The 66,387-nt window shown below is 46.7% G+C and overlaps 1 protein-coding gene across 1 annotated transcript; it reads right to left on the bottom strand.

Annotated features, from left to right (window-relative positions):
* Positions 1–6,151: 6,151 nt before the first annotated feature.
* On the bottom strand, positions 6,152–36,895 carry Ostm1 (osteoclastogenesis associated transmembrane protein 1). Its single transcript, XM_032888786.1, has 6 exons — positions 36,414–36,895; positions 27,399–27,513; positions 16,258–16,355; positions 10,638–10,805; positions 8,872–9,037; positions 6,152–6,510 (listed from the first exon to the last, which is right to left on the bottom strand). Exons 1-6 carry the CDS (start codon positions 36,825–36,827, stop codon positions 6,455–6,457), a joined length of 1,017 nt encoding a protein of 338 aa, XP_032744677.1. The 5' UTR covers positions 36,828–36,895; the 3' UTR covers positions 6,152–6,454.
* Between the last annotated feature and the right edge of the window lie 29,492 nt (positions 36,896–66,387).

Raw genomic sequence — 66,387 nt, 5'->3', positions numbered from 1 at the left:
ACTTAAAATTTTTAAAGAATTTACTTGTATTATTTTTAGTTACGTGTGCGCGTGTGTGTGTGTGTGTGTGTGTGTGTGTGTCTGCATGTCTGCATGTCTGCATGTCTTTATGTCTACCTTATGTATGGTTCATGCCAGCTGAGGTCAGATGAGGGCATCAGACCCCTTAAAACTAGAGTTACAGATGGTTGTGAGCCACCATGTGGGTGCAGCCATCAGCAAGATCAACGATTGCTCTTAACCACTGAGCCATGTCTCCAGCCTTAAATTCTTTTTTTTATTTTTATTTTTTAAGAAATACAAAGGAGGGGGTTGGGGATTTAGCTCAGTGGTAGAGCGCTTGCCTAGGAAGCGCAAGGCCCTGGGTTCAGTCCCCAGCTCCGGAAAAAAAAAAAAAAAAAAAGAGAGAGAAAATACAAAGGAGGAGGCTAGTCAGATGTTAAGAGCACTGACTGCTCTTCCAGAGGTCCAATTCCCAGCAACCACATGGTGGCTCACAACCATCTGTAATGGGATCTGATGTCCTCTTCTGGTGTGTCTAAAGACAGCTACCGTGGACTCATATACATTAAATAAGTAAATCGTAAAAAAAAAAATAATAAAAAAAGAAAGAAAGAAAAACAAAGGAGACTGGGCAGTAGTGGGGCACACCTTTAGTCCCTAAACTTGGGAGGTAAAAGCAGGCAGATCTCTGTGAGTTTGAGGCGAGCCTGGTCTACAAAGTGAGTTTCAGAACAGTCAGGGCTACAGAGAGAAAGCCTGCCTCAAAAAAGAAGAAAGAAAGAAAGAAAGAAAGAAAGAAAGAAAGAAAGAAAGAAAGAAAGAAAGAAAGAGGGAGAGAAAGAAAGAAAGGGGTAAAGGGGAAGGCAGAAAGAAGGGGACCTGGGAAGATGGTTCAGTGCCTAAGATGCCTAAGAGACCTCGCTCTGAATTAAGAGGACCTGTGTTCAAATGCTCAGCACCCATGTAAGGGCCGGTCATGACTAACCATGCTCCAGTATACAGTCCCATATGCATGTGCATCTTGGCAGCATTATATGGACTGTCTGTTTGTATGAGGGTGGACAGCAAATGAAGTTGAGAGGAAAAAGTTGGAGAGGATGCAGGAGAGGTGACGGGATAGATTTGATCAAAACAGATTATATGGGCTGGGATTTAGCTCAGTGGTAGAGCGCTTACCTAGGCAAGGCCCTAAGGTTCGGTCCCCAGCTCCAAAAAAAAAAAAAAAAAAAAAAAAAAAAAACCAAACAGATTATATGTAGTGGTTTGAATATGCTTGGCCTAGGACCTGGCATTATTAGGAGTTTGGAGGAAGTGTGTCACTGTGGGGGTAGGCTTCGAGACCCTCCTCCTAGGGACCCATGAGACAGTCTTCTCCTATTGTGATGTTCAAGTTGGACCTCTACCGGGACCCCTTGAATGAGACTCACGGAGGCAGTGATCAATGCAAAAACAAGAGGAGTTTTATTATTCCAGCACATTGGGGCTGTACCACTTCAAGAGGGAGACGGCCCTGAGTAGACTCTAACAGGGAATTATATACATTTGATAAGGGCAGAATTCAAACTACAGTAAATGGGCAGGGTACTATTGGTGGAGCAAAGCGACCTTCAAATCGACTCGTGGTCAGTGGACAAGGAATAGTTTTTTTTTTCTTTTTTTTTTTTTTTTCGAGCTGGAACCAACCAGGCCTTGTGCCTAGGCAAGCACTCTACCACTGAGGCCCGTTATTGTTTCCTTTGGACTTTTACTCTGGAACAAACTAAATCCAGAAAAAAAAATCCAAATTTTGAGGTTAGAAGACAGGCTTTGATCCAGATCTTGAAGCATAGTGGCTTTGAAAAGCTTAGGCCCAGGCCTTTAATCCCAGGAGACAGAGGCATGAAGGGGTATTAGAGAGCAGAGGCTGGCACTTAAGAGCACTGAAGGCCATCTCAGTTGCAATTGAGGACTGAAGGGATCATGCAAAGGAGTTGAAGCTTGCACCATGAAAGAGCCTATGAGGAGATTGGTGAAGCCTAGTTGCAGTGGTCGATGTCCCATGGGATGATCACCAAGAGAACAGCAGCAGCAGGGAGTGGATCAGCCTGAGCTAGAGTGCTACAAGGCAGAGCTGAGAAGTGACCCAAACCCTTGGAGGAGCCCAGAAGATGATGTGTGGATCCCAGACATTGGAACAAGAAGCTGTAAAGTTGAAGTTGCTTTGGAGACCCCAAAATGTTCAAGATGACAGAGCTATGGGATGCCTGCCAAGGAAGGCTAACAGGGATTGGAATCAGCCAAAAAGATAGAATTGTATTTATTGTATTCAACAAAGATGAAGGGAGTTGGAAATCTGGAATTAGCTTTGACATCAGACATGGAGAGGCTGAGTTTGGAGTTTTCCCAGCTGTTTTTCTGTCTTGCTTTGGTCCAGTATTTCCTCACTATGACATCTTTTTTTTTTTTTTTTTTTTTTTTTTTTTTTGGTTCTTTTTTTCGAGCTGGGGACCAACCCAGGGCCCTCACTATGACATCTTTTAGAATGGTAATGTATATCCCAAAGTTGGAGGTAAAAAAAAAAAAAAAGAGATTGCATGAATCAGAAGAAACTTTGCACTTTGGACTTTTTAACATATGGTTGAGGCTGTTATAGACTGGGGACTTTTGAAGTTGGACTAAATGTATTTTGCATTATTCTTTGGCTAGGTATGGCCCCCACAGACTCATGCGTTTGAACAATCTGATGGGGGGGGAGAATGTGGTGGTTTGAATATGCTTGGCCCAAGGAATGGCACTATTAGGAGGTGTGGCCTTGTTTGGGTAGGTGTGGCCTTGTTGGAATGGGTGTGGCCTTGTTGAAGGAAGTGTGTCACTGAGGGTATGGGCCGTGAGACCTTCTTCCTATCTACCCATGAGTCTTCTTATTTGTTTTCGGAACAAGATATAGAACTCAGATCCTCCAGTGCCATGCCTGCCTGGACACTGCCATGCTTCCCACCATGATGATACTGGACTGAACCTCTGAACCTCTAAGCCAGCCCCAACTAACTGTTGTCCTTTATAAGAGTTACCTTGGTCATGGTGTCTCTTCACAGAAATGGAAACCCCAACATTGTGTGTGTGTGTGTGTGTGTGTGTGTGTGTGGTGTGTGTGTGTGTGTGTGTGTGTGTGTGTGGTGTGTGTGTGTGTGGTGTGTGTGTGGGTGTGTGTGGTGTGTGTGTGTGTGTGTGTGTGTGTGTGTGTGTGTGTGTGTGTGTGTGTGTGTGTGTGTGTGGTGTGTGTGGTGTGTGTGTGTGGGGTGTGTGTGCATGTGGTGTGTGTGTGTGTGTGTGTGTGTGTGTGTGTGTGTGTGTGTGTGTGTGTGTGTGTGTGGGTGTGTGGGCGGGGGTGTGTGTGAGATCAGGTGTGAGACTTTTCTCTTCAGCTTTTGAAATTTTTGTTGTTGTGTGTGTGTGTGTGTGTGGTGTTATGTGTATGTGGTGTGTGTGTGTGTGTGTGTGTGTGTGTGTGTGTGTGTGTGTGTGTGTTTATTTAATGGAGCAGCAGATGGCTTAGCAAGTAAAGGTACTGGCCATGAAGCCTGGTGCTCTGAGTTCAGTCCCTAAGATCCATGTGGTGGAAGAAGACCTACAAGTTGTCCACTGGCCTCTACATGTATGCTGTGGCAAGCATCCCTCCCATACCCCCCAAAATAGATAGATGTTCTTTAAAAAGTATGTATTAGAGTAAAAAAGTAAAGTACAGGGGTTGGGGATTTAGCTCAGTGGTTAGAGCGCTTGCCTAGGAAGCGCAAGGCCCTGGGTTCGGTCCCCAGCTCCGAAAAAAAGAACCAAAAACAAAAAAAAAGTAAAGTACAGCCCCTCCGTGAACATGAGGCTACTGCAACAGTAACGTTTGTTATTATTGTTAAAGGCAGAGTAGAGCTCGGTGACACAGACCTTAGCGCACACAAGGCCCCAGGCTCGGCCTCCATCAGTACTGTACTTTTAGAGTGTGTGTGTTAGGATTTGAAAATGTTATTTTTTTACCTGTGAAATCCAACACCAAAAAACCCAAGGTATACTTTATTCACAGTAAAATTATTCATTAGATAAGTAATATGATGTTAAGTTTTTGATCTCAAGTTGTTCAAATGAATTAAAAACTCAGTTCAGGGGTTGGGATTTAGCTCAGAGAGCGCTTGCCTAGGAAGCGAAGGCCCTGGTTCGGTCCCCAGTGCAAAAAAGAACCAAAAAAAAAAAAAAAAAAAAAAAACTCAGTTCAGTTACAGTAAGGTGTAGTGGTGCAGGCCTTTGGTCCCAGCACTCAGGAGGCAGAGGCAGGTGGATCTCTGAGTTCAAGGCTACATAGTGAGACTGTATCTCAATAATGATGATAATGATGATGATAATGATAATAATAATGATAATAATAATAATAGGGGTTGGGGATTTACCTCAGTGGTAGAGCGCTCGCTTAGCAAACGCAAGGCCCTGGGTTCGGTCCCCAGCTCCGAAAAAAAGAAAAGAAAAAATAATAATAATAATAAAAATTACGAGAATAAAGATTAAATTACAGCACTACGATTTTTCTTGTTACTTCCTTTATTGTAAAGCCTAAGGGAAAACCAGGTTTTCTTGTACACATGAGTCTCAGGACTCAGAAACTATGTACATTTTTCTTCGGACTCTAAGATGAAATTCTTCGGCACATTTTCAAGTCTGTTTCTGATGCGACTTCTAGAGAGCAGGCCCCGATGAGGATCAGAGATGGCTAGCCTGTTAAAGTGCTCTCCGGCGTCTTCTCCAAAAGCAATGGTTTGTACACACAGTACTGGATGGTGCCTGAGGAGTCGCTGCTCGCAGTTTAAATATGTCACTTTTCTAACCTTGCACATGTAAGCAGGCTCCGCGTATTCGTGGAGATGGCTTTCAAAGGCTCTCAACCATGTGCTTCAAATCAAGACAGTGCCCTTGGTCACAGCCACAGGAACAGTGACGACACCATGAACCATGGCGCATCTGGTAGATCGCAGCAGAACGCTGGGACGGTATCATCCGATTGTCACGCACCCCGTGTCACACAGTCCTGGAAGAGCTCTCGCAGCCTGTATATGTGGTAAACATACAAAAGCCCCCGAACACTCCTGTCTCCCTCTGTGAAGGGAGTCACACTTTCTTAACCGCTGAACCCGAGGAGACTTCCCATTCACAACCTTTAAAGCGAGGCCTGTTTCCACCGGAGAACCGGCAAACGAATTAACCAACAAAACCATCAACTTCTCTATCTTGAGAGATAAAACTGAAAGACACTGAGATAAACATCGTTTTAAAGGCTGCTAGAAATATTCCAAAGGAGAAGTTTCCTGACAGTGAATGCACTGCCGTAACTGGGGGTGGGGGTGGGACTTCCGGGGGTGGGGCTTCCTGTGTGAGCCTGTTATCCCATTCATCTCCACTATAGACTACCTGGCTGTCTTCCGTGAGCATCCATTGTCTATTTTCTAGAACTTAAACTCTTGTATTCATCTTTCGTTTCTCCCTAAATCTCCAAATATTCCAACATGAGATTTTCATTAAAAACCACAGATTTAAACACGGCGTGACACACTCGTGCTACATATGACTTGAACTACTGATAAGTTACAGGTTGCCAAATAACTTAATGAAATTCACGATGCGAATCCCTGGCATAAGATGAATGAATCCATCTTGTCCTCAGAGATAATTAAGCAGTCCAGTGATTTTTTTTAAAATTACTTATGAAATAAAGGCAAAAGTAAGACGTAAAACGGTACTTCTAAAAGTCATGTTAGAAACCCAGTTACCGCAAATCTGTAACAAAGATAAATGGATGGTGTGGCATCACTTCCTGAAAACTGTTAAGGCGGTTTATAGTCAGTTAGTGGTTTCAAAAGTGACTTCAGGGGACTAGAGAACATTCTTTTACTGTGTGATATATTAAATATATACTATATATACATATATGTGTGTGTGTGTGTGTGCATGTGTATGTACATACAATAATACTGAAATGGGAATTCATTTAAGCTAATCATTGAGCCTGCTACCATTTGGCAAGTGTATTTCCTTTTCAAAGCTGGCTCCCAGTGACTGACTGGTGTGTAACTGGCACAACTCAGTTGTTTCTGTTTTATGGATTTCTGTTAGCAAGGATATATCAAAAGTGTCAAGTAGTCATTCATATTCTTGTAAAAACAAAGAAAAAAAAAAGCCCTCACTTGTTACTGTAACAGATATACCTTAAAATATGTCACATTGCTGTGACATATGAAAATTAAAAATACAGAAATTTTCAAAGGCGGGATGCTCAGGAAGGGAATTTGAGAACCCTTATTCAGAATAAATTACAGGTTCACAGCCCAGCGATTCTTAAGAATTTGATTTGTCAGATCACGGCTCATCTTCTCCACTCTGCTGTGGTCCAACCACTGACTGGCGTGGCGTGAGGTCCAGTCCCGTTTTGCAGGCTTCAGGTGGAATTTTCTTGAATGTTGGCAAAACTGGTGCTCGACTTGAGACGTTTGGCTGGGGAGACACAAGTGCCAGGTTTCACTCCTGCTCTCGAGGGCTTATCCAGTGTTTACATGCAAACCGCACTATTGTCTACTTACTGGCTGAATCTCACTTGATCCAATTTTCTTAGATGTAAAACCTAAGTTGTTCTTTTTTTTTTTTATGAACAGCATAAAATTAAATTAAGTAAAGACCACTACCCATGACCTCCTTTAAAAAGTACCTAATAAAACAGGCATCCACGCTTTCTTGGGCACTGCAATCTTTATGTGCAGATAAAGAATAACGATAAAAGTCCAAGCTAGAAATCAAACTCTAAATGCCTCTTAAAAGACAAGAGTGTTTACAAAGCTTCTACTGCAGTCATCTTTAATTGTGAAGGCTGAAGAATTCCTCCTCCTATGAGACAACCCCATATCTAATATAATCAAGGAAAGGAAAAATAGACATCCTGAAAGAAAGAACATTACCTCTATTTTCAGATTAAAAAAATTCTTTTTCAAGCAGGGCCTCCTGGCCCTTGGGAGACGAAGGACAGAGGATTGAGAGTTTGAAGCCAGCCTGGCCTACGTAGCAAGTTCCAGACCAGCCTGTGCTACACAGCAAGACCCTATCTCAAACATACATCCTCACGCATTTTTGGGGGGATTAGGGTGCTGGTTCAGTGGTAAAGGGTATTTCTACCACTTATAAAATTCTAGCTTCAATACCCAGCACCAAGCGAGAACAACAAAACACACACATTTTGTGTGTGTGTGTGTGTGTGTGTGTGTGTGTGTGTGTGTGTGTAAATGTCACAATGAAATGCATCATTAATCCCAGCAGAGGCAGGGGGATCTCTATGAGTTTGAAGCCAGCCTGGTCTACTGAGCAAGTTCCAGGATAGCCAGAGCTATAGAGAGAAACCTTGAGTCCAAAATCAATCAATCAATCAATCAATCAATCAATCAATCAACCAACCAACCAGCAAAAAGGCTCTAGTTTAAAAAGAAATGATACTTTAAAAATTGAGTTGGGGGTTGGGGATTTAGCTCAGTGGTAGAGCGCTTGCCTAGCAAGCGCAAGGCCCTGGGTTTGGTGCCCAGCTCCGAAAAAAAGAAAAGGAAAAAAAAAAAATTGAGTTGAAGATCACACACAGCACTGTTAGCAAACTATGTAATATTCAGCTACAGTTATGAGGCTCCTGGCACTGAGGTTTAAATAGAATTGTGGCCGCCTGCTGAGGCAGTGTTTTGAACGGTTGAGGGCAAATGTTTCTCATGCTCTAAAACTGAAAGCCCACAGTGCCACCCATTGGGAGTGGCATACGCTGAGATCTGAGAATTGCTGGCCTCACGGGTTTGCAGGCCCAGAGGAGGAGCTGTAGCAGGGCCCAGCCGCCTCTATTCCCTTTGCCTTATCTTGTCTTTTTTTTTTTTTTTTTTTTTTTTTTTCCGGGCTGGGGACCAACCAGGGCCTTGCGCTTCCCAGGCAGCGCTCTACCACTGAGCTAAATCCCAACCCCTCCCTTGCCTTGTCTTATGCTCTGCACAACTCCCGAAGGCATAACCAAAGCAGGGAGCAGTCGTGTGTCATCAGTGTACGCAGGGGGGGAAGGGCGAAGGCCGGCTGGGGAGGGAGAGCAATCGTCTATGAGCATTGGCGCCCGAACTCTTACCTCACACCAGTGTTTGGAGGTTCTCGTGGGTGGTTTTCTCTCCCTCTCTGTCTGTCTTTCTTTCTCTATGATTTTATTGCTTATTTGCTTTGGCTATCTGCTGTGTTAATTTCTTTGTTTTTGAGCCTGGGTTGAACTGTGAGGCCATGGCTGGCTTAGAACTCGTCAGGCTGGCTTTATAGCTCAAGGATCTATCTTCCGCTTCCTGAGAACAATACTGTCTGACATTACTTGATTCGGTATTTTTTTCCACAAAGAATTTCACAGGGGATGGCATTTTGATGCTAACATTAAACGGACTTTAGTATTCTTTTGTTTGACAAATGTCTGGGAGCGCTCACTATGGCCAGACACTTCCTAGGTACTGGTGACATGTCAGTATACAAGAAAAAAAATATTCTGGTTCTGATGAACTTTATGATCCAATCAAGGGAGAGGAATCTATCAGGTAGAAGAAAGAAGTGAAGGTTAAGTCTCCTTAGCTTTTCAGCACCAGCACCAGCTTATGACGGAGCGCCATTAAAGACAGACAGACCACATCCTTCTAAAACAGATCCCTGTCTGTCCCCCTGCGTTACGGTACTGAAGGCTGACTCCACGGCCTTGTGCACACACGTAAGAGCTTTGACACAGCTCTCACGGCTCCTTGACCCCAAAGTCTTTTACATATAGGTGCTCAGCTAAACGGACGATTGGCTACAGAAAAAGGAACTTACGTAGAATGAGCTTGCGTTTCTTTTGCTCAGAGTGAAGGAAGCTACTCAGGTAGAAGACGACGGGCAGAAAGAGAATGAACACGGAAACGGCAACCACAGACACTGTGTCGCTGCAGGTGACAGAACAGTTGAAGGTTCGGCTCCACAGCTTCCGGGTAATGTTCATCTAGAAAGACATGTATTACAATCTGATTAGACCTAGGTTCCCATCAGTTTCTCAGTATATTTTTGCAATCCAAACATCATTTAAAACAGCTTTTAAAACCCACTGATAGTTGACAACTGTTTCTTCTGCCAGGGCTAAAAAGCTGGTTTACCATTAGTAACTGTATACTTTGTTTCCTTTTGTTTTTGGGAGTCTCCGAGCGACCCTGGCTAGTTTGGAATTCACTCTGTAGATCGGGCTGGCCTCGAACTCAGAGATCCACCTGCATCTGCCTCCTGAGCGCATGTGCCACCAGCACCGGGCTGTCACTCTATAGACTTATAACCACACAAAGACGTTACATTCTAAACACATAATTACCAAGGTATGCCAGAAGGTCAGCCATTTTATCTCCCAGAGAATGTGTAGTTATAAAGACAGAGTAAAGACTCTGTTTCCTCAATTTAAGGCCAAGTATCGCAGAGAACCTGCTATTAAGCAAGTACTATCATTAGACTGAGATGTAAAAACCCAAAGGCCTTCCGGGCAGCCATGTTCAGAGCTTTTTACCGTGCGCAGACCTACTGCTCCTGAACAGTTCCCGTTAAGCTGGTTTGGAAACGCAGATGTGACTATTCTTAACCAGCAAGCTCGGCCATTTTGATCTGGAGTTCTCTACTTTCCAGACAATGATTTGTCTTCCCGGATACCTAGTTCTCAAGCATCATATTGCCTAGGAGGGCACGGCTGCCACCTACTGGCGCTCTGTGGGAAGACAGGCTGTGCAATGGAGAAAAGGCTTCCAGATTCCCCTACGTTTACTCTTTTTAACCATAGAAAGGCAGTGTAACCGACATCCTGGGTGTGGTGGAGCATGCCTGCAATCCCAGTACTAGGAGAGGAAGCAGGAGGATCACTGCGAGTTCAGGGCTGGCCTGCGCTTAGTAATGGGACCTCGTTGTTGCTCAATGGCACGCATGCACACACACGCAGACACAGATACACACACACACACACACACACACACACACACACACACACACACACACACACTACTGTGAATTGCCTTATCCACTAAATGATGAATTAGAAAACACTAGGTCTATGTGCCCTCGCGTGGCTCACATTTTGGCGAGGAGATAGACCATAAGTAAACTTTTCAGATTATCATATAGATAAAGAAATTTATGGGGTTGGGGATTTAGCTCAGTGGTAGAGCGCTTGCCTAGGAAGCGCAAGGCCCTGGGTTCGGTCCCCAGCTCCGAAAAAAAAATAAATAAATAAAATAAAAATAAAGAAATTTATGCAATAAGTGCATACGATCTTTTGGAAACACGGTAGTTAGCTGCAAAACCTCTTCAATCAGCACCAACTGGACAGAGAACTGAAATTTAAGCACACGGAAAACACCACGCCCCTGAAAGCCACGCCCACTCTCTTATCTACACCCCCTCCCCCCCCAACCCCTTTTGTTTTTTGAGCCTGGGTTTCACTCTGTAGTCCTGGCTGCACTTTCTGGTTGGAGAGGCCACGTGCATAGCCCAGTGCACCCAAGAGAGGCTAACACTGAAAGTGCATTCAACGGCTGCCAGATGTGAACCTCGCAGGAGGCAATACTCACTGCATCCTCCACGTCGATGCACAAGTGCGTTCCCGGCTCCGCCTTGCTCTCCAGCCCGTTCATTTTCTGCATTTCGCTGTACAGGAGGCTCAGAGTTCTGTACGCCTCTTTACAGTTCTTGCACACTTCCGAGTAATTCTTTGGTGGGGGGAGGCTGTACGTGCGCCCCTGAAAGGACAAAGGTAAGACACACGGTACGTAGTGGACACAGCTTCCCTGCACGTCAACCGTTCGCCACCCTGCCCCGCCCCCGAGCCCAGACGGAAGACAATATGGAGTATTAAAGGCCTGCAGTGAGGGGTTGGGGATTTAGCTCAGCGGTAGAGCACTTGCCTATGGCGCAAGGCCCTGGGTTGGTCCCCAGCTCCGAAAAAAAAAAAAGAAAAAAAAAAAAAAGGCCTGCAGTGAACCCAGCAATAAACCCACACAGCACTGCCACCAGATGGATGTCAACTGCACTTGGAAAGAAGACAAGCCCAAGCCTCCTTAACAAATGGCGCCGGGAAGTTGGGTATCCACGCGTCAAGACTGAAACTCGATCCCTCACCCCTACTCTGACAAAAATCAACTGGAAAAATAAATCAAAGACCTTGATTTAGGACCTCAAACTTTGAAATCCCTAGAGGAAAAACATACAGTAAACACCAAGACAGAAGAACAGGCGAAGAATCCGGTTGATAGCTGCCTGTCTTTAAGCAATGACCCAAGTACAGTTGTTGGAACCCGCAGGCAAGCTGTCCTCTGATAGCCACATGCAACCTCTAAATAAATATATGAAAATAATTCTTTTTTTTTAAAGATTTATTTATCATATATAAGTACACTGTCGCTGTCTTCAGACACCCCAGAAGAGGACATCAGATCTCATTACAGACAGTTATGAGCCACCATGTGGTTGCTGGGAATTGAACTCAGGACCTCTGGAAGAGCAGTCAGTGCTCTTAACCGCTGAGCCATCTCTCCAGCCCATGAAAATAATTCTTTTAAAAAAAAGAAAAAGGAAGAAAAGGCAGTGGCTTTCTGAACAAGGCTGGGACAGAAGAAGATCATGGGATCTATGAATAGGATCAAAGCACAATTTACATACATGTAGGAGGATAAGAATGTCACATACAATTACCATACATTAATAACAAGGAGAACGGCACAAAAGCCACTGGAGACCCCGAGGAGAAAACAGTGATGGCTGTGAGGAGGGGCAGTTCCTAGAGCACTTAGATGATGAGTCCTGAGGATCTGAGGGCACAAGGCAAGGGTCTCTAGAACTTTCTAGGAGACCTGGAATGTGGGCGGAAGGCAATGGGGTACCCAGCATTTTCTAGGTGTCTCTTCATTTTGAAACTGCAACCCGGGCCTCTGATCAACCCTGAGGAGGACATCGGAGACATCAGTAGTCCACTGCCTAAGGGCTGACAGCTGAGATGAACCTTCCTGAGTTATCTATCTCGTTGTTGACATTTGTACTTAGCGATGCTGTTCTTTATATGAACCTTCCTAAGTTATCTAGCTCACTGTTGACATTTGTACTTAATGATTCTGTTCTTTCCAAATAAATTCATCCGTGCTAAGCTTCACAGCCTAAACAGCATCCTCTACCTGAATGAAATTAGACTTTTCTTAGGGGAGGGACATGAATCCCACTCGACTCTCTCTCTCTCTCTCTCTTTTGTTTTTTTTTAGGTTTTATTTTATTTATGATTACACTGTCGCTGTCTTCAGACACACCAGAAGAGGGCATCGGATCCCGATACAGATGGTCATGAGCCACTATGTGGTTGCTGGGAATTGAACTCAGGACCTCTGGAAGAGCAGTCAGTGCTCTTAACTGCTGAGCCACCTCTCCAGCCCAGACTCTAACTTTTTTTTAATTGGATATTTTATGTGTTTATATTTCAAATCTTATCCCCTTTTCCGTTTCCCCTCTGGAAACCCCCTATCCCATCCTCCTTCCCCCTGCTTCCATGAGGGTGCTCCCCACCACCACCCACTCACCCATTTCCACCTCACCACCCTGGCATTCCCCTACATTGGGGGATCGAGCCTTCACAGAACCAAGGGCTTCTCCTCCCACTGATGCCTGACAATGCCATCCTCTGCTACATATGCAGCTGGAGCCATGGGTCCCTCCATGTGTACTCTTTGGGTGGTGGTTTAGTCCCTGGGAGCTCTGGGGGGTCTGGTTGGTTGATATTGTTCTTATTGTGGGTTGTGAGTAGCAATGGGGGATGGGGGAACTGGGGGTAGCCACCACCAGTCCCAGATGCCAGAAAAGCAAGAGGCTCCCAGGACCCAACAAGGATGGCATTAGCTAAAATGCCCAACAAAGGGGAGGGAGAACCTGTAGAGACCACATCCAGAGGTTAGGCAAGGCCACCCATTCATCTCCAAATTTTTAACCCAGAATTGTTTTTGTCTAAAGGAAATACAGGGACAAAGAACTGAGCAGAGACTGAAGGAAAGGCCGCCCAGAGACCGCCCCACCTGGAGATCCATCCCATATGCAGCCACCAAACACAGACACTATTGCTGATGCCAAGAAGTACACGCTGACAGGAACCTGATATGGATGTCTCCTGAGAGGCTCTGCCGGAGCCTGACAAATACAGAGGCAGACACAGCTGAGTACGGGGACCCCAGTGGAGGAGTTAGAGAAAGGACTGAAGGAGCCCACTCAACTCTCTCATCTCAGCTCCTAACCCAGACCTTTCTAGTGAATGGAAGCGGACAGACAGCCTGCGATGTGGGGAGGGGGTGGGGGTAGCATGCCAGCAAACCCCAGGCTCTGGCTTCTAGGCAGACACCTGTATTTTGAAGCGCACATTTATGCCTTTGCTCCCCATTCTCTTTAGTCTTTACCATGAGCAAAGGGTGCCTACCAAACATGGAGACAAAAAAGAAACCACGTCTCCCCTTAAACTCCCACACGAAAGAGATACCTTCCACGGGTCGATTGTGAATGTAGCCAAAACTGCAAACCTAGACAGAATCCTGGTGGTGGGCGGGGTGGGGGGGGAACACAGCTCTGTTTACGAAAATTAAAAATGCATATACTTTTGGCATGGCGTTCCCCTCCCAGGGGTCCACTGAACATACTCTCAAAGGAACTTGTGACGTGCAGAAGGCTGCAAGTGGCAGTGGCTTTTAATGGCCACACACTAAAAAACAAAGGGGCGGGGGGTTAATCGATGGAGAGCATAACTGCAAAATGAATGCTACACAGCTCCTCACTGAGTGAGGAAGTGGATCCGGGAGGGTGGGAGATGATGGCGGGTGTGAACTCGGAGGACACCTTCCCTAAGGCTTAGTGAACCTGGTCAAATGCTGCACAGGGGCCCACGTCACCTCGGGAAGGCTGTACAAGACCCACAGGGGGCAGGCGGGTGCTAAGCCCTTCTTCCTCACAGCTACCCACAGACTAGGGACACGAGAGGCTGTCACAGTAGCTGCACCCGTGTCTGTCAGACACCCTTTCATCTTGCCCTGTCCTCAGGACAGGCTGGGGTTCAAGAGAAGCCACTTGCTAACATTTCCCGCCCGAAGTGGATCGAGTACAGCGTGTGAGCCTCCTCCTGCCCGTCCGCCCGCAGGGAAAGCTGCTGTCTCAGCCTGTTCCCCATCCCGAAGCCCCTGGGCGCAGTTGTCAGAGGCTCTTCACCATCTCTGTCTACTTTGTCTCCTCATCTAGTTGCATGGCTTTAAGCGACAACTGTGTCTGGTGACACCTAAACTTGCAGCCCTCCCCCATCTCACTGAATCATCTGAGCTTGGACGTTGCCAGGAGAATCAGTGTTATACTAAACAGGTTCAAAACAGAATTCTTCTAAAAATTATATTGCATTTATTTCGTGTGTGTGTGTGTGTGTGTGTGTGTGTGTGTGTGTGTGTGTGTGTATGCATGGGTGCACACTTGGTGTGGTGTGTAAGTGGTGCTCAGAGGGCAACCGGATGGAGGGGTTCCCTTCTTCCACCTTGAGGGCCCTAGGATTTAACTTGGGCCCTGGGACTTGGCAGCACAGACCTTTAGCCCTGGAGCAAGCTCTCTTGCCCCAAACAGAATTCTCCTTTAAAGCCATCCCGGTGTGTCTCCCTGTAGTCTGACCTCAAGCAAGTCCCTTCATCTCTATACCCCAGTGACCCCTTTCTGTAGGGGCTTCTGAAAACAGGGGGATGTGGTATGAAATTATATGGGAACTTCTGGGGAGCCTTTGTTCTAATGAACCTGAACCTAACACTTGCTAGTTATGACTGTTTACCCAATACATTTCTAATTAAAAACTATCCCAGTTTTAGAAAGTACTGGGTATGTACATGGGTGTTTTCTGCATGTATGTATATACACCGCATGTGTGCCTGCTGTCTACAGAGGCCGTAAGTTATTTCTATCCCATGGAGCTGGAGTTACAGATGGCCGTGAGCTGCCGTGTGGGTGCTGGGAACTGAACCCAGGTCCTCTGCAAGAGCAGCCAGTGCTCTTATTCATTGAGCCATCTCTCCGGCTCCCGAAACAGGATTCCTAATCTTCATTGTCCTGCGTTATCTTCCTCCTAATCTCCCCCGTGGCATCACCATCCTCCTGGCTACTCAGGGTCCACGTCCATCTGGGTTCTTTTCCTTTTCCTATCAGCCAAACACGCTCTCTGTAAGGGAACCCATCAGTTGGACGGACTTCCGATAGTCATGTTGAATTGTCTGCTTTCCTCTAACCCTACAGGGAATACCGTGATCCAGCCACCGACGTCACAGAGCTGTGGCTGCCACCTCTGACACACCACGTGTGTGCCTGGTATCTACAACGGCCAGAGGAGACCCAGTTCCCGTGGAGCTGGAGTTATAGATGGTTGTGAGCCACCATGTGGGTCCTGGGTAGTGAGTTTGCCTCCTCTGGACGAGCAGCCAGTGCTCTTAGCCTCTAAGCCATCTCTCCAGCCCCTGATTTGCATTAGGACTTGTGATTATTTTTAAATGAGAAGGGCACTGGATTTCCTAGAGCTGGGGTGAGTTGTCTGGGAGCTGCCTGACACCTACTCTATTCTTGTTTGTCGTTGGTTTTGGTTTTGGTTTTTTTTTTGAGACAGGGTCTCTCTATGGCTGGCCTGGAACTTGTGGTGGAGAGAAGACTGACCTTAAAATCACAGAGATCTGCCTGCCTCTGCCTCTTAAGTGCTGGGATTAAAGGCATGTGCTACCTACCACACACTGAGCCATCCCTCCAAGACTCAACCCCTTCCTTCCTTCCTTCCTTCCTTTCTTCCTTCCTTCCTTCCTTCCTTCCTCCCTTCCCTCCTTCCCTCCTTCCTTCCTTCTCCCTCTCCCCCCACTCCTCCCTTCCCCCACTCCCACAGTCTCACTGTGTAGCCCTGGCTGGCCAGGAATTGGCTTTGTGGATCAGCAGCCTTGAGCTCTCAGAGATTCGTGGCCTCTGCCCAGTACAGGGCACCTGCTGCCACACTTGGTTCTGAGCTGAAGTTCTGATATTTTCAAGTGGAAAAAAAAATCTAAGATTCTAAGAGTAGAAATAAAGGTTTACTAATTCCTTTATGAGGAGGGGAAAAAAAACCCAAAAACCTGTAAAAAGTCAGAATTACACATTATTCACTCTCGGTAAATCTATATAACTGACCTGCAGGTTATGCTCAAAGCAGGCCAAAGTCTTGTTAAACAGATTGAGGAAGTCCTGGGTGTTATTTGACAGATCCTCACTGTTTTTTGTTAGGCAATCTGTGAAAACAAGGAAACAAACGTTATGTAGTCCAGCCTTGCTTACAGATTTATAGAGCTCCACACCTGCCTCTGCCTCCCAAGCGCTGGGATTAAAGGCCTGTGTCACCACACCTAGCAAATAGTTAAAAATTTTAAATAAAATTTAGGAATAAGGAACAGGATAGAGAAATGAAAGAGCCTGCCCAAGATCACACAAGTCCAAAGTCACACAACTGATACATAAAAGGCTGGAATTATTTATAATCAGTATGGCTGTTGGGCCAGCACTCTCAGACACTGCAAGGTGAGTAACACACACATACATACACATACATACACACATACAAACACACACCACATATGTACACACATACAAACACACACATACATATACACACATGCATACAGACAATATACACATAGACACATAAACACACATAAGCATACACATACACATACATACAAACACACACAAACACACAACACATACATATGCACATACAAACACATACACATACATACACTTACATACATACAAACACATACATATGCACATACAGACACATATACAGATACAAACATATATACACATGCATACAGACACATACATACAAACACACAACACATATATATGCACATACAAATACATGCACACATATACATACACATACATACAGACACATAAACACACATATACACACACACACACATATATATATATATTACACATACAGACACACACACAAACATACAGGTACAAACACACTCCTAGACTCTGTTAAACAATTAACAATTTCGATACTCAAGAGTGGACGACTGCGTGCTGCGGCTCCTCTCTGGGACGAACCTAACACCACCAGTGATTCAGGAAGTCACTGCCACCTGATCAGAAAGATGAAACCTAATCCTGGGTAACAGGGCAGGGCAACGAGCACTTTAACTTCTGTGTGTAAACTTGGGCACTGGATGAATTATAAAACCACACTCCAAAAGCCAGCTAGACTTCGGTGGACTCACAGGCAGACAGACAGATGGACAAACAGTCACGTACACACATATACACACATGCACACAGACAATATACACATACACACACATAAACACATAAATATACAAACACACACACATACACACAACACATACATATAGACACATACACACAACACATACATATAGACACATACACACATACACATAGACAGACACATAAACACACACATACAAATACAAACACACATACAGACACATAGACAGACAGACACATACACACATATGCACACATGCATATAGACAACATACACATATACACACATAAATATACAAACACATACACATACAATACATACAAACACACACATACACACAACACATACATATGCACATACAAACACATACACACATTCACATACATACAGACACGTAGATAGACAGATAACACACACACACACACACACACACACACACACACACACACACACACAGCTTGGGCAGGACCCCCTCTGCACCAGTGAACATGGATGGAGGCCTTCTTGGCGAAGCTTCTCCCAGATGCTTGGCCTCTGTGACCCCGGGAATCCATAGTTTCTGCAGCCTTATGAACAAACTAAGCGAGAGAAAGAAGGGGACACCGAGACTCACATACAAGTCAGTAAGGCCCCGAAATGGCAAATGTATTTCCTTAAGCACGCAATTCTTTTTTACTAATTAAACACAAATTATTCCATATGTCAGTATCCACAAAGTCCACATACTAAAACCCTTTGTTGCTTGTTTGTGGTCGAGATGGGGTTTTCTGTGTAGCCCTGGCTGTCCTGGAACTCACTCTGTGGACCAGGCTGGCCTTGAATTTAGAGATCCGGACTTGCTTTTCTTCCCCAGCGCTGGGATTAAAGGCGTGTGCCGCCGCCGCCGCCTGGTTTACTAAGATCTTTTAAGTAATAATATAAGCTCACCTTTCGTGCTATTTTATTAACACCTTGGCTCCTGGGTCAGGTAGAGCAGACATAAATGAAAACAAGCACAATTATAGACAGGGAACGTTCAGTTAAGATACGGGTCTTTAGCTTGGGCATTGCTGTCTTACAGAGGAGTGCTAGAAGCACAGTTTCCCCGAGGCAGGTGGACACCAGAGTCACAGTGAGTCCTGTCATGCAGACACAGCCAAAGATGGCAGGCGCCGCCCCCCTGGGTACTAGGGAGCAGCAGCACAGAGCATGCTGTTCTGGAGAGCTCTGGCAATTTCTTCTACGAGATACACAAATAAACAACTTCTTTATAAAAATGGTTTATGAAGAAGGCCGATCTGAGGAACAAAAGGACGTAATGTCTTCTATTTTACTGCTGTTTTCCGTTCCTCTTAAAATAATTGGGGAATTAAGTGAAAAGCCACTGCAGACTGGCGGTCTGATTAAGTGCTGTGCTGGCACAGTATGGTTTTTTTTGCAGTAACTGTTAGGCGGTGACATCACAAAGCACAAAGGGGCTCACTTACACGGTGGGGTTAAACGCATCTTCATTATTAGAAGAACCCTGACTTTCTGATACTCCACAAAGGAACTCTAGTAAACCCCCTCTAGCCATTGCCGGGAACCGGGAGCAGAAGGTTATGCACAGTGAGAAGCTGTACGCCGTAGAAATTAGTGAGCCAGGGAAGGTGGGGACGACGAAGCTCTCCCTACGCACTAAGTGAAGTGGTCATTGTGCTTCTGCCTCATCTCAGACAATCAATGGAGCCTCATCAAGGGCAGATTAGCACAGCTTCTGTCTCCATGAGGACTCCGGCATCAGCTCAAGAGGCGTTCTCAGGGCGCTAAGGATTCCAGCCAAGCCCTCACACGGAAACCGACTAAATTACGACAGAATTGTGTGCCTTCCTGTCTTCCTTCCCGACCTCCCAGGGCTGAGGACTGAACCCTGGTCCCCTATGTAAAAGCACCCTATCGGGTTGGGGATTTAGCTCAGTGGTAGAGCGCCTGCCTAGCAAGCACAAGGCCCTGGGTTGGTCCTCAGCTCTGGAAAAAAAAAAAAAAAAGAAGAACCTTTGCATGTCAGGCATAAGATCCCAAGTCTAATCCCTAGTACATTGCAAACCCCAACTCTCTCCAAAAGCACCCTATCACTGAGTACTCTAGGGTCTGCACCCAGACTTCTCCCTGTCCTGCCTCTCCTTCCTGAGTGCTGGGATTACAGCGTGTACCACCGAGTCCAGTGAACATCCTTAGAGGTGTGGCATCTATTAGGACTCTGTTCACGCTCTCTAGTGGTTTAAAACGCATTTTAAAAAGATTTACTTACATACATGAGTATTACTTACTTACATTACATGCCTGGTACCCGAAGGGGTTAGAAGAGGGTGTGAGAATTCGTGGAATTGTTGTCACAGATAATCTGTGAGCTGCTGTGAGTGCTGGGAACCAAACCCTGGTCCTGAGAACTGAACCCAGGAACTTAACTGCCAGGCTGTCTTTGCAGCCCCTCTGCTCTTTTTTTAAAAGACTCATTTTTATTTTTATGCGTATGAGGGCACTGCGTGTAGACCTGGCACCCTCTGAGGCCAGAAGATGGCGCCAGATGCCCTGGGACTGGAATAAGAGCCGTTCAAAGCTGCTGTGTGGACACCGGGAACTGGACCTGGGTCCTCTGCGAGAGCAGCAAATGCTCTTAACCTCTGAGCTGCCTCTTCAGCCCATCCCTGCTGGGGGGCTTGGTTGTTTGTTTTAGTATAGAATAGAATTTATTTAGGGCACGAAGAGGGAAGTTGAGAGGGTAAAAGAAAGAGAGATAGAGACAGAGACAGAGAGACAGAGAGAGACAGAGAGACAGAGACAGAGAGACAGAGACAGAGAGACAGAGACAGAGAGAGACAGAGAGACAGAGACAGAGAGAGACAGAGACAGACAGACAGAGACAGAGAGACAGAGAGACAGAGGCAGAGAGAGACAGAGAGACAGAGATAGACAGAGGCAGAGTCAAAGAAACAGAGAGAGGGAGACAGAGAGAGACAGAGACAGAGACAGAGTAGAGACTGAGTGGAGAAGGGGGAGAAGGGAGTGGGGGGGGAGGGGTGAGAGGACAGAGCGGGAGCAAGAAGGGAAGAGCAAGAGAGCCATCCCTGCTGCTTTAAAAATGAGTTTTATATTGTCACATCCGGTTGTGTCTGGTGTCGCTATGGATTCAAATGCTGCCTCCCCCCAGGATCTGGTTGTCTCCAACAAACTGACCCTCATCTTTACCAAGTGCAAACCTTGCTCCCCAATTTAAAACTATTAGTGAAATAAAAATGGCTACAGCCAATTACTGGGGAGAAGAGAGAGGTAGAGTTTGAGTTACTGGGGTTATAGGTGGGGGGGAGGGGCAGGCACAGAGAGAAAGGGAGGGAGGAGACAGGGAACAGGAGGTCTCTGTTAGACAAGATAAACCAGGAGCACATGCCCACGTGAAATGGGCCCTGAGAAGAGGCTGGCGGAGTAGAAATGACCTGGGAAGACGCCAACACAAGTGTCTGGGGAGCAGAGTTGGGAAGGAACAGTCTAGAGAATAGAAATATAGATTAGGGGGAATCCCCCAGTAGTTGTGCAAAGCCAAATACATAAATCACAGTCTAAGTCTCGTTCATTTAGAAGCTACACGGGGACAGGAATAACTCACTTGTTTTACAGCACCCCTGTGAGCCCATCTAAGGTAGGAGGATACAAGTTATGCCTGGGAGGCTGAGACAGGAGGTTTGTGAGCCCAACCCAGGGCCAGCCTGAGACACACACTACAGTTACGGGTTGTCTAGAGAGAAAGCGTACACTCCCAGAGGCTTGTGGCACGGCTGAGAGGGGAAGGGTTCCAGCCTCTAAGCCTGCAGACCTGAGGTGGATTCCCAGGGGCCCACATAACAAGAGAACTAACCTCACGGAGTACAAAGATCACCACTTTCCGAAAAGCTGAGCACGCTTCAGAAAATAAGAATTAACAGTGAGACTGTGGTAATTGAGTTTAGAAATACAAAAACTATGTTTAAAATCAGACAAATGAGTCCCTCGCCACATAGATAACACAAGAGAGAGACAGAGAGGAGGAGGAGGAGGAGGAGGAGGAGGAGGAGGAGGAGGAGGAAGAAAGAAGAAGAAGAAGAAGAAGAAGAAGAAGAAGAAGAAGAAGAAGAAGAAGAAGAAGAAGAAGAAGAAGAAGAGAATTCTATTATTGAATAAACCAAAACAGAAGAGTGAAATTTAATGAGTTCAGTCTCTTAAAACTCTTTTAATTCCATTTAAAAATCCAACACAGAAATCATGATTAAAACAATGAATCCTATTTAAAATAAGATTAAAACAGTGAAGGAAATCATGTTTTTTAGTGCAGAATCTTGGGAAAGAAAGCATTTGGTCCCTCTGACTTCATCTAACATAAAAATGTCATAATTGGAACATTCTGGGCGCTTCTAGGTTTTGTAGAGAGTTTTGAGTGGGAATTAAATGCAGAAAGTCCAAAGCAGGTGAATTTACCTCCTCTGAATGAAGGTCAGAACCAAAGAGACTGAAGGCATCCTTTTCTGTCCCCAAAGCTGACCTACCCCCTCCCAAAAACACATCCGAACTTTTTGCTCTTTTGTCCGGCTTGTTAATTGATTCTAATTAGGAGATGGTAATCTCTTGAACAACTCTTGTCTAACAGTTTAGTGGTCCGTTCCTCAGAAGAGCAGTCAAAGCGATGCTTTCAAGATACAATGGCTCAGACAACAAAAGTGGACACAACTACAATTCCAGGCCCAGGGAGGTGGGACGGGAAGACCAGAAGTTCAAGGCCAGCTGGGAATACATGGAGAGTTTGACTCCAGGCAGTGGACTACGTGAAACACTGTCTCAAAAAATTCAAATTGTTTTACATCCCATTTAGGAACTGGAGATTCAGCTGGTAAGAACACTGGCTTCGAGCTAAAGAGATGACTCAGCGGTTAAGAGCACTGACTGCTCTTCTAGAGGTCATGAGTTCAATTCCTAGCAACCACATGGTGGCTCACAACCATCTGTAATGGGATCCGATGTCCTTTTCTGGTGTGTCTGAAGATAGCTACAGTGTACTCATATGAATAAAATAAATAAATAAACCTTAGAAGGAAGAAGGAGGAGGAAAAGGAGGAGGAGGAAGAGGAGGAGGAGGAGGAGGAGAAGAGGAGGAGGAGGAGGAAGAAGAGGAGGAGGAGGAGGAGGACAAGGAGGAGGAGGAGGAGGAGGAGGAGGAGGAGGAGGAGGAGGAGGAGGAGGAGAGAAGAGGAGAGGAGGAAGAGGAGAAGGAGAAAAAGAAAGGAGAAGGAGGAAGAGGAGGAGGAAGAGGAGAAGGACAAGGAGAAGAGGAGGAGGAGGAGGAAGAGGAGGAGGAGGAGAACAACACTGGTGGCTGTTCCTTCCAGAGGACCTGCCATTAAGTCCCGGCGCTCACCTGGTGGCTTACAGCCATCTGTAACTCTAGTCCCAGGAGAGCTATGCCTTCTTCTGGCCTCCTAAGGCATCAGGCGCAGTGGGAGATGTGGTGTATGTGCGTATGTGCAGGCAAAAACTCATATACATAAAATAAAAATAATTTTTAAGAGGAGTCCCATTTAAAAACCATCCTAGTGTTCTGTGTACACATGTGCACGTGTGCACGTGTGTTCAGGTGTGTGCATGTGGTGTCTTCTACCACTCTCTACCCTCTTTGTTGAAACGGTCTTTCCCACGAGCCCCAGAGCTGGCTGACTGGCTGGCCTGGCTGGTTCTTGCATCCTAGGATCCTGCTATCCCTGCCTCCCAGTGCACAGAGCCAGAGAGCCTGGTGGCTGGAGCTCTGCTCCTCATCTTTGCGCAGTAAGCACCCACTGAGCCATCCCCCAGCCTCCTACGTTGTTCTGTTCATTTGCTTGTTTGTTTGCTCACTGTTTTGAGACCTCTCATGTAGCCCAGGCTGGCCTTGATTAAATTCTCTGTATAGCTCCTTAATTAAACTCTCCTGTAGCCCAGGCTGGCCTTGATTAAACTCTCTGTGTAGCCCAGGATGACCTTGATCTTCTGATCTTCCTATCTCTACTCCCATGTGCTGGGACTGTACACGTATGTCACCATGTTCAGTTTACATGGGGCTGGAGACAGAGTCCGGGTCTTCGTGAATGTTAGGCAAGCACTCTGTAGGTTGATGTCATTATGCAGGTGAAGGCAGACAAGATAAAAAGGAGGCCTGTCATTGGATGAGAAGGAAGGGAGGAGGGAACAGAGGTTTCACAAGGGAGAGAGAGGCAGAGAGGAGGAGAGCGAGGAGGAAGGAGCTGAGAGAACATGTCGGGGAAATGTTAAGATTCCTCTCTACGTGTAGTTACAGGTTGTTATGACCATTCTTAAGGGATGAGTGGCTACAGGGTTTCGTGCTGTCTAGGTGGGCAAATTACAGCTTATCAATTGGATCAGATATTGTGTGATGTGTTCTTTCGTGTGGCGACTTAATTGAGTTCAAGAGAGTGTATGGTGGCAGGACGCACTGGCCCACCACAGAATTGGGATGTGTACGTCTGGCATGGTAACAACCTGTCCTGGGAACTAGATGGGTAGAGAGATTGCCACGGGCTCAGAGAGTCCTTGGGGGCAGTGTGGAGCCGCTGAGATATGACAAATGCCTATAATCCAATCAATCAGGAGGCTGGGAGCCCCAGGCCACCAGCCACACGCAGCCATTGCTAATGATAGCCTGGTGCTGCATCGCCTGTGGGATGAGTGGGGATCAGGTCGTCCCTAGACACATACGAAGCTCAAGGCCAGCCTGACCTACATACAAAATGTCACACACAAAACAGCAGCAACAACAAAAAGACCCCACACAACAAAGAAAAGAATGGTTCTGTCAGCTAAGCCATCTTCCCAATTTCCAGAAGGAACTAGAAGATACGAACGAGGAGACAACTGCCATTGCAGCATGGTGGACTGGCAGCGGGGAAGACCTGGAGTTAAGCAAGTTAAATGCTGAGTGGGGTTTTGGGTGTGTTTCTTGTTTCTTGTTTTGTTTTCTAGTTGGGTACAGTGACGCATGCTGTTACGTTAATTCTAGTCCCCTGATGGCTGAAACAGGAGGACACTGACTTTGAGGACAGCCTGGGCTACACATCAAATTCAAGACCAGTCTAGGGTATGTAGCAAGATCCTGTCTCAAAAAAGCCAAAGAAAACAACAAAAATTTTAGGCAAGCATGGTGTAATTCAGAACTTGGGAGGCAGAGGCCAGCCTGGTCTACAGTGAATTCCAAGCCAGCCAAGGTTACATAGTGAGAATCTGTCTCAAAAAGAATAAATCAAAAAAAAAAAAAATTGAACCGGCTGTTATAGGTTCAAATCTAAAGTATTCCTCTTATACAAGCTCATGCGAACACTTGTTCCCTGGATATTTTCTAATGCTGAAAAATATTTTTTTGTGTTCCCAAAACTCACTTCAATCATATTTACAAAAGGAATTTTCACTCAAAAAAAAGTAAAGTTTGGGGATCATGGCACCTTTAAGAGGTGGGGCCTGGCTGACAGAAGTAGGTGCCGACCTTTGAAGGTTACAGCTGAACCTGGTTCTCTGGGTCCAGTATAGTCCTCTGCAATCATGGGATGACATGTCTGCATAATGACACGTCTGCAGTCACATGATGACATGTCTGCAGTCACATGATGACATGTCTGCAGTCACATGATAACATGTCTACACTGATATGACATGTCTGCAGTTACATGATATGTCTGTAATCATGTGATGATGTCTGTCATCACATAACATGTCTGTACTAACAAGACATGTCTGTAGTCATGTGATGACATGTTTGCAGTATTAGGACATGTGTGCAGTCATGTGATGACACATCTGTACTAGCAATGACATGTCTGCAGTCACATGATGACATGTCTGCAGTCACATAACATGTCTACACTGATATGACATGTCTGCAGTTACATGATATGTCTGTAATCATGTGATAATGTCTGTCATCACATAACATGTCTGTACTAACATGACAAGTCTGCAGTCACATGATAACATGTCTACACTGACATAACATGTCTGCAGTTACATATGTCTGTAATCATGTGATGTCTGTCATCACATAACATGTCTGCACTAGCATGACATGTCTGCAGTCACATGATAACATGTCTACACTGATATGACATGTCTGCAGTTACATGATATGTCTGTAATCATGTGATGATGTCTGTTATCACATAACATGTCTGTACTAACATGACATGTCTGTAGTCATGTAATGATACATCTGCACTAGCATGACATGTCTGCAGTCATGTGAGACATGTTTGCAGTAATAGGACATGTGTGCAGTCATGTGATGACTACCACTTCACATTCTGGCTCCACAGACAAAGCCACTCACACTACTTCTTCCCTGTCCACAATGGACCCTCTTCATGGACACAACCTCTCTGCAACTATGAGCTAAGGTAAACCTTTCTGGTTGCCACTTGTTTCTGTCACGCTTTGTCACAGCAATGAGAGATGGCTAATACCTTTGCTGCTCCTTGCTGCCTTTAACTTTGCACATGTATTTTTAAAGCCCAAGGAATCATAAAACCCTCTCTTAATATCATGCTGACATCCCAAGAAGTACGGCGATATTGGCTCGTACTCATCAAAGTTCTACCTTCCTCATCTGACTTCATTTCCCTGAGGGTTTCCAGGACCCTAAAATCCCCACTTTACCCTCACGCTCTGTGCCTCTGCCCCTCTGTCTCTCTTTCTGCCCTGTCTTTCACCTCAGCTCCACCCAGTGGAACCATGCCAGCCATGAAGCCTCAGTTCAAAGGACGCTGCTGGCTGATCTCTCCTTCTGAGACCCTGTAATGTTGTTATTTACTTCTCTGAGTTATATTTGTAGTGATATCTTTCTCCCTGAGCTGTAGACAGTGGAAGGTATGGGCATAAGGACACGGTTGATGCTGAGGGAGATTTAAGGTGAAATAATAGTGTAAGTCGGGGGTGGGGATTTAGCTCAGTGGTAGAGCGCTTGCCTAGGAAGCGCAAGGCCCTGGGGCGGTCCCCAGCTCCAAAAAAAAGAACCAAAAAAAAAAAAAAAAATAGTGTAAGTCTTTCCAAAGGATACTTCAAATATGTGTTACTATTACACAAGACCATCTGATCTGCAAAGCTGGCAGAGCCCCTCCCCCTCCCCCACCCCCTCTTCCCCCTCCCCTTTCCCCTCTCCCCTCTCCTTCCCCTCCCTCTCCTCCTTTCCCTTCCCCCTCTCTTTTCCCCTCCCCCTCCCTCTCCTATCTTCCTCTCCTATCTCTCCCTCCCCCACCCCTCCCCCACTTCCTTCTTCCCCTCCCTCCCCCCTCCCTCTCTCCCCCCACCTCTCCCTCTCCCCCTCCTTCCCCCTTCCTTTCCCCATCCCCTTCTTCCCTTCCCCCTCTTCCCCCTCCCCCTCTCTCTCCTCTTTCCACCTCCCCTTCCCCCCCCCCTTCCTCCTCTCCCCTCCCCCCCTCCCTCTCCCATCTTCCTCTCCCATCTCCCTCCTCCTCCTCCCCATCCCCTTCTTCCCCCTCCCCTCTTCCCCCTTCCCCTCTCCTCTTCCCCTTCCCCCCTTCTTCCTCTTCCCCTCCCTCTCTCCTCCCTCTCTCCCCCCCACCTCCCCCCTCCCTCTACCTCCTCTTCCCCCTCTCCTCCTGTCCCTCCCCTTCCACTCACGCCTTCTCCCTCCGCCCCTCCTCTCCCTCTTATCCCCTCCCCATCTCCTCAATTAGAAATATCATAATTATCATGTTAAACAGTTATTACAGGTTCTGCTATTTTCCCCAACATAGAGATGAGGAAACTAAAGTTCCGTTCGACAAAGTTAACTGCCCCACAGCTGACATCCAGCAAATGCCCCCCTGACCTCAGAGCTCTGTGATCTGCTACACATTTCCGGCTGGCAGGAGTCACCCAGGTGACAATGACTAACACACAGCTCAAACTCAGTGACCAATGTGGTTTCGGCCATTTTAAAGTTCACCGAAATCAAATCTAAGGACGTCTGTTACTGAACCACATCAGCCGAGCGGGCACAAGCACAGAGACTCACTTGCACAGTTCGCCTCCTTCCACGTGCTGTTGAAGAACTCGGAGACCATCACAACTATCTGCATTCTGTCCGCCATCAGGAGACTTCCGGCACAGTGCTGGCTCTCAGAGGCGTTCTGCAACAGCAACAACAAAGGAAGATACAATCCGAGGATTCAGACTTTCCAGGAAAATTGTAGCCCACGAAAGCCATAAAACAGTTAAGATATTTATAAGAAACCATTAGAGATTTTGCCTGATATGATCTGGTAGTAACAGCAATAATAATAAAAATGTCAGGAAGACAAGTATCTATCTAACATGCATCCCTGCAGGGCTCCGGGTGAAGGAATAGCTTAACAGCCGAGCCGTCTCTCCAGCCCCATCTTTGCTTCTTGACTGTTTCTGTGGTCAACTTCAACTTCTTAATTCCAACTAGTGAGTGTGTCGCAATCTCTCATTTTGTATGCACGGGAAAACTTCCAGAATGCGGGTGACAAAATGTAGCAATGGTTATTTCTAGATGATGGGGAGCATGACAAATTTTATCTTCACTTTTGCTTCTCTTTCGCTGTCGAAACTTTTGTACAGTAAATATATTATTTATATAATACTTTTAATCTGTTTGTAAATGTTCCCAAACCTTTGGCTTCATCTTTGGGTAATTTTTGGTCCAGAATCTTTTCTGCGAGAAAATTCAGTAATTCTTCCACATAAACCCAAGAGTTTGTATTCAAATAGAAAAACATGTCTTCCAAAGACCATTTAATCATGAAAGAAACTCATGCTATGCAAACTAAAAACCTGAGATCCTGACATCTTGAACCTCATCTACTTCCTATCCCTGCTGCCATAAGCAGGGCCCCGAGTCCTGGGCCCTTCCTTCTTTCAAAGCCACTTAACTCCTGTTTGCAGGCAGTACAAGAATGCTGGTGTTTCGAGGACTGGGAAGTGTCAGAGAAGCCATCTATACTGTGCTTCAAGGACCTGCCTGCAAACACAGAGGCGGGGAATGACACCATGGGCTGAGAGAGACCATGGGAACAGTGGGGAGAGAACTAACCAGCCGTGCGGAGCGACGAGAATGTCACACGGATTCATCTGGGGACTCATGGCCTGTGCACATCTCACTAACGAGATGCATCTAAGAGAGCGCTTGCTTTTGTCTCTTGTTTTCTTAAATACTGTGTGTGTTTGTGTGTGTGTGTGTGTGTGTGTGTGTGTGTGAGAGAGAGAGAGAGAGAGAGAGAGAGAGAGAGAGAGAGAGAGAGAGTCAGTTCTCTCCCCGCTGTGTAGGTTCCTGGCATCGCACTAACCTAGACAAGGTGGCCCAGTTAGGAGAACAGGATCCACAAACAGGCAACAGAGTCAGGGACAGCACCCACCCTACTCCAATAAAACATTTCTGAGTTCCTTTCCTGGAACTGTTTCAGAGGAATAAGAATAAATACAAGTTCTCTGTTGTTGCGTATATGTATGTATAGATGTGAATTGTGTGTGTGTGTATGTGTGTGTGTGTGTGTGTGTGTGTGAGCAAGAGACAGAGACAGAGACAGAGAGTGATGTGCAGTTACCTGAGCATAGGCAGCTGTCTGCAGAGGCCAGCGGGCATCAGGTCCACTGCTCTATGGCTCTATGCCTTATTCTCTGAGTTAACGTCTCTCACTAAGCCTAGTACTAATCTTTGGCAGGTGAATGGCAGCCAGCAGCCCCAGCCAGTTTCCCACCTCTACTCCCTATGCCTGGGTTCCGGGTGCATGCGGTCACGCCCACTGTTTTGCATGGATGCTGAGAAGTCGAACTTTATGCCTGTACAGCAGGTCCTCTTCCCCACTAAGCCATTCGTCCCACCCCTCTTTATTCCTTGGTCCTGTTACTTATGTGGTCCTGGGGACCGCACGTGCGCTCAGCCAGCATGCAAACCTCCGGCTGCTTCTTCAACCTTGCGGTTTTTCCTTTGAGACAATCTCTGGCTAACTTCAAACTTGGGATCCTCTTCGCTCAACCTCCCAGGTCCTGGGGTTATAAGAATGCATTCCCATATCCGTCTCCTTTATTGAGTCCTTACTGGAGCTTGCCCAGGGACGAGCCTAGGTCATGACGTGATAGTCTTGGGAGCTGACCTAACTCCTAAACTGGGGCTCAATTCCGTAACCGTGGGCCCTACACTTCCTACAGTAAACGAAAGAACACACGCTCTCCTGGGATCACAGTGCCCGGCACAGTCACTGAGAAGTGGTATTCCATCCATCCGCCTTGCTGCCGACCCCAAGTGCGCTGGGAGAGTCTGTTTGAGTGGATGTGGGCACGTAGCTGCTTGGCCACTTAAAAATCACTACGGGGTCGATGAGATGGCCCTGTGGAAAAGGCAGTGCCCTCAAACCTAACAGGCAGGGTCCAAGCCCTAAGCCTCATGGTGAAAACACCGAACTGTGTCCCACAAGATGTCCTCTTTCCTCGTACATGCGTGTCCCATGACATGGGTACCCACATAGGCACACCCTATCTACAGAGATAAATACGCCTCTCTCTAACTCAACAGGCAGGTGCAACTTGTAAAAATCCTGTACTGTCGCCAGCTGTGACACGGTTCGGTTGAGGAACACACAAACGAAGCAAGCGGGAGAAAGTTGGAGAGAGTTCATGGAGAATCCAGAATTTGAACTAAGCTCCGTACTGGGTAAGGAAAGAGAACTCTAAGACGGCATAAAGCGACCACAGGGTGAAAGTGGTGTTGACGTGTGGCGTGCGGGCGCTGTTGGGAAGCAGCAGGTACGATCAGAACCCAGCGTCACTGTGGATATGTTGGCATGAGGTAGGGAAAGTCCTTAAGGGTCAAGCAAAAGAAAAGTATGTTCCCAGGGCTGGAGAGAGGCTTAGCATCTGCTGTGCCTCCAAGGGCTTGGTTCCCAGCACCCACATGGTGATATACAACAGACTGTCACTCCAGTTCTAGGGGATTTGGTATCTTCTGCTCTCCATGGGCACCAGGACTTGTAAGCAGTACAGAGTCATACATACAGGCAAAACACCCACTGCCTCAGTCAGGGCTTTACTGCTGTGAGCAGACACCATGACCTAGGCAACTCTTAAAAGAACAACATTTAATTGGGGCTGGCTTACAGGTTCAGAGGTTCAGTCCACTATCATCAAGGTGGGAGCATGGCAGCATCCCAGGCAGGCATGGTGCAGGAGGAACTGAGAGTTCTACATCTTCATCTGAAGACTGCCAGGAGAATATTGACTTCCAGGCAGCTAGGATGAGGATCTTAAAGCCACACCCACAGTGACACATCTACTCCAACAAGGCCACACCTACTCCAACAAGGCCACACCTACTCAAACAAGGCCACACCTACTCAAACAAGGCCACACCTACTCAAACAAGGCCACACCTCCCAATAGTGCTACTCCCTGGGCTGAGCATAAACAAACCATCACACTCACCCTATAAAAGTGTTTTGTGTGAAACGTGCTGTAGTGTTTTGAATTTGCTTGGCCCGGGGAGTGGTCCCAGAGTATCACACCACTCTTCCTCCCAGCTCTATAAAATAGGTAGTGTCGCCCTTCTGAACGGACAGCCTGCTTCTCCTACTGAGTGACCTCGAGTAGGGTCCTCAACCTCTGTTAGGCTCAGTCTCTTAAAGCATGGTATCTCCCTGTGTGAATCTAGGGTTTCCGTCTGGAAATCAATTCCTGTAGGACAGAAACATCACATGGTCTTTATAGTCTCAACACATAGCACAATGGTCCAAACTTACTGGTCCTTATTTATATTTTAAGATATTACTGTGCTGATCTGTCACAGTCATACCATCTGGGCAGAAGACTAGACATCAGGAAGGTAACGACTCACTGTCATCACAGCTGCACCTAAGAAGATGGATGAGGCCATCAACACAACACACACACACACAACACACACACATTCACACACACACACATACACGGACACACTGTACAACACCCCACACACCCTACACACACCCCACACACATACACCACACACACACACACACCCCACACACACACACACAAAACCCACAAACACCCCACACACACACACACACACCACACACATACACACACCCACACATACACACACACCACATACACACACACCACACACACACACACACACACACACACACACACACACACACACACACACACACACCACACACACACACACCACACACACACACACACACACACACACACACAGACAGAGGGGGGAGGGGAGACTTTTTTTTTTTTTACAATTAATCTATAACCCCCAACTCCATACCTTACTTTATAGCCATTCTGAATCTCTGCATTCCCTGCTGTGCAGATGACAGGACCCATCCTTACTCGAGAGAAGGGCCTGCCTCCTATGTGGCAAAGAAAACTTGCCTGCCTCTCCGCCACAGAGGAGAAAGAGCCCCCACTTTGTGGATGCTCTAGGTCTTATCGACTCCCCCTCTCCTAACTCCTAGCCTACTGTGTTCACCTCTGCAAGGTGTTCCTTTACCCTCCCTGCAGGAGACTCTCCATTAGTGCTTAGCAGAGTGAAGGGCATGCTTGTGGTCCAAGCTCCTAAGGATGCCGGATGCTGACACAGGAGAATCACTTGGGCCAAGCAGCTCAAGATCAACACGGATGACAGAACACACACACACACACACACACACACACACACACACACACACACACACACACACACACCACAGACACACATACACACACACATATATACACACACATGCATACACACACATACACACACATAAAAACACATATACACATACACACATATATACACATACACACTTATACACAAATCCACACCACACACACATTCATTCATGTACACATATACCACACATATATACACACATAATACAAATACATACTCCACACAGTCATACATTCACACAAATACATACATGCACACATACACACCACATATATACCCATACATATACATACACACAAATATACACCCATACACACACATACACACACATATACACCCATACATACACATACACACACATACACATGCACACATACACACACGGGGGGGGATACATATATATTACATACAAACAAAATATTTTAGTGCGTTTCCTGTCTCCCTCCGTAGGACCTCAGAAGAAGGAAGGACAGATGGGGATGAGGGGAGGGGTAAAGACACAGAAAGGAAATGGCTCCTAAGCCCCGCATTAGCATCACAACCGTGTACTGACTATTTCTCTTTCAGGGCCGCTCTTCCCACCCGTTTTCTTCCTTTGCTGTTGAACCCACTCTAACCCTGGGGTCTGCCATCAGAGCCCCTTGTGTCTTACCCTAGTGCGAATGTTGACAGTCACACTTCCAACTCCCTCAGCAGCTTCTGACCCACCTAACCTGTCTGCCCTTGTCCTCAGTCTCCCCTCTTTCCTGTGCAGTCTGCTCTGACAGGGTTCACGGCTCTGCATCCCCACCCGCTCTTTCTGTGACACAGTATCCATGACTTTGTAGGCAGGAGGGTACACAGCTGGGACCCAGAGGGCAGCTTTAAGGGAGCAGGTTCTTCCCTCCCACCTTGTGGGTTATGGGCCTGAACTCGGGTTACCGGGCCTGGCTATTGGTTGATGCCCATGGTTCTAATTACTAGAGCTTGGGGTTCGCTTTCATTTGTTCAGATTTGTTTATTTTGTTTGATGTATATAAGTGTTGCCTGCAAGCATTCATGCTCACTATTATATACAGTGCCTGCAGAGATCAGGAGAGGGCGTCAGAAGCCCTGGAAGGTTGTGAGGCACCACGTGGGTGCTGGGAATGGAAGCAGCGCCCTCTGCAGGAGCAGCCATTGCTCTTAACCCCTGAGCCATCTCTCGCCCACTGGGATCTTTTTTATTTTTTATTTAAGCCTCATAATTCCACAGCATCTACATACATCCACAGCCTCAAACACTCAAGGTTAGCATTGTTCAAGGGCATCTCGCCCATGAGAAGCCTTGTTATTTAAGTTTTTTTTTGTTGTTGTTAAAGAAAAGGCAGCTGGAAATTATGAAATTTGCAGAAAAATTGATGGAACTGAAAAATCAGGTATTAAAGTGAAATGACACATGTTCTCTCCCATGCATGCCTAGCCTTTCATGTTTACATCTGTGTGTTAGCGTGGAGGGAGTGTTGACCAGAGGCCAGGAAATCAGGAATCAGGAAGGAGCCCATACTATGGGGTACAAAAAGAAGCTAAAGGGAGGGGGTAGGGTAACAGACCACATATGATGTGAGTACAAGGGTAACACTGGGGGTGGGGGTCACAGAGGGGGGGACAACAGGGGACAAGCCATGGGGGGGAGGGGGAACAGGGTGTCATAGATGGTGGGAGGGGACAACAGAGGGGGTGAAGGGTCATAGATGGTGGGAGGAGACAACAGATGGGGGAAAGGTCATAGATGGTGGGAGGGGACAACAGGGGGAGGGGAGGAGGGGGACAATAGGGGGAAGGGGGTCATAGTGGTGGGAGGGACAACAGAGGGAAAAAGGGAGTCATAGGTGGTGGGAAGGGATAACAGAGGGGGAGGGGACCATAGTGGTGGGAGGGGACAACAGGGAGGTGTCATGGGGTAGGAGAGGACAACAGAGGGGAGGGTCATAGATGGTGGGAGGGACAACAGGAGGGGTCATAGATGGTGGGAGGGACAACAGAGAGGGGGGTCATAGATGGTGGGGGGACAACAGAGAGGGGGTCATGGTGGGAGGGGACAACAGAGATGGATGGTGGGAGGGGACAACAGAGAGGGAGGTGTCATAGTGGTAGGAGGGGACAACAGATGGTCATAGGGTGGGAGGGACAGAGAGGGTTCATAGGATCTTTCGAAGGGAACAACAGGGTCATAAGTGGTGGGAGGGGATAACAGAGGGGGAGGGGGTCATAGTGGTGGGGACAACAGAGAGGGAGGGTGTCATAGTGGTAGGAGGGGACAACAGAGGGGGGTTATAGATGGTGGGAGGGGACTAACAGAGGAGGGTCATAGATGGTGGAGGGGACAACAGGGGGGGTGGGGTCATAGATGGTGGGAGGGACAACAGAGGGGTGAGGGTCATAGATGGTGGGAGGGGACAACAGAGGGGTGAGGGTCATAGATGGTGGGAGGGGACAACAGAGGGGTGGTCATAGATGTTGGGAGGGGACAAGAGAGGGCGAGTGTCAGAGAAGGTGGGAGGGACAACAAGGGGGGGGGTCATAGTGGTAAGGGGTCAACAGAGGAGGAGGGGGAGATGGTGGTGGAGGGGACAACAGAGGTGGGGTCATAGATGGTGGGAGGGACAACAGAGGGAAAGGGGCTGGGAGGGGACAATAGATGGTGATGGTGGGAGGGGATAACAGAGAGGGGGGGTCATAGATGGTGAGAGAGGGGACAGTGGTCATAGATGGTGGGAGGGTACAGCAGAGGGGTGGTCATAGTGGTGGGAGGGGATAACAGAGAGGGAGGGTGCCACAGATTGTGGGAGGGGACAACAGAGGGGGGTCATAGATGGTGGGAGGGGACAACAGAGGAGGGAGTGTCATAGATAGTTGGAGGTGTCAATAGAGTAGTGGAGAGGAACTTGGAGGAAAGGACAAACCACAACTATTTGAGCAGATGCCAGACTGTTACTTGGTTACTTTCTTAATAATTTAAAAATAAAAACAGGGTTGGGGCTCTATTAGTAGAAAGCTGGCCTATCATGGACAAGCCTTGGGTTTCTTTCCCAGCAGGCTTGGTGCCACAGGTCTGTAATCTAGGCACCTGCGAGGGGAAAGCAGGAGGATCAAGTAATCCTCTGCTACATGGTGAGTTCAAGGCCAGTCAGGGAGACAAGAAACTTCCTCACAAATAAATACAATAATTAAATTAAAATAGATTGAAAAGGCTCCCTAGGAGTTGGGGATTTAGCTCAGTGGTAGAGCGTTTGCCTAGCAAGCGCAAGGCCCTGGGTTCGGTCCCCAGCTCCGGCAAAAAAAAAAAAAAAAGAAAAGTAAGGCTGCACAGGGCAGGAACTTAAATGTCATAGAGAAAGGAGCAAATCAGGAAAATACTGCGTGCACGCCTATTTAAACTGCCTGGAAAGTCAGCTCTTTGCACAGAGTGACTCTGGTTTTCCTTAATGGAAATGAACCACCCCATTTACAAAAAAAAAAAAAAAAAAAAAAAAAGTTTAGTGACATTAGGCTAGATTAAAGAACATCTATAGCCACGTTTCTATTTAGTCCGGTCAATTACAACTTATAAAGCTGTAACCACTTATAAACCACAGTTTTCATGGGACTACTTGGCCCCTCAGTTCAAAGAACCGTTTCCACCCCCAATCCTGGTGTCCTTGTTTTTCCTTCACCAGGCAATCCTGTGACTCTCACAGTCCTCTAATCCTTTCCTAGTTTACACAGTGCTTAGAGACAAAGACGCAAAGACGGTGTCTTCCTCTTTTTCTTCGCCTTCATTAAGTCCTTCGCATTACTTTCCAAGCGACCAAGAAAGCTCTTGAGTTACCAAGAAGAGAAGGCAGACCGTCCTAAAATTTCAACTCCCACCGACCACGAGCTATTCCTGTGTGTCAGCTTTGTGTGATCTCTCTTTATCCCCGCTTTACGGATGAGAAAACAAGCAGAGAGTGTCACTAACTTGCCCAGAGTACAAGCTGATAAACAGAATGAAACCGGACTCCTGGCCAGCAGGCTTCAGATTGCCTTACTGTGGCAAATCCCCATAACGCAACATGAAACAACTGGAATATTTTCATTTTATAGAGGAGGAAACCATAGTGTAAAAAAACAAACAAACAAACAAAAAAAAACCAACCAAGGTCACACTGCTATAAACTGGTGGCTCTGGGTATGTTCGCAGCAATGTTCCAGCAAACCTGTCCCAAGAAGATGCCGGCTTACAGCATCCAGGGAGGCAGCGTTCTAAGCCTCAAGCCCCGATGCCGCTCGCATGTTTCTGATACCCCAACTCCACAGACCGCCCAGTCTTTTCCTTACTTTCCCAGCTCCCACTCCACAGGCTACTCCTCTACCCACCCCGACGTTTCGGCTGATGTTGTCCATCTTGATTGCGACCTGTTGGAAGAGCGGGTAGCAGGTCTGGCAGAGGCGCACGGGCCGAGCGCTGCGCACCATACAGGCGGTCAGCTCGGCGCTGCTATTGGCGAAGTCCATCAGCAGCTCCCGGCATTCAGGCTCCAGATCCGGCAGGTCGGGAGGTAGCAGTGACAGCGGCCCCAGACCTCCGCCCTGCAGCAGAGACAGGGTCAAGTCCTGCACCTCCAGCAGCTGCTGCTCCGACAGCAGGTCCGCAAAGCCTGGGTGCCGACTGCTGGTGAAGGGGAGCGCGCCCAGGGCGCACCTCCACCGCAGCAGTTGCAGCAGCAGCAACGCCGGCAGCCACCGCCACGGCCACCCACCGCGCCGCGCCAGCTCCGCGTCCCCAGCCATCCCCGGGGCCGGCCGGCAGCCAGATCGCTCGCCCGGTGCTTCCGACAGCAGCCGCTTCCGGCTTCGGCCGGCGCAGGCCCCGAGTTGGGTCACGAGGTGCGTGCGTCAAGGCCCCGCCCACCTGCCTCCGGAGGCGCGCGACTGTGTGCGCGCCCGACCTGGATGTTCGCCGAGCTGCAGCGACTCCGGGGCATCCCCGGCCTCGGTCCTGCACGCTCTGCACCCTGTGGTTCCCCGCCTTCCAGGAACCTGTGGAGTTTGTTCTGGTGCTGTGCCTGTCAGGGAGATGATGTCCCGTGAGCTCCCAGAAAAACCCGGTAGTTGATGGTTTGGGCAGGTGTTCACTGGCTCTGGGTTAGTAAGTCTTTCTCATCTTCTCTGGAGAGTGATAACATCTGTTGGCAGTTGTGGTTTTGGAACTTGTGGCTTCCAGGCTTGATTGATTGATTGATTTTAATTCTCAGCTGTCTACCGGAACAGAACTTCCTGTGGCGATGAATATAGTCTGTGTCTTAGTTAATAGGGAGCCACTAGCCACAGGTAGCAGCCGAACCCTTGATACGATAATAGAACTGACTTCCAATGTCGCTTAATTTAAATGTAAAAACTGATTAGTGACAACTGTGTACGGCTCGGATCTGGGCATAGTTTTATCACTGTAAAAACCCTATCTAATACATACACTTGAACATACCCTACTAAATTTTGATTATATTTTCTATATATAATACATTATATAGGTATATAATTATACCATATATTACTTAATATAACATATTGTAACGTATATTATGTTAATATATAACATGTAATATGTGATATGTAATATATAATGTGTAGCATTTTATATATTATGATACATAATATTATAATATGTTGTAATATGTTATACAATATTGTATATTATATGATAAAGTATATGATGTGTAATATTATGATAATAAATATTTATATATTGTATATATTAATATATATAGGTATTTTTCTTTTGTGAGACAAGCCTCATGTAGCTCAGACTAGTCTCTAACACACTTGGAAGCACACGTGTGTTGTACCAGAGAAGGACCTTAAAATTCTGATCCTCTTGCCTCCCTGCTGAAAATACCAGCGTGTACCACCTCACCCCGTGTTTGTGGTGCTGGAGATCAAACCCAGGGCCTGGTGCATGCTAAGCAAGCAAGCACTCTGTCACCCCAGAGAGAGAGAGAGACAGACAGGCAGGCAGGCAGGCAGGCAGACAGAGAGATTCTCCTGGTTCTCATCACTGGTAGATGTTACTATAATAACAAATCACAAGAAAGGCTATTAATAAGTTATTTCAGTAGACACTGGAATAAAGCAAGAGGCCAAAATCTATTGTGCTCAAGAATAGGACATGACAATAACATTGTAGGGCCACCCAACAAGATGGCTCAACGGGTGTTGCTGTGGAAGACACCACGACCAAGGCAACTGGTGGAAGAGGTCATTTGTGATTATGGTTCTAGGGGACTGGACTCCATGATGGCTGGGGAAGGCATCACACAGGCTGGACCTGGACGCTGAGAGTGAGCACAGGCTGAAAGTGAACCGGCAACTGTGGGAGTCTTTACCTTCTCAGAGCCCACCTCCAGTGACATTGCACCAAGGCACTCCGAAACCTCTCCAAACAGTGCCCCAATAGGGGACCAAGTGTTCAAAGGCCTGAGACTATGGAGGTTGTCCTCAGGGAGTGGTCTGAGTGAGGATGCCGCCATAGGCTCATAGATTTCCGTGTCTAGTCTCGAGTTAGTGCATTGCTTATAGAAGGGTTAGGACGCTTGGCCTTGTTGGAGGAGGTGTCGCTGCGGGGTTGGCTTCGAGGTTTTGAAAGCCCATGCCAGGCCCAGTGTCTCTGTCTGTCTGTCTGTCTGTCTGTCACCATCTCTCCATCTCTCTGCCTGTGGATTAGGGTGTAAAGCTCTCAGCTCTAACACCACTCCTGTCTGCCTCCTGCCATGATGCGTGGCCCAACACTCTGAAACTGCAAGCAAGCCCCCAGTGAGACGCTTTCTTCTACATGTTGCCCTGGTCACGGTGTCTCCTCACAGCAATAGAACAGTGACTAAGACACCCCCGTGGCAGGCAAAGAGTCTGACCGTCAAGCCTGACTTGAGTTCAACCCCTAGGACCCACAGAGTAGAAGAAAGAGACTTCCCAGGTTACCTTTGCCCTCCACATGTATGCCTCGACACACACACAAAAGTAAAGCAAGTGATTTGAAAAGAACAAAACGACGTGTGTAGCGGGGCTAAATCAAGCTTACGGGAGCTGCTGCAGTGATATTGAGGGGGCATTGGAATGAAACTGTCTGAAGGGCTTAGAGGTGAGTCAGAAACCTCTCCAGGAGGAGGCGGATCTTACAGGTCTTACAGGAGGAGCAGGAATTCCTTGGCAGCTGACAGCATCCAAGGAGTGAGTAGCAGCTAGAAGGAGGGATTCTGGTCTTGTGTTATGGCTGCATCTGTGCACTCTCGTTGCTTGAAACTTGTGTTACTGTGGACCGCAGGGATGGAGCTAAAGCCGGATCCCCTGCCTAGGACTTTCTCTCTCAAATGCTTTCATTTCAGCCAGAGTTAAGGGGGTAATGACACAAGCAAGTGAGCACTTTAGGTAGAGAGCTCTAGCAACAATACGGAACAGGCCCTGCACCCTAGAGCTGAGTGTGTACCATTACAGTAGAAGACAGAAATGGTATAAAAGACACTGAGCTATGTCTGGTGGGAAAGAGAAAGGTTTGATTAAAGAAACATGATCCAGGAAGAATGAGACTCGGTGGGTATTGTGGCCTGTAGCACGAGCCACTGATCAGATTTAGGTAACCAGGCAGATGACAGTGCCATGGTTAGGGACAGGGACACCAGGAAGGGAGAGCATTGGGAAGGACACGGAAGCTGAAACTGGCCACTCAGGTTGGTTGTGATGGAGGTGCCCAGAGAGTGTTTAAATCGCAGATGTAATGCCCAGCAAGGATTCAGTCAGGAGTTGTGCAGGTTGGTTCTTGTCAATTTGACCCAAGCTGGAGTCACCTGAGAAGAGTGAACTTCAATTGGGAAAGTGCCTTGGTAAGATCAGCACTCAGGTAAGCCTGTGAGGCATCTGTGAGGCATCTTCTTGGTTGGTGACTGATGTGGGAGGGCCAGCCCTCTGTGGGACTCTGGAGAAGGGAAAACACTTAGTGTGTGTCCTAGTCTGGCTTCTGTTGCTGTGGTAAGACACCATTACCTGAAGCAGCGTTGAGGAGGAAAGGGTCGGTTCGGCTTACACTTCCACATGGCAGATCATGGAGGATGGAAAGTTTCGGCAGGAACTGAAGTAGAACCCATGGCAGGACGTTGCTTACTGGCGCCTTCCCATGGTTTGCTCAGAGGACCACCAGCCCTGCCCACAGTGTACTGGACCCTCCCACAGACAGGCCCACAGCCCAATCGATGTAGGCATTTCCTCAACTGAAGTTTCTCTCTCCCTGGGTGACTTCACTTTGCATCAAGTTGACAAAAACTAGCCAACACTGTAAAAAATGTGAGGACCAGAGTTCAGACTCTCGGAAGCCATGTAAAAGTTGTATGTGCCGGTAGCCTACCTGAAAGGGACAGAAAATACCCAGAGGAAACCAGACCAGCCAAGGCTGAGAGCTCTAGGCTCCATATATGAAGAGGAAAACCATCAGAAAACACCCCACGTCACCTCAGGCCTTATGTACACATGCACCCACACATAACATAAACCCACACGTACACATGCACCCACACATACACATGCACCCACACGTACACATGCACCCACACATACACATGTACCCACACATATCTTACACATGCACCCACACACACATATGTACCCACACATATCTTACACATGCACCTACACAAATACAAACATGCACCCACACATAACATTTGCCCACACATATACATGCACCCACATGTACTCCCACACATACACATGCACCCACAAATAACATGCACCCACACAAATGCAAACATGCACACACATACGTGTGCACACAACACATACATCAAGAGATTAAGATTAATTGGTGCTTATCAGAAATGATTTTATTCCTAATGAGCTTATACCATAAGTGGATGGATAAGTAGGATCACAAGAGAGGTCTTGAATGGAAACCTAGTAATAAAAAGTAAAGCCACTGCCTAAATTCAGGTCCTTTCTAGCCTCTTGCCTGCACTGTTGTACCGTCGAAGGCTGGGAAAGGGAAAAGGAGAGAAACCCACCGTGGTCACTGGGCTTCCGTGTAGTACAACAAATGCCTGCGATAAGTCAACTTATACAGAGAGAACTTTCATTCGGACTCACAACTTTGGAGGGGTTGGTTTGTGGTTAACTGGCCCACTTGTTGGGCTGTGTGAGCCAGCACATTGTGCTAGAGAGCCTGGAATAGAGAGAGCAAAGCCAGCTACCTCAGAGGAAAGCAAGGGGACCAGGGTCCCACAATCCCCCTCCTGGGACACACCCTCAATACCCCCACACACTGAGAAGCTCCCCCACCTCCCAATAGTGTGGTGCTGAACATTAGGCCTTTAACACGGGAGCCTTTAGAGGAGAATCTGTTGTTCGGACAGTGTGTGAAAGAATAAGCCTGACAGACAGACAGCTAACACAGGATTAGTCTTCCAGAGGACCCGAGGTCAGTTCCCAGCACAGTGGCCTGGACTGTAGCTCCAAGGAATCTAACACTTTAGGCCTCTGTGAGACACACACACACACACACACACACACACACACACACACACTCACACACTCATACTCACACTCACACACTCATACTCACTCTCACACTCACATACACACACTCATACTCACACTCACACTCACACACTCATACTCATACTCACACACTCATACTAACTCTCACACTCACACTCGCATACACACACTCAACTCACATACACACTCACACTCTCACACTCACATACACACACACTCATAGACACTCTCACACACTCGCACACATACTCCACACTCACCCATACACACAACTCACTCACAAACACACTCACACACACTCATTCACTCTTTCACATACACACTCATGCACTCTCTCACACACTCACACACACTCATACACACTCTCACTCACACACATACTCCACACTCACACATACACACACACTAACTCATACACACACACACACTCACACACACTCATACACTCTCTCTGTCACACACATACATACATTCTTAAAAAAATAAATTTCAAAACCAAAAAGTTCAAATCTAAAATCTTCTCTATAAAAATAAATAAAAAGAGAATTTACATATTCCCAAGATATTCCTTTCCGGCATGGAGAACAGGGAAATAGCAAGGAGGAGATGGAACAGACGCGGAACTGAAACCAGAGGGGAAACATGCAGATCTAAATCTAGCTCCAAGTCCAGCATCTAGGCCATGCGGTGGCAGGAGTCAGGCTCCAGTGGGTTGGGTGGTCTCAAGGCTGTAACCCACATGGCACTCTCTTGGGCTGGCTCTCCTCACTGCCTGTTTCTTCCCTCGGTAGACATTCCACATTCCCGGCATCTCTAACCTCCTCCAGGTGCCCTTCAGACTGCAGTGGAAGCCTCAGTGACTGGACGTCTGCAGCCGGATGTCGGGAACGGCCCTGGCGGACCACACGGAGATACGGAGATCCGGCAGTAGGCAGGCTGCCTCGCAACAGGACCTGGGGGCCTTGCCAACTGCACGTAGCCAAAGGCAGTCCTGGGTAAGCAGGGCTTTCTGTGGCTCTGGGTTAAAAGACTCATCCCCAGAGAGTCTGAACCAAGTTTGTGTTTCTACATCTGCCCTGAGCGGGTCTGCCCAATCTCTGGGATAGCCTCAGGTATTTTCCTTTTGTCCCAGTGAAACAGACTTAGCTTTTTAGCAATGTGAATCTCTTAAGCGACTACACTTTTGGTGGCCTCTCTAAACCCACCCTGTTGCAGGGCCTAACTGCAAATTTTCTTCTACATTTTTCCACCCCGTTCCTCTGTCATCCTGGCTCTCAGTATACATTTGGCTGGGAGAAGCCGGTAATACTCTGCTGCCTAAGTGCTACACTGTCCTGAATTTCCCAGATAAACTAAAGCATCACCTTTAAGCTCAACCTTTCACAAAGTATCAGGGCAATAGATAAAATATGCCCGAATTTTTTGCCATGATGCTAATTATATTAGAAATCAACTGCCGGAGGGGGAAAGGAGCCGATACAAAATGACCCTCTAGAATTGAGCTTCAATAGGAGAGTGTCTCATGACCCCAGAAGGGGAACATGGTGGGGCCTTGAAGTGGGAGAGCCTTAGGAGAGACACATGCATCATATCGGAGGCAGCGGCAGGGCCTTCAAGGGAAGAGGAGCTCCCCTTTGAGACACAGGGAGAAGCTCCTTCATAAGAGGAAGCTTAAAGTAAAAGAAGAGAGATGGCCACCGTGTTGGATGTGGGGGGACCTGAGCGAGGAGCCTTCAGAAGACACTCCGAACAAATGGGGGCGCTTCAGCTTTTCTAAATTTAGGGGTGCTGGTGGGAAGTCCCACACCATGTGACTTAGTCAGGTTTAGTCTAAGTGGTCACTTCTCTGTACCAGTCAGTATTCTACATCTGTAACAAATATGCAAGACACACCAGCTCGTGAAGAAGGCTTGTTCTGGCTCATCCCCGGGCACTTTCAGACCACTGAGAGACCCCTGAGAGACCACTGAGAGACCCCTGAGAGACCACCCCTGAGAGACCACTGAGAGACCCCTGAGAGACCCCTGAGAGACCACCTCTGAGAGACCACTGAGAGACCCCTGAGATACCACTGAGAGACCCCTGAGAGACCCCTGAGAGACCCTGAGAGACCACTGAGAGACCACTGAGATACCACTGAGAGACCCCTGAGAGACCCCTGAGAGACAATTGAGAGACCCCTGAGAGAGACCCCTCTGAGAGACCCCTGAGAGACCCCTGAGAGACCACTGAGAGACCCCTGAGAGACCATTGAGAGACCCCTGAGAGACCCTTGAGATATCACTGAGAGACCCCACTGAGAGACCCCTGAGAGACCACTGAGAGACCCCTGAGATACCACTGAGAGACCCCTGAGAGACCACTGAGATACACTCGGCTACTGCAGCACCATGCCTGCCTGCCTGCTGCCACGCTCCCCACATGATGGTGCACTGGGAGTGTAATGGAGCCAACTAAGTACAGTGCTTGAGATAAAAAGTATAAAGAAAAGTCTTCTGTCAAATAGAATAAAGGAAGTGCTGACTTCAGGGTGAGACCTCACTCAGCTAAGCGTCCAGTTTATGAAAAGGAATACAGAACAGCTTAAGAGTGAAGGAAGCCATCAACAACAGAAAGCTGGCGTAAATGTCGTTGAACAAGGGGGCCAAGTTCCAGCTCCATCAAACAATAGAACTTGGCGGCTTCAGCCACGTGGTTCTGGCTTTAGAGTTAAGAATACTAGAAAAGGGGGTTGGGGATTTAGCTCAGTGGTAGAGCGCTTGCCTAGGAAGCGCAAGGCCCTGGGTTCGGTCCCCAGCTCCGGGGGGAAAAAAAAAAAAAGAATTCTAGAAAAGGGTTGTGCAATGTTCTTCTGCAGCTAAGGAAAGCCACTGAGGCCAGGTGTGTCAGGGGTGTCCCTGCATGGAGGCTTAGAGGGGCATTACATGAAGCTGTGAAGGTGGGGGCTGGGTTGTGGTGGAGACCCCCAAGATGTCGCTCATAGAATACCCAACAAGGAGAGCTGGCGACCAGCATGGGACTAGAGAGAGAGAGAGAGAGAGAGAGAGAGAGAGAGAGAGAGAGAGAGAGAGGTGTTTCAGTCAACACAGAGGAAAAGAATTGGAGCTGTAAGGAGCACTTTGACCTTGGACCTGGAGACACAAATTTCGGAGTTCATTCTGCTGGTCCGGACTTGCTTTGTGCTTCTTTTCCTCCCTTTTGGAATGTGTGGTGAACACAGTAGAAAAATGGCTTTCAGTTATGTAAAAATAGCTTAGTCAGGACCCCCACTGCATCCAAGGCTACATCTGATAATCAGAACCCAGTGGCATCGCTTACCCAAGATGACCAGACGCAGACCTAGAACCCCATGATGCCCACTGTACAGAGACCAAGAGCTCTGTGCACCACCTTGATCTGCCCTGCAGCTGGAGAGTCTCCCCCAGGATCCTGACCCCTGAATCACAGACTACTGTTAGAGACAGAACCCTACCTTCCGCTAAGATACACTGCACAGGTGAGCAGCCTTGGGGAGAGAGGCTTAGGACTGCAGTTAGAAACTCAAGAGTGTAAACTTTGTGTGTTATACTAACTATGCACACTTATTGCATTGCTCACAACAAAATGGTAATATATATTATGTACCATTGTGTGAGTGGTCTGCTTTTTAATTTTGACTTTTACAGGGATCTACGGTTAAAACTGCCATGAACCTCAGTAGAGACTTTGGACTTTTAAACGGTATTGAGACTGTGACAGACTGTGGGGACTCGTGACATTGTAGTGAGTACATTTTTGCAATATGATATGGCTATAGACCTGTGGAGTCAGAGAGTAGAATGTAGGCTTCAATTTTTCAAAACCTACTGTCTTAGTCAGGGTTTCTATTCCTGCACAGACATCAGGACCAAGAAGCAAGTTGGGGAGGAAAGGGCTTATTCAGTTTACACTTCCACATTGCTGTTCCTCACCAAAGGAAGTCAGGACAGGAACTCACACAGGTCAGGAAGCAGGAGCTGATGCAGAGGCCATGGAGGGATGTTACTTACTGGCTTGCTTCCCCTGGCTTACTCAGCTTGCTCTCTTGTAGAACCCAGGACACCAGCCAAGGAGGACGGCACCACCCACAATGGGCTGGATCCTCCCCGCTTGATCACTAATTGAGAAAATGCCTTACAGCTGGGTCTCATGGAGGCATTTCCTCAAGGAAGGCTCCTTTCTCTGTGATAGCTCCAGCTTGTGTCAAGCAGAAGCACAAAACCAGCCAGTGCACCTACTTTAATAAGGATTCTTGAATGCTTTAACCTCCATTCTAGTCCACCGTCCACCAGAGGTAGTGGAAAAGAAAGGTTATTAGGACACATGGAAGTAGACCTGTTTAGAAATAGTTCCTTGGGGGCGATTCCAGTCTTTGTTGTCAGGATATCAGCAGTTCAGTCCACTAGCAAACCACCAACCATGAGTCAGCTGCTGGGCTGCAGTCCAGTCAATCAGCACACACACACACACACACACACACACACACACACACACACACACACACAAACACACACATCGGCAGCAGCAGCTGGATCCAGAATAAACCTGGAGGCTCTGACAGCTCATGAGAGTCCGTGGAAGCAGCGAGAAGCCACTGGACTATCACAGTTCTCTGGTGAGTTACTCTCTGTGAAGTCACAACATGCGAAGATCAGCAGTGAGTGGAACTCTTTGAAAGGATTAGGAGGTGTGGCCTTGTTGGAGTGGGCGTGGTTTTGTTGTAGTCCGTGTGCACTGCGGTGGGCTTCGAGGTTTCAAAAGTCCATGCCAGGCTCATTCCCTTCCCCCCATTCTCTCTCTCATCCTGCTGATCAGGATGTAGCTCTCAGCTCCTTCTCTAGCTCCCTGTGTGGAGCCATGATCCCCACCATGTCGATAACGGAGACCCAACCTAAGCATGGTGGTGGCTCATTCCATCCGCCATGATTGTGAGGATGGCTTGGAAGATTTTTTTTTTTAAGTTCCATGAGGGCCAAGGGTGATAATATACACCGTAGGTCCAAGCCCTCTGGAGGCAGAGGAGGCAGACCACTGAGTTTGAGGCCTGTTTACCTAGAGAGGTACCGGCCATCCAGAGCTACTCTGCCTTGAAAATGAAACCCAGTAAAGGTCCGGTGAAGTGGCCCCGCCACTCAGAGCACTGGCTGCTCTCCCAGAGGACCAGGGTTTGATGCCTAGCACGAATGTGGCAGCTTACAGACATCCGTAATCTCGGTTTCATAGGATTGGGTACTCTCTTCTAGTATCCACGGGTACAAAGCAGGCCTGTGCTACATATGTATGCAGGCAAAATACCCATACACATAAAGTAGTTTGAAAGGAAAAAAAACAGTCACAGTTTTAGTGGGCTACTGTCTGTTGTGGGTCTCCAGTCCTTCCATTTCTGGGGTTCTTCTGCCCGTGCGATCACATATATGAGGTAAAATAACTTGGCCTTTTGCTTACAGGTATCTGCCATGAAGTCTATCCACTTATCTGCCAGAAAATTCTCAGCTATCACCTTTATATTATGACCTTAAGGGACACTGGGGTTATGTTGTGACCTTAAGGAACACTGGGGCTGTGTATCCTAAAGAAGGTTTGTCCGTAAAAATAGTGAAAACCTGGTTACCTACATATAAGTTTGCTTGCTGATTTTCTCCCTTTTATTTGGTCTGGTTCTCTCTTTTGGATATCTTTTTTGTTTGGATACAAAGGTTATAGTAAAGATTACTCAGACATCCAATATCTTTGCCCTTTCAATAGTTTTTGTTGAACGTGTGTCTGTAGCCATAATGTTACTGGGCATTGCGTGAAGATTATCCTATTATTCAAGTGCTGATTCCTGTGCCCCACATCTGGTGCCATCCATCCATGGCATTGTAACGCTTGTTCTAAAAGTCTCCTGTCTCGATGTTGTATAAATGTTGCTCCCCAATTATTCCCTGGTTGGTCAATAAAGAGCTGATCAGACAGTGACTGAGTAAGAGAGAGAATAAGAGCCGGACTTCCGGTCCCTTCAAGGGGAGGAGGAGAGGGAAGAAGAGAGTTGGTGCTGTGAGGAGAGGGTCAAGGAGGCACCATGAGAACCTCTAGAGCAGAGAGAGCCAGATGATTACTAAAATGCAAGTACCTCGGGGATTTGGGCTGGGAGGTAGCCAGATTAGTTTAGAGGATTAGAATAGATTAATAACTGCTCAGTTATTGTGCCACAAAATTGATTAAATAAATCTAATAGTCTGCCTCCTTATTTGGGAGCTAGCCAGGATAAAGAAAAAACTCACTTTGTAAACTGCTCTAATGCATCCACAAGGGAAAGACAACATGTAGCAGCTTCCCTTGCAGCTAGCTATGAATGAAAATTATGTTTTTAAGTCATGTTTTCCATTAAAATGTATTTCTTTCTTCTGTGTGTATGTGTGCACACATGTGTGCATGCACATGATGAGGGGGTACATACATGCTCAGAGGACAACTCTGTGGAATTGGTTCCATCTCTGTCTTTTCAGTCTGTTTTCTACAGATTTCATTAATTTTGCTCTCCAGTACTTTTATTCAGTTTCTTATTTCTGCTGCCATATTTTAATTGCCTGCTTTGTAGATACTGCATCTTTTTAGAGTTGTAAGCTTCCTTAATCTGTTTCCTCCGGGTTACATCTTTCCTGGTGTGTGTGTGCATTCGTGCATGCGTGCATGCGTGTGTGTGCGTGTGCATGCATGTGTTTGCTTATGCATCGTGTATATAGGTGTACATGTATTTGAACACTCATGTGGAGTCTATAGGTCAACCTTACATGTCATTCCCCAAGAGCCAGCCACTCTGGGCTTTTTAAAAGATTTATTTAGTTTATGTATCTGAGGGTTCTATCTACATAGATACCTGCATGACAGAAGAGGACATCAGATTCCATTATAGATGGTTGTGAGCCACCATGTGGGTGCTGGGACCTCTAGAAGAGCAGCCAGTGCTCTTAAGCAGTGAGCCATCTTCCTAGCCTTTTTGTTTGTTTGTTTGACGCCTCTCCTTAAATGTCTGGCGGATAGTGTCTGTGTGCTTGTATTTAAGAGAGGAGTATCATGAAGCTCAGTGGAAATGCTCTGCCCGTGGACAGACATGAATGGCTCAAAACAATGGCTCAAGTCATCAATATCATAGTGTACTACGTTGTCTGGATTAAACCTAGGGCACCAATCACACTAGAAATGCTCTTTTATCCCTGAGCTACATCCCCAGCTCTGAAAACATAAATATTTTAAATGTTTTCTCTTGGACAGGATAGAGAATCATCTGCCAATACACAATCCAGTTGACGTTAATCTCAGATCCTGGCCGTGGGGAAAGGCTGGCAGCTCAGCACTGAGAGAGCAAACTTTTCTCTAAGCCTCCTGCTTTAGTAACATGCCCAGCCCTCAGATGTGCTGATCCAGGCTGTCTCTGCCTCCCTCTCTGAGTGTCATGAGTTTTCTGGCAGTCAGGTGGGATGGGGAGGAGTTAAGAGGAAGGTATTGGAATCACACTTTAAGTTCTTCATTTTCGTTTCTTTGTTTGAAATAGGGCTGAGTTTTTGTTGTTGTTGTATGTCTGTGTGTGTGATGTGTGTCTGTGTCTGTGTGTATATGGTATGTGTGTTATGTATATGTGTGTATGTGTATGTATGTCTGTGTGTGTGGTATATGTGTGTGTGCGTGTGGTGTGTGTGTGTGGTGTGTGTGAACATGTGTGTGTATGGTGTGTGTCTATGTCTGTGTGTGTGCATGTGTGTATGTCTGTGTGTGTGTGTGTGTGTGGTATGTGTCTGTGTGTGTATGTATGTGCGTGTGTATGTGTTTGTGATATGTGTGGTGTATGTGAGCATGTGTATGTGTGTGTGATGTGTGTGTGGTGTGTCTGCATGTGTGTGTATGGTGTGTGTGTGTCTGTCTGTCTGTCTCTGTGTGTGTGTGTATCTCATCTTTCACCTCTCTCTCATCTATGCCTCTAACTATCATCTGTCTCCTATTAGTTTTATTTCTCTGGAGAATCCTGGCTTATAATGATTCTATAATTAGAAATTTGATTTTTACCAATAAAAATCTTGTCAGTTATTCAATGATTATCAATGACTACATTTGGATTTTTTATGAATCACCTGACAGCTTCAAAGTGTGTTTTATTAATTATAATTTGACTTCTTGGGGCATGGAGATTACTAAGCAAATGAACAGGGTGCTGTGTCCATGCATTTTTACCTTTATAAAGAACTCACAGGGGCTGGAGAGATGGCTCAGTGGTTAAGAGCACCGACTGCTCTTCCAGAGGTCCTGAGTTCAAATCCCAGCAACCACATGGTGGCTCACAACCACCCGTAATGAGGTCTGATGCCCTCTTCTGGTGTGTCTGAAGATCTGAAGATAGCAACAATGTACTCATATAAATATAATAAATAAATATTAAAAAAAAAAAAAAAGAACTCACAGCACCTTTGCTCCCAGTCCTCAGACGTGAGTTTGAGGCCAGCCTGGTCGACAAAGTGAGTTCCTGGACAGGCAGGGCTCTTACACAGGAAAACCCTGTCTTGAAAATCAAAACAAAACTCACATTTAAAAAAAAAACAAAAACAAAACAGTAGCAGCTGGGTGGTGGCGGCCCACGCCTTTAATCCCAGCACCCCAGAGGCATTCACAGAGACTCTGGCAGATCTCTGTGAGTTCTAGCCAGTCTGGTCTATAATTAGATCTGGGACAGCCAGGGCTACACGGTGAGACCTCGCCTCAAAGAACAACATAGTGAACACCTTTAGTCCCAGCACTCGGGAGTCAGAGGCAGGCGGATCTCTGCAGAGATCAGACCAGGCCAGCCTGGCCTATGTAGTAAGACCTGTCCCACAGACAAACAGAAGGTCCACATCCCAGATATGGTAAAGGCTATCACATAACGACAGAAACAGCAGCAGGCAGATGCCACAGACGTCCCCGCCTCAGATCTGTGGCAGCGTGTGGAGCGGAAGCCACTCACTGCCCCTCCACTTGCAGAGCAACAGAAACGTAAGCAACAGAGCCAACAGTAAAGTGTTTGCTTCTTGTTCTGCCATTTTTCCAATTTAAATCCCACCCCACTGCTCTCTATTAAAGTCAAATCACTTCATCGCTCCCATCCTAATGGATATCTTAATTATATCTTCTTTCCAGCTCCATCCATTCTAGCCTGGTAAAAGAATGGAGAATTAGGCTTTTTTTTTTTCCTGTTTCCGAAATAAAAAAAAAGAAAGAAAACTGGCCCACCCTCAGAATTAACTTTCTGTTGTTCAGACTACCACAGGGAGATGGCTCCCTTGCACAAGTCTGATCATACTTTAAAGACTGTGACACTTATTTCAACTAATGACCTGCTTTTACATTGAAGTTTGCCTTCGGCCACGTGTGCATTAAATCTTACATGAGTCCCATGTCAAAGAAGGGTCTGTTGACTGCCTTGAGGCACCTTCTGTGTCCTTGGTCTTCAGAGACTCTGTCCTCTGTACATCTGAGGGTACAAGACTGACCTGGTGTTAACAGGTATTGGATATCAGGGTTCGGTGGGTAACCCCCAGAGAGGTCCCAGGTTCTCCTGACCTAGAACAAGAAATTTCTTTTGGTTTGTTTGGTTCGTTTTTGAGGTAAGAGCTCGCTCTGTAATTATGGTTGGCCTGCAGTTCGCTACGAAGACCTCTGAGTACTGAGATCCACCTGCCTCTGACTCCCAAATGCTGGGATTCTAGTTGGGCACCAGCACGCCCAGCTGGGAAGAGGAAGTGGACTAAGTCGTGAATAATGGCGGGAGCAGAGGTGGAGAGTTAAGAGTTAGTGCTCAGCTGGGTACAGCAGGGCAAGCAGGTATCCCAGTGATAGAGTGTCTGACTAGCGGGCATGAGGCCCTAGGCTCTGTGCCTCGTACTGGACACACAGAATGGGAGGTTCTAGGATGCAGAAGCAGCGTGCAAAGAAAGTTTAGCATCTCAAATGCTGCACAAAAGGACTGGGCTTCTGAGCCACAAAACACAAGCCCCGTGGGTTATTTGCATATCGCAGGGGCTGGTCACACATGTGCTACCTGTAATTTCATGCAGCCCACGTGTCCTCAGCGTCTTAAACCTCGACCAAGAGGTGTGCGTTTTAATCTTAAAATGAGCCACGGGTCATCCTCAGGCACCCTGGACTGCCGCGTCAGTGCTAGTCAGCCTCAGCCTGGAAGTCTCCAGCCCTTCTCTGCCAACAGGTTTTCCTCCTAAGCTGATTTAAGCCTTTCCACCCTAGACCCCGCTCTCTAACCTGTCTTCTCGACGTCATACATGACTCTAGAATGGGTCAGTAGACTCCCACCGAGGTGGTCTGGAATCTGTATGAAAGGATGGTAGCACTAGGTAGCTAAACATGGGCTAATGTTGAGATAAGATCGCAACATAATAATGGTTGGCTGAAAGTTGCTATGGAGTCCTCAAACTCACTGAGATCCCCCTGCCTCTGACTCCTCAGTGCCTTGGAGGCCACTGAGGATGGGTGCCCCTCCCTCGGGATCAGCCTTGACACAGTAAAAATGGAAACACAGGGCAGGAGAAGTGGCCCAGGAGTGAAGCGCTCTCGATGCTCTCCCAGAGGACACAAGTTCTGTTCGCAGCACCCATGTCACGTGGCTCACAACTCTGGTCACTGCAGCTCGAGGGGAACTGAGGTCCTCATCTGGTTTCCACGGGTACCCGCTCTTACGGGCACACACGTACACACAGATACATAATTCAAAGTAAGTCATGTTTTTAAGCCAGTTGTGGTGGCACTGCCCTTTAATCCTAGCACTTGGGAGACAGAAGCAGGCAGATCTCTGAGCTCAAGGCCAGCCAGGACTATGGAGAGAGACCCTGTCTTGAGAGAGAGAGGGAGGGAGGGAGGGAGAGGGAGGCAGACAGACACAGAGTGTTAATTCAGCTGGGTCTGTCAACTACCTGACCAGGAGTCTGCCTCAAAGGACATTTGATTCACCTGAAAAGCTAAGGAGAGGGAGAAGTATTATCCCTTTCCGAGATAATGTACTTATTCTCCTGCAGACACTGTACCCCTATGCAGCTGCTTTTAGAGCCTCTGCCAAATGGCCTGCCTACTTTTCTGAGTTTCCCCTCCAACCCCCAAATCTCTTTCTCTTTTATATTGGCCAAAGCTTGGGTGCTTGGGTGTGCCTTCTCTGATGCTGTAGGCTCTCTCTCTCTCTCTCTCTGTCTCTCTCTCTCTCTCTCTCTGACACCTCGCCCCTCCCCACTCCTCCATACTTTATGTATACTTCAGACTTTCCACAGTCTGCACGGTAGAAAATAACGCTGCATAAACTTTATTTTTAAAAAAAGATCTATAATTCTAGAGCTAATACATGCCAACGGGCGCTGACCCCCCTTCCCGTGGGGGGGGGACGAGTGCATTTATCAGTAAAAAAAGATCTAGTATTATAAATTTCTTCCAAATCCCTTTCTTCCCTGCTAGGCACAAACTCTATCCAATATGAAGGTCAGAATCTACATCGATTAGGAGGGAGAAGTTTGCAGAGAAAGGAAAGTGGATCCTCTACAGACCTCTCTCCTCCTGATGGGAGATTTCTGTTGAGCAGTGACTTTCTGGCAATCATGCAGGGTTAAGAAAGGTGAGTGCTATTAAGGCCTATTTAGTAGAGGGAGAATTTTCGAAGCAATTGGACCTTTCTGGATCCCTTCAATTCATACAATATGTATGTATTTTTTAAAAATATATAAGTACTTATTATTAGGGCCATTCATACACAAAGGGACTTGATTGTGGCAAACTTACTCTTGGTTTTTTTGTCCAACTTCAAATGCAAATGTCTGTTGGCTCAGCAGATCAACTTTGCAGAGACTCAGCTCAGTTACTGGCATGCCCAAAATGACAGAATGGTCAAGTGGTGACTCAGTTTCCCTCTGTAAAGTAGGGAATTCATAAGGCAGGAATTGAATACACCTAAGATATTGCTTGTGTCCATAAACTCCTAAGAAGATACAAAGTTGGTGCAAAGTTGTCCTGGGCTACCTGAAACGTTGGTTGTGTTTCGGCACATTAGAATAGAGTTCTACCAGTCCAGGCAGTGAGCCCTTCTCACAGCCAATCTTACTCTCTGGTTAAATATATGCTTATACCTTTGGCTAAATAAATTCTTGGTAAATAAATGCTATGTGTCTTGGTTCATTTTCTTTCCTCTATCTATCTATCTATCTATCTATCTATCTATCTATCTATCTATACAAGATCTCATATAGTTAAGGCTGACCTTGAATACCTGATTCTCTTGACTCCACCTCTTGAGTACTGGGATTACATGCTTGGCTAAGGATAATGGTGTTTGTTTGTTATGAAGTCTATACAGCTAAACTGTCCTGGAATTTGCTATGTAGATCAAACTGGCCTCCTAGTGTTGTGTAACAGCTTCCTCTGAGATTGAAGCATTCAATCCTGCTGGGAAGCTCTTTAAACAGGAAGGTAAACAACTCTAGCTTCAGGAAATCCCTGAAACTGACTGGATTCAGTCCCTCCCTGTCATAGAAAGCAATAAAAACTGAGAGTCCTTAGACAGGCCAAGATGCAAAGAGAAGACTCTAGCCAACTGGAAGGGGTTTAGAACAACTGAGTCAATTGGAAAGGACTCTCTCCAACCTGTTGAGCTCAAGCTGTGCACTGTGCCCCAGGTTCCCAGCTTTTGTGAGCTGTCATCCATGCTTACCGGGTGGGCTTTTGTGATGCAGCTGTCTTTGAGTCATTCCTGATCTGGTAAGTAACCTTTCCCCCATATTCTTGTAAGTAACTGTCTTAGTTAGGGTTTTACTGCTGTGAACAGATACCATGACCGATGCAAGTCTTCTAACTTCCTCCTGAGGCTGACCACCAAGGTATAGCTATCGGAGTATTAAAGTTCTACAATCAAAAGCCCCCTTTTGGCTGCCCTAATTAACATGCCTAATTAAAACCAACTTATCCTAACATGTGGTCTCCTCTCTTCCCTTTATGAACTGTTGTTTGCCTATGGGCCGCCTCTGTCTCCTCTCTATCCAGAGTCAGTCCTTTGTCCCTCTGGGGCAAATAAATCTCCTTTGTGCTGAGAACTTGGTCTTGGATTGTCTTCCGCTGATTCCAGTCCTTTTAGGATCCCTATCTGGAGTGAGCAGATAAATCTGTTGCATCTCCTCAGAAAATAAATCTTGTCAGACAGCACCTACCGCCTGTTTCCCAAGTGCTGAGATTAGAGGTATATACTTTCTTAATCCCTGAAACAAAACGCTTGATAGTAGTTTATAAAAAGATTTTTTTTTATTTTTTTTTATTTTTTTATTCATTTATTATATGAGTACACTGTAGCTGTCTTCAGACACACCAGAAGAGGGCGTCAGATCCCATTACAGATGGTTGTGAGCCACCATGTGGTTGCTGGGAATTGAACTCAGGACCTCTGGAAGAGCAGTCAGTACTCTTAACCGCTAAGCCATCTCTCCAGCCCCTCAAGAGATTTTTTTTAAATAAACTATTTTTATAACTTAATTTTACACTATTTCTATTTGGCTATTAGTTCTGAAATAATCCAGATGAGTTGCCAACCATAGGAAATAGTTCAATGACCTCAGCCACATTCCTCTTGGTTTTAGCTATGCACACACCCCTTCTAATGATGTGATTGACAGCCTAGGACCCTCACTCATAGGTACTATGCACACACACACACACACACACACACACACACACACACTCACCCCTCTCCAAACAACGTACTTAGCAGCCTAGACCCCCCCACTGCATTGAGCTATACTACTCTGAACAAAAGAGAGATTTGGAAGATAGTTCAATGAGAATGAGGCCTGAGATCTCCAGTCACCACATTAAAATCTGAGCATGGTTCCAGGGACCTGTAATCCAGCACTAAGAGAGTAGATACAGGGTAATCCTGGGGGCTGTCCTTGAAAGCCAGGGATTCAGTGAGAGATCCTGTCTCAGTTCCCAAGCAACCACACGGTGGCTCACAACCACCTGTAATGGGATCTGATGCCCTCTTCTGGTGTGTCTGAAGAGAGCAACAGTGTGCTCACATACACTAAATAAATAAACTAAATAAAACTTTTAAAAATGTTTTTAAAAGATATGCACTTTGACAGCCCCCTTCCAAGATGGCCTGTAGCATCCTGCCTGCTAGTCTTCATACCCTTGTCTCATCTCCTCACCTTGAGTATGGCCTTAAGTTATGGCTTGCTTTTAATGAATGGAACCGATGGGGTGTCACTACCAAGATTGGGTATAAATAACTATGACTTTGCTGCTGTTAGTCCTGGACATCTAGCTCTGACACAGTTAAATAAACATGGAGACCCTCGTGTAGTAAAGAGGCAGACCTATCTGAGATGCCATGAGCTAGCTACTGAAGCCCTTGTACAACAGCTCACGGGACCTGGGTCCTGCAAGTAATTGTGAGTATCCTTGGAAGCTCGGCACCTGACGGAAGCTGCAGTCCACACCTTGGAAGACCATGAGCTGGAGAGCCAGCCACATCGTGCAGACTCCTGATCCTGGAGAGCAAAGCCGCTGACCTTGGAGTGATTTGCTCTGTAATAGTGGATACTTATGAGTTGAAAAGTAACCAGCTGGATTAGAGGAGGAACAGGAAGAAAGGGGATCAGAGGAAAATCAGAGAAGTTTGAAAATAACTTCTATACCTGCATAAAATTAGGGCCACCAACCTCTCATGGAGAGGGGAGGGGTTCATGGGGCCCACTCCTCTCAGAAGACTTCCCCTGCACTACACACACACACACACACACACACACACACACACACACACACACACACACGCACACACACATGCACACGCACACCTGAAGTGATTTGTCTGTCGCATATGGATTGATTTTGAACAAATAGGTAATTTTACACTTCAACAATGCTTTGAAAAACTAACACTTATCAGAGTATGGGTCTCCGTTATTGCTTCTAACCCCATTAACTCTTCGACCAATTTAGATATATTATTTCCGAGACCTAGGCAGAGAGTACATTTACAGATGATTTGCAATTATGGGTCATCTCATTTGAATTGGGGTAATTACTTTTCTGAAAGGCAGATTGGACTGGCAATTTGGTGTACAGCTATCAGCCTCAGGCCGCGGGGGGAAGAGGCCGGGGTTGCTGAGAGACCTTCCGCCTTTACGGGGCTGTGGAGAAAGAACTGGTCCTGCCCCAGGCGGATTTCTGCTGAATCTGTAACTTCCCGGAGCTTGGAAGGTTTCTGAGCCTGGACTATTAAGTTGCGAGCTTGTATCTTTGAAAGCTTCATCCATTGTGCTCTGCACATCCGGGTCCAGAGGGTGTGGCCCCAGGGTGGATAGAGAGTAGAGAGGTCGCCCTTGTGTGGATACCAGGAATCGCTGGAGCACCCACAAATGTTGACGCTTCCGGAATAACCAGTACTTTTCTTGTTACTGTGATCCTGTACCAGAGGAGAGGTTATTTTGGTTCACAGTGCAGTGTAGAGATACAGTCTACCACGGGAAGGAAGACCCCCAGCCAGCGGGGATGTATGACAGCCTCTATCTACAACAGCGGACAGAAGGTGGAGAGCCCTGGGCCAGTGCTCAGTTCCCTTTCTACTCCTCATTCACGCCAGGCTGCCAGCCCATGCGATGGTAGCACCTGTATTCATTCAGGTTGGGTCTTCCCCATGCAGTTGAACCTTTCCAAGAAACACCCTCCGAGCTCACAGGTATCGAAAGCCCGTGAAATCGACCATCAACAGTAACTTTCTTTTTAAAAAAAAGATGTGTGTGAGGGCTGGAGAGTTGACTCTGTGCTTAAGAGTGTGTGTTGCTCTTACGGTGGCCCCAGGTTCAATTCCTATCACTCCCACATGGTGCCTCGCAGTTGTTTGTAACTCCAGTACTAAGAAATTCTATTCCTTTTTTTTTAAAGACAGATTTGTGTGTGTGTGTGTGTGTGTGTGTGTGTGTGTGTGTGTAACTCTGGCTGTCCTCTCTCTGTGAAGACCAGGCTGGCCTGGAACTCAGAAATCCGACTTCCTCTGCTTCCCGAGGTTAAAAGTGTTTGCCCCCACAGCCAGGCAAAGTTTTGATTTTTTTTTTTAATTAAGTGCGTGTATTTGGTGTGCACATTTGGGTGCAGTTGCCTATGAGCGCCAGAAGAGGGTGCCAGATTCTCTGGAGCTGGAGTTTCAAACTGTTGCAAGCTACCAACTTGGGTGCTGGGAACCAAACTCAGATACTCTCTTTTTCTTTTTCTTTTTCTTTTTTCTCGGAGCTGGGGACCGAACCCAGGGCCTTGCTCTTGCTAGGCAAGCGCTCTACCACTGAGCTAAATCCCCAACCCTCAGATACTCTCAAAGAGCAGCAGGCACTTAACCACTGAGCCGTATCTCCAGCCCCCTCGTTTTGTCTTTTGACTGAGGGTTCACTCGGAAGCCCAAGCTGGAACATAAGGCAGTCCTCCTGCCCAGGCCTTCTGAGTGCCGGATAAAACACGAGAGCCGCAGTGTCTGGCTTCAGACAATGTTAATGTAGTCGCACATCAGCCTTGATTTTCTGACTTGTCCTTTCTTATGTCTAAGGAAAGCTTATAACCTAAAATCCTGGAGATGTTCCCTGTAATGTCTTCAATTTTTAACTTTTTCGTTTTATAATTGTCTGAAATCGCTTTTGCCTGTTGTACGAAGGGATCCTAATTGTATTTGTCTGTGAGGGAAGTGATCCATTCCAACAGCCCTGGTGTACAGTTCCCTCTGTCACTGACTAAGGCACACAAACGTCTGTGTCTACATCTAGGCTCCACGTTCCTTTCAGCTCATCCGTTTGACCAGTCCTAACTGGTACCCACGTAATCCCTAAAGCTTTTCCATGGCTTGCTACTGGAATTAGCAAGTGTCACTTCTGCATTCACCTAACACACACACACACACACACACACATACACAAACACACACACACACAGAGACACACACACACACAGAAACACAGACACACACACACACACACACACACACACACACACACACACACACACACACACACACACACACACACAGACACACACACACACACACACACAGACACACACACAGAGACACACACACACACACACACAGATACACACAGACACACACACACACACAGACACACACAGACACACATACAGACACACACAGACACACACAGACATACACACATAGACACACAGACACAGACACACATGCACAGACATACACACACACACAGAGACACACATGCACAGACATATACACACAGACACACACACTTTTTTTTAATGTAAAACAAATTCTAGGTCCACTTTAAAACAGCCTGGTGGCATTCACAAACACTTCAGAGCTTAAAGTAGCACCTTTTTGCAAATCCTCAAGTAAGCTTTTCTGTGAGTTCTGCCAAAATAATAATAATAGTGATTGACAACAAATAAACACCGAGCTGGTGCTAACAGAGTTTTATTTTATTTCACTAACATTTTGGGGAGAGTGCAACGATTGGGATATAAAAAATTAATTAATTAAATATTGAAAGGAGAATTATACGAATTTAAGGTTTAAAAATATAAAATTAAAAGAGTAAGCCCCAAAAGCCACAAACTCAGGGCTAAGCCCTGCCGCCAGGAATAGCAGGCCATAAAGATAAAGAAAAGGAATTCAAAAACCAGCTCAGGCTATCAGGACTGAGCCATAAACCATCCAAAGACATCCCCCAGCTTACTCAGAGTCATACTTTAACCAGATGTCCTCCAGACCCTGATAAGCCCCTTTGCCTTCTAGCCATTGTGTCCTACAGAGAGCATTCCAGGAAACCAGGCAGCCCAAGCCTTGTTTCAAATACAAATGCTTCATCAATTTTGACAAACTTTAAAAATAATGAGGACCTAAAGGCCCAACCGTTCTCCTGATCTAGTAGCTCTGTTCCAGGAATCAGGGGGCCATAAAACCTTTTGGCGTCCCTTCTCCTGGGCCATAAAAAATCCTGTAACTTGTGGTGCATTCCCTTGACATCCCCCCATCCCCTGGGCTTTTTAAATGCCTTTTCTCCCAGCCTCTTTCTGTCTCCTGCGTGGGATACATGTCGGCCCGAGATCTCTGTAATAGGTCTCCGTAATAAACCTCGCCTTTGCTTATTACATCCAAAATGGTCTTTTGAGTTCTCTCGTGGGATCTTTCAATATAACATTTTTTATTATTTTTACTTGTTTACTTTTCTTTTCTTTTTTCTTCCTTTCTTTTTTTTTTTTTTTTTTTTTTTTTTTTTTTGTAGACAGGTTCTAAATGTTTGTAGTCCACGGAAGCCTTGGACTCAGAGGCTCTTAGACAGAGCAGTGACGTGCCTCTGCCTCCTCAGGGCTAAGATTACAAGCATTCTCCACCACTCCAGGCCAATGCCTGGGTGGAATCTCAGTATGATTCTACTCAGTAACATTGTTTCTTCTTGAATGACAGTGCGTGATTCAGCAGCTAGGAAGGAAGCAGGAAAATAGAGGGGACACAGGAGAAACTGTAATGTTACTTAGTGACAGAGGGTGACACAATTTATAACTGTGTCTTGTGTTTTCGATAAAGAACTGAAAAAACAGTTCATAGACTTTGTCCTTGTCAGGTTTCTCTGTGTTGTTTTCTGTTGTGGTTTGCCCTGGAGTTATCTGTATTCTGATGCTAATTCCACTGCCCCAAGGACGGCTGCCTAGTCACCTACTTAGGACTCTGGTGACTGCACCAGAACCTTCTCCCCATTGAGTTTGTCAAATACAGGTGAGGGGCAGGTACAGGATAGAAGGAGGCCTGTCTTTGGAGGAGAAGGAAGGTTGGGCAGGAGAGAAATTTGAAGGAAGAGGAGGAGACTGGAACGGAGAGGAAGAGAGACAGGAGGAGGGAGAGAGAGAGACGCCGTGGCAGGAGAATATGGCGGGTGACAATTAAGATTCCATGCTGTACCTTTACAGGTTGTTACAAATGTTTTTAAGGGATGGATGTGTATTGGGCTTTGTATGTTTAGGTGGGCAATTATATCTTATCAATTGGATCAAAGGTTATTGTGTTGTGTGTTCTTTCATGTGTAGATTTAATTGTAATGGTGGTCTGGGCCACCAAGGAATTGGAATGTGTGCTTCTGGCAAGATATCGAGCAGATATCTTGGGGCACTGAGGTGCTGGACCTAGTGAGGAATAAAAGATGACCTTACTTTTTTTATTTTTTATATTTTTACAACAACAGTTTTTGGCTTTTGTTTTGTTTTTCTGTCAACATTTTGGGAGGGGTGCAGCAATTGAGATATAAAAAATTAATTAATTAATTTAAAAATAATAACATTTTGTTGGTTTTTTTTTTGTTTGTTTGCTTGGTTGGTTGATTTTGTACACAGGAGGGGAAGATTGCTGTGATGTTTATTGACTTCAGGGTGTGGTCCATCTTGTACTCAAGTATGGTGGGAAATTTTAAAATATGAAAAAGCAAGGGTCAGGGGACACGGTTCAGCCACTAAGAGCACTGGCTGCTCTCAAAGAGGACTCAGGTTCAATTCCCAGGACCCACATGGTGTCTTACCACCAACTGTCGCTCCAGCTCCGGGGTCTGCTAATGCTCAGCACTATGGTAGGCAGAACACTCATACAATGTAGGCAATGTATATTTAAGTAAAAGTAACGATGTGCTATACAATGTGGCACATTATTAAGGCTTAATTTTTCTGATGAACACAGTTTGTAGGTATTTTTATTTGAGACAGAGCTATGATAAATGTGGTCGACGAAGGCGTTTTATAGCCAACGCTCACCCAGAGCTCTGGCTTCTCCTGTCTCAAGACTCCTGAGGGATAAGATTAAAGGCGCCAACCCTGGCCCCGCTCCGCCCTGGCTAATTTGTTTTCTTTTTATCTAAAGCATATTTTCTAGTTTGTCTCTAAAGAGACTACTGAGATCTTGGGAATCATTTAATAAACTAAGCTTTTCTTCACATGCCAAGAAGCCCAGGAAACACGTAGTGAACAGGTTTGTAGCTACAAAGCACAGAGGGGTTGGAGGGAGTCGCCGAGGAACAGAGAGTTGGGGAGGCACAATTCACGTGTACGTTATGAAGAGAATTAAGCCAGTACATTTTGTTTATATACTTTGTATCAATGTGTATGGTGGAGGAGGAGTGGGATGGATTGAATGTGCTTGGCTCACCGGAAGAGACACTATTAGGAGATGTGGCCTTCCTGGAGTAGGTGTGGCCTTGCTGGAGGAAGTTCGTCGCTGTGGGCGTGGGCTTTGGGATCCTATGCTTAAGCTCCACCCAGTGCGGAAGAGTCACTGTTCTGTTTGCCTCTTGGCTCCTCCAGCATCATGCCAGCCTGCACACTGCCATGCTTCCCTCCATGATGATAATAGACTGAACAAGTGGAGGTCAGAGAATGACTTCCCTTACCAGGAACTGAACTCAAGCCGTAAAGCCAAGGTGGCCAACGCCTTTGCCCACTGAGTCCTCTCAGTGGCCCATGACTTTGTGCAGCTTTTAAAATGTTTCGGTGGTGTACTTTGTTTCGTACTATTTAGACTCAGTTCAAACTGGAAAAGAAACAAATCACTTTTTGAAACTAGCCAGAGAAGAGCTGGACGCAATCGTGCACACCTGTAATCCCAGCACCTAGGAGGTAGGAGGATCAGGAGTTCAAGGTCATCCTAGATACATAGCTACTTAAGGCAGCATGAGAGCTATGGGCAGTCTCCTGGAATTCATGTGGGAAAGACAGGCCACGTGGCTGTGGAAATAGCGGCGGGTGATCACTGAGGCTCACTAGCTAGTTGGCCTAACCTACTGTGAGGTCCGAATCGAACCTCTTCCGGGACCTCTTGAATGAGACTCAGGGAGGCAGTGACCGATGCAAAAGCAAGAGGAATTTTATTGTTCCAACATGTTGGGGTCGCCCTGCTTGGGGAGGGAGATGACCCTGAGCAGATTCAAACAGGGGATTATATACTTTTCAAACAATTGGAGCAGAATTTGAACAATGGTAACTAGGCAGAATACTATGTACTATTGGTGGAGCGAGGCAACCTTCAAACCGATTCAGTGTACTGTTTGGGGCTTTCCAAAGGGATTGGGGGGGTGGGTTGAGACTCACAGGTGGCTTTGTTTAACAGTTTGGCTTGTAGCTGTTCCAGGAACTAAACTAGCTTTTTTACTTCCTGGAAGGGAGGGGTCCTTGTGCTTGGAGGTTTGTGGTGGGAATTTTCCCACTGGCCTTACATTGACCCCAACTCTGGCTATTTTACTACTTAACCAGTGAACCAATGGCTGTGGTGGTTTACATGAAAGTGTTTCCCATAGGCTCATATGTTTGAATAGACTGTCGCCAGTTGGTGGAACTGTTTGGGAAGGTTTAGGAGGTATGACCTTGTTGGAGGAAGTGTACCACTGGGCAAGCTTTGAGTTTCCAAAGTCCACACCATTCCCAGTTGGCTCTCTCTGCTTCATGTTTGTGGATGGAGAGGTAACTCAGTTGCTGTTCTAGTGCCATGCCTGCCTGTGGTCATGTTCCGTGCCACATTGATCACAGACTCTTAACTAATCGTCTGAAACTGTAAGCCCCAAATAAACTCTTTCTTCTATAATTTGCCTCCGTCATGATGTCTTACCACAGCAATGGGGGTGGGGGGGTGGCACAGAGGTTAAGAGCGTTGACTGCTCTTCCAGAGGTCCTGAGTCCAATTCCCAGGAACCACATGGTGGTTCACAACCATCTGTAAAGGGATCTGATGCCTTCTTCTAGTTTGTCTGAGGACAGCAACAGTGTACTCATATGCCTAAAATAAATAATTTTTTTTTTTTTTTTTTTTCAGAGCTGGACCAAACCCAGGGCCTTGCGCTTGCTAGGCAAGTGCTCTACCACTGAGCTAAATCCCCAACCCCAATAATTCTTTTTTTTAAAAAAAAACACAGCAATGGAAAGTAACTGGCTCTTAGGACCTGTCTTATGGTTTTACTGCTTAAACAGATATCATGATCAAGGCAAATACACACACACACACACACACACACACACACACACACACACACAGTAGCTGTCTTCAGACACTCTAGAAGAGGGCATCAGATCTCATTACAGATGGTTGTGAGCCACCATGTGGTTTTTGGGATTTGGACTCAGGACCTCTGGAAAAGCAGTCTGTGCTCCTAACCCCTGAGCCATCTCTCCAGCCCAGGTAATTCTTATAAGAACAACATTTAATTGGGGCTGGCTTACAGGTTCAGAGGTTCAGTCCATTATCATCAAGGCAGGAAACATGGCAGCATCCAGACAGACATGGTGCAGGAGGAGCTGAGAGTTCTACGTCTTCATCTCAGGGCTGCTAGGAGAAGACTGTCTTCCAGACAGCTAGGATGAGGGTCTTCAAGCCCACCCCCACAGTGACACACCTACTCCAACAGGGCCACTCCCTATACCAAGCTTATACAAACCATCACAGGACCCTAGTTTGTTCTCTGGACTACAGATAGATGATGGATGGACAAATAGATGGACACACACAGAGGTGGGGGTTGTCACGGAAGAGCTAGCTGTCATAGCTCATGTCAGTGATCCCAGCACTGTACCAGGCCAGCCTGGGCTACACAGCATAGGCCAGCTAGGATTGTGTAGTGAGACTGTACTGGCTGGTTTTGTGTGTCAACTTGACACAAGCTGGAGTTATCACAGAGAAAGGAGCCTCAGCTGAGGAAATGGCTCCATGAGACCCAGCTGTAAGGCATTTTCTCAATTAGTGATCAAGATGGGAGGGCCCAGGCCATTGTGGGTGGTGTCGTCCCTGGGCTGGTGGTCCTGGGTTCTATAAGAGAGCAAGCTGAGCAAGCCAGGGAAGCAAGCCAGTAAGACATCCCTCCATGGCCTCTGCATCAGCTCCTGCTTCCTGACCTGCTTGAGTTCCAGTCCTGACTTCCTTTGGTGATGAACAGCAATGTGGAAGTGTGAGCTGAATAAACCCTTTCCTCCCAGCTTGCTTCTTGGTCATGAAGTTTGTGCAGGAATAGAAACCCTGACTAAGACAGAGACTTATTTTATCTCAAAAAAATAAAATAAGGCCTGGCATAACTGTGCACTCCTTTAGTCCCAGCACTCCGGAGGAAGAGACAGGATGACCTCTATGGGTTCAAGGGCAGCCTGGTTTACATAGCATGTTCCAGGCCAACCAGGACTACAAAGTTAGGTCTCAAAACAAAAATAAATAAAATAAAAGAAAGCAAGGAAAAGGGAGAAGCTTGTTTAGAAGAAAGCCAAGGAAGAGTCTGGCCTTTGGATGCTCTCTGGAGAAGTCAACAAAAACCTTCATCTGTTTTCTGTAACTACAGCTGACAGAGAGGAGGGAATCAGATGCCTGACGCCATATTAGCCAGACCACAGGGCTGAGGGAGGACCTCAGGGCCTAACAGGACTGCGCCTGGTCAGCATTTGCCCTGTGCTCTCCCCCTGAACGACATCTCCTGGATGCCGCTTCCAGTTCACCGCTCATAGGCGAAGAAATTCTTCAATCCCTAAATTCTTGAACTTCCATTTTCTTCCACCAGGGGTCGCGTTCTTTCTTTTTCAGAGGCGAATACAGATCCCACTCTGGAAGCGATCTCGGCCCACGACATCCCATTCTGGAGGTGTCAGAGATGGTGTGACCGTCCGAGTTTGGTGTGGAGGGTCGACAAAAGGAAGGTTGGACCCCGTCTGGGTCACCGACAACGCCAGTGCCCTACACATATGAGACGTTTGGATTGGATCAAGTCAACCTGGTTGGGCATATCAAGAAACCCTGGGACCGACCACAAAGCGAATACCTTTGTGGGGTTAGGGGACGGAGAGGGGGACGGGGCAGGATTCTTATGGGAAGCCTGAGAGTCCAGCCCACCTCCGTCCAGGCTAGGGTAGAGGAGGAACTCGCCTCTCCCGGGTCAAACCAAGCCATTAAGTGCGACCGTGGTGGTGTCTGGCGGAACCGAAGCTCTCATCCTTGAAGGTTGAGACTCGAAGGATGGCCTCGGGCCATCGCACGGACGGATGTCTGCGCTGGGTTCGTGCAGCTACATCCTGCTTCACTGAGGACCCAGGACCAGTCGTTCCTCTACAGAAGCCTTTCTTCTTCCTGGGCGTTTCTTCGCATTTGAATCCCTCTGGCTTCAGACCAAGAGAGGTGCCCAAATGTAGAAGTCAAGAAGAATTAAAAGCGTATTGTGGTTTGTGCGCTCCCAACGCCCCCCCCAGCCCCCTTTAAATTGTGTTTCAAAACAACAGGGTGACTTTTGGACAAGATTTTTCTGTTTCACCCACACCACAATGGAAATGCGATGAATGCTACTGGTGAAATATTTGGTTGTGTCAGATTCAGTCCCGAAGGCTGGCTTGGGCCAGCACTGGTGCTCCGTTCTGTGTTATGTTCACGGAGAAGATATTAATTAAAAGAAATACATGATTAAAAAGTAATGAGTTGAATAAAAATTATCTCAGCTCATTTTCTGATTATGTTAATTGTTAAAAACCCTTCAATCACGCCGTCGCAGTCAATGGTCTTTAATGTGAAATTAGTGGGCTCTTGATAACTTACAGTCCAGAATAATCCTGGCGGTTTAGTCATCATTCCTAATAACAAGGATGTTGCTAAGAACAGAAATTTTACATGATTTTTGAAACATTCAGCCCTTCCCCCCACGTGTCATTTAAAAATAAAAAAAATAAAAGGCCTAACTCGCTCGCGATTTCCAACTCTTCCCTTGGCGCCTCGACCATGGCCTTGGCGAGGATTGGAGTTTGC

This window comes from Rattus rattus, chromosome 18, assembly GCF_011064425.1.
Source record: "Rattus rattus isolate New Zealand chromosome 18, Rrattus_CSIRO_v1, whole genome shotgun sequence".
Taxonomy (NCBI): domain Eukaryota; kingdom Metazoa; phylum Chordata; class Mammalia; order Rodentia; family Muridae; genus Rattus; species Rattus rattus.
Note: the sequence above shows the minus strand (reverse complement) of the source record. Positions and strands in the feature narration are given on the sequence as shown.

What these genes read in the sequence shown, in the direction of transcription:
- Ostm1 (XM_032888786.1), bottom strand. Translation starts at nt 36,827, where the DNA reads ATGGCTGGGGACGCGGAGCTGGCGCGGCGCGGTGGGTGGCCGTGGCGG. An exon ending in ACATCAGCCGAAACGTCGGG is followed by an intron (nt 27,514 to 36,413) that starts GTGGGTAGAGGA and finishes TTGCTGTTGCAG; the next exon opens with AACGCCTCTGAGAGCCAGCA. An exon ending in GCTTTGAGCATAACCTGCAG is followed by an intron (nt 10,806 to 16,257) that starts GTCAGTTATATA and finishes TTGTCCTTTCAG; the next exon opens with GGGCGCACGTACAGCCTCCC.